At 39.8% G+C, this 72089-nt stretch overlaps 1 protein-coding gene across 2 annotated transcripts; it reads right to left on the bottom strand.

Moving 5' to 3' along the window:
• Nucleotides 1-57032: 57032 nt before the first annotated feature.
• On the bottom strand, nt 57033-61608 carry LOC148020153 (putative pectinesterase 53). 2 transcript variants are annotated; one of them, XM_087700442.1, is made up of 6 exons: nt 60797-61601; nt 60318-60489; nt 59731-59937; nt 58888-58996; nt 58559-58685; nt 57033-57430 (listed from the first exon to the last, which is right to left on the bottom strand). In XM_087700442.1, exons 1-6 carry the CDS (start codon nt 61153-61155, stop codon nt 57262-57264), a joined length of 1143 nt encoding a protein of 380 aa, XP_087556568.1. In that variant the 5' UTR covers nt 61156-61601; the 3' UTR covers nt 57033-57261. The 2 variants fall into 2 exon arrangements, with proteins under 2 accessions (XP_087556568.1, XP_087556569.1); XM_087700443.1 differs by lacking the exon at nt 59731-59937 and having other exon boundaries at nt 60797-61608.
• Nucleotides 61609-72089: the final 10481 nt, after the last annotated feature.

Below are 72089 nucleotides of genomic sequence, written 5' to 3'. Positions count from 1 at the left end.
GCGTAATGTTGACCTTGCATTTTCCACAGGTGGGTTAGCCCAAGCCTGTAAGGCTGCATGGTACACTGACTCTTGATCTTGTGTCTACGATCCCCTTTCGTGTTGTGTTCCCTAATGCTATGACAAGTAGGATTGCTTACATTTCTGTGCCTTCCCAAAAAGCATTCATGTGTAAGGACTTAGGCATTGAGTTTAGGGTCAAGCTAGGTATCTACATGGTTGCATTGTGGTCACGCAAGTCAATTGCTCCAAGCTCATTTGGTCTTTCCACCCACTGCTTCAGCACTTGCCATAAGGTTGGATTCTGCCTAAGCAGTTCTCCCAAAGGAAAAGTCACAGGGGCAGATATCAATGTCATGGGCTTTCCGCTCTATTGCCACTGGCTAGTCTACCTACCTGTGGCATCTAGACTTTGTCTATGTGGTGCTATGTGGGGTGTAGATGCATCTCTTGTTTTGAACCAAGTAGGCGAGACTGGTGTGCTCACATTAGAGAGCTCAATGAGCTTGTCTTTGATAATGGGTTCTACATCCTTTAGGTGCACTTGGGCTACTCATACCCACTCCTTGACCTTATCAACCACTTCTAATTGGTGCCTTGGATTGTGATATTCTTCAATCTTGGCACTTTTCTTTTCTATTGTCTTAGGAGTAGACATCTCTACTTTTATGTCTATGACTTGCTTTTCCTTTCGTAACATGGTAGCACTATTCATCTTAAGTGTGATCTTCATCTCAGCCCTCTTTTTACTTCTTCTACGACTTTTCTTCTCTTTTGAAGCTACGTCAAGGTTGTTAAGTCATGGCAATGAAATACCAGCATGCTTTGCCTATGCTTGGGTCATGACATTCAGCACGATCAACGTGGCTTTTCCATCAAGTGTTTCAATCCCAAACAATAGTCCCAATGGTACAAATGGCATGATAGCTGAACTAGTGGAAGTTTTCACCTAGGGTACTCAGTGTACAAGTGTATGATCCCACACTCATGGCATCTCAGGTCGGCCTTGTCTTGATTAGCTTGCTCCCTTTTAGGGCATCGAGATGAGATGTGTCTTGGGGGTGACCACAAGTCCACAGCATATGCGATGGATTCTTGGTTCTATTCTCTTAGAGCTCTACCTCTTCCCCTGCCCAATGCCATCATCGATATTGGTCTAAAATCCATTAAGAAAGGATTAACCTCTTCATTGTATGAGATGTAAGGGTTTATGTAGTCCACGTTTAGCTCCTCTATGTAATGTATTGGAGCATCGCTCGATGGATGGCTCATGATGGGTCCAAGTGGTCTAGGTATCCCTATGGGGTTGATGTCCATCCTAGGGAGAGCTGGCTTTGAATCATTGGATGCTGGGAGAGCTAGTGGAGCTCCCCTTCCAAAATATGGCTATCTACTCTCTAGGTAGTAAGGATGATTGTATGTTTGTGAGTATGGAAATTGCCTCGATAATCAACAATGCATTGTATCATGGCCAAACCTACCACAATTGGCACAGAGTTTGGATCTAGGATCCATGCACTCAGTTCTAGTAGATGGTTTCCTCCACAATGCACACATTGTATATGAGGTCATGCGGGCCTCTCACAATCTCTTGAAGCCTAGCCAACTCTAGCTTCATGTCCGCCAATTCCTAGCTCTATTCGACACTATTTCCCTTGTCTTAAGTGCTTTGGCTAGATCTTTCACTAGCGATCATAGCTCTCTTTGAGGTTCTAGAGGTAGTGTTGTCTTGGTTTACGGGACGAGCTCCTCTCCTTGAGCAGGTCATCCACTCAAATGGCTTCTTCAAAGACCCTAGCTAGTGGTCCAATTTTGAAGGGATATGCCCAAGTATGAAGAGTCACAAGACCAAGATGGCAAAATACATGATTAAAAATTATGCTAAGGGAGAGAGGATGAAAAAAACATGGGCAAGATGAGGGCACCAACATGTTAATCTTACCTTCTTCATCTTTTGTAAAATCTTCACCATTTGTAATAAATAATCATTGGAATGAAGCCTTCTCATCATTCTCTATACATCTATACTATGCTTGTGTGTTGAAATAAAAGAATAAGAAATTTGTAAATCATGTGTTTCTCTCTCCTATCATGTAGTATTTCTCCTCCATAGCCATTAAAATTGATTCTCACATGATGGGAGAGGGGGTATGATGCTAGGAGGCATATTCCATGGTGGATTCTGTGAGGTTTTGCGGTGGATTCTATAAAACTAGAGGCATATTCTACGGTGGATTCCATCAGGTTTTACGGTGGATTCCGTAAAACTATATGTATTTGCCGAGGCTCGTACACAAGGTGGATTCCTTGTGTGAGAAGTTGATGGGGACGCTTGTCCTTTTCGGGTGTCCAATTAATTTAATATGCACATGGGTGATTCCACAACAGGTGATTTCATAAAATATATATTAAATTAATGGACGTTTATGAGTTTTAGAGTACACTTGTATTAAATTAAGGTTAGGATGATAGAGTTCCAACCTATTTATTTATTTTATAGATGAAGACTGCTAGGTATTTACTTTTGTGGGTTTTATATTATTATTTTCTAACAATTGTGAATGCTTCAGTTGATGTGTAGAGCAGGTAGCGGTGGCATTGGGAAGCACCGGGCGATGGCGTGTATTCAAATTATCTAGAATAATTATTATTTTTGATGGGTGCTCGTCTTATCACTAAAGATGTGGCATCAATATTCATTTAGACGTGCTTATTTATTAAAGCACTTGACAAACATTTATTATTTTGTATGCGCATAGATGCTTGGTTTCAATATTTCATTATTGAACATTGTATTTGGGCACAGCCTGACTTTTTGGATGCCGAAACGCTTTATTCTTTATTTGGACAAAAGCAAACACAAAAGACAAAGCATGCTAATTGTAAATTGGGCTATTTTTGAGCTTGGAGATTAATAAATTTATAAATACATGCCTTGTGAAGTGCTTACACAAGGCATGGGGGGAGATTGTATCCAATTTGTCTTTTTTGTCTCTTGGGGACCTTCCAGAGCTCACCACGCGCTCATACAACATCCGATTTGTACACCAATGGTATCAAAGCAAAGCTGAGATCAAGGGCTTCCAATCGCTTACCATCTCGCGGGAAGGCGAAGCTCCTGGAATGAACAGGATCTAGAGGCTATTTCATGATGGAACCGTCAATATTAGCATGTTTCTGGTGATGAAGAATCCCCTGTTGTGCTGTAAGATCGCAAAGGACCTCACTCAAGAAGCAAAGGACCACCTCTGAAGATCCTTTGTAAGTAGTCTTTGTTACGGAGAATGAGAGAAGAAGATTATTGACTTTGGAGTTTATAAGCTTTTAAAAAAAAACTTAAGAGAGACTTAATTTTTCACAATTTAACGATCGGTGGCGGGAGGACGTACTAATCGCCATTGTCGCCGTCAAAAAGCTAACGTCATCTTGTCACTGATGAAACGATTAGTTAAGCTTTTTTTATAAAGCTTAAAGGTCTTAAGCCTTACTAAGGCTTAAAAAAAAAGCTGTCGTCATCTTGTCCACTGATGAAACGATTAGTTAAGCTTTTTTTATAAAGCTTAAAGGTCTTAAGCCTTACTAAGGCTTTAAAAAAAAAACTCAATCTTCAATCTCTTCCATAGTGAGAGTTCGCACCGAATCAATCTTGAACCCGTTTCGAAACTCCAATAAGCCTCTGTTTACACCTACAATTTGGCAGAGTTAATTTTCAGCACACAGTTTATACGGAAGAATTTCTCACTTGGAAGAAGACCGTCATCAATTGCCTTACCTCGAAAGAAGCAAGATCATAAAAGCCATAAAAAAAAAACAAGCCTTGTAAACCCAAATTTGAGCTACGCTCATCCTTCTAACGAGATTTCAAGTGTGTGAGCTTGTTTGAGATTTTTGCAAGATGTCTGATGAAAATATGGAAGATTTTATGGCCGAAGGTGATTTGCCAGAACCAGCTATGGAGCAAAAATTGGACCTAATCATGATGCAACTTCAAGAAGAGCAAAGAGCACGCCAAAATTTGCGAGCACAACTGGCTACACTTCAACAATCTAGTGTCGATCAAGACGAAGTGCAACCAAAAGATGTTATTCAACATACAATTAATACGACACTCGATGCACAATTTCTTAGGAAAGAAGCCAATATGAGTAAAATAAATTCCAAATTTCGTACTTTTAATGGGCAACGTGATGAAAAATTGTTCTCACTTTCATTAATCAGTTTGATGATTATTTCCATGAAGAGCAATATGCAAAAAAAGATAAATTTAAATGCGTCACTAACCATCTAGTATACAGAGTATCGTTATGGTGGACTATTGTCCGCAAGAGTGTTGATTGTCCCTCTACTTGGGAGGCCTTTCAAAAGAATTTTTTGTAGAATTTTCTTCCATCTCAATTCCATGAAAAAGCAATCAAACAATGGGATCTTCTGCAACAAAGGGATTGTGAATCCATTGTGCAATACACTGAGTGTTTCTGGAGTGCCTTACTAAAACTTGGAATACTTGAAGATGTTCTTGAGGTGATCCACAAGCGCAAGTATATGTCCGGTTTGCTTGGTCACTTCTATGCAAAAGTGAATATGTTCAATCCAAAGACTTTGATGTGATTTCTTTAGCGCATGATGTTGAAGACAAAATTTTTGGACGAGAAAAGTGACTACAACAATTTCCAACTAATGGTAACTTTGGTACAAAGCAATTTAAATCTAACTTTCAAAGATTCAATCAAAATCGCTTTGTTTCGTCTTCTTTCCGTAAATCTTGACTCGACCCCCTGCTTTACCACCATCAAACATGAATTCAAACCCTAAGCCTTCTCTCCAACCAAATCCCAACATACCCAAATTTCTAGCCATTACCAATAATGTTTCCAAAGTAAAGTCTATAGTTTATTACAAGTGTCAACAACCTGGACACTTAGTAGTGAACTGTCAACCCAAGAAGCAAGTTGTTCAAATCAATTACTTTGAAAGGATTGAAGACGAAGACCATGAAGATATGTCAGACTTCACTGAAGATGATGATGATATCAATGATGCTTCAGATACTTTACTAGGTATGCCAAATCCTCATTCGTTATTAACGATGAAATGTTTTGTGCATGGTCAAGAAAAGATTGTTTTGCATGATAATGGAAGCACGCATGACTTTATTTTTGCAAAGTTAGTAAAAGAATTGAATTTACCTATTGTTCCAACTCATTACCACATAAAGGCTGCATTCTTAGGCACTAGATACTATGGTACACAAGAAGTTCATGATTTAGAAATTAAAATTGGTGATTATGTTGAGCGCATAAATTTCTTGGTTGTGCCTTTGCAAGCTAGTGACATTATTTTAGGAATGCCTTGGCGTCACAAATATAATCCCGACATAGATTATTCCACACATTGCATGAAAATTCATCTTAATGGAAAACAAATCACATTAGATGGAACACACACCTTTGATAATTTTCCCCTGCTTTGTCACACACATGCTAAACTGCATTGAGAAAAGGTAATCATACTTAGTATGGATGAATGAAATTGAAGCTAAGAAAAACCAGATGCATCCTAGGCATGCACAATTTAAAGATTATTTAGCTGCTGATTTACCACTTGGTTTACTACCTACACGTCCTGAAGATCATAAAATAGATTTAATCCTAGGTTCTCAACCACCATATAAAGCACCTTATTGACACAATCAGATTGAACAGAAAGAAATCCAAGCACAAGTTGAAGAACGGTTAAATCGAGAACTCATTAGGACCAATAGTTCTCCTTTTGGTGCACCTGTCCTATTAGTTAAGAAGAAAAATAATACCTATAGAATGTGCATTGACTATCGTGCCCTAAACAAAATCATTGTTAAGAATAGATATCTGATCCCTAGGGTAGACGACCTCATGGATAGACTACAAGGAGCCACTATTTTAAGCAAGATAGATCTCTAATCTGGATATCATCAAGTATGATTGGATACACCTGAAATTTTCAAGACTACATTTAGAACACAATTTGGTCATTTTGAATTTCTTATTATGCCTTTTGTTTAACCAATGCACCAGCTACATTTAGTCGTATGATGAATCATATATTTCTAAAGTATCAAAATTATGTAATTGTTTTATTTGATGACATATTGGTTTCAGTAAGAATGAGAATGAGCATTGTGAACATCTATCTTTGGTTTTCAAATTGTTGAAAGAGAATCAATTGTATGCTAACCCTGACAAGAGTGAAATTTTCCAAACCCAAATTGAATACTTATGTCACATTGTTTCTTCTGATGGTATTCGTGTTGATCCTAAAAAGATAGACGCAATTTTAAATTGGCCAATCCCTAAAAATGTGCATGAGTTACGTTCTTTCTTAGGTATTGCTAGCTTTTATAGAAAAATTGTAAGAAATTTTTCATTGCTTCCATTGCCTTTAACAAAATTGTTAAAGAAAGGTGTTGTATATCATTGGTTTGACAACCAACAAAAGTATTTTGATTTACTGAAATATACTTTAACACATGCACTTGTTTTGCAATTACCTGATTTTAATCGATCATTCTTTCTAGTAGTCACTGATGTTAGCGGATTAGGAATAGGAGCTTTCCTTATGCAAGATTCACACCCCATAGCGTATTCTAGTTGCAAACTTAAACCCTTTGAACTGAAGTATTCCACCTATGATAAATAATTGTTAGCTATAGTTTAAGCCTTATGTAAGTGGAAACACTATCTAATGGGATCCGAATTTATGATCAAAATTGACCAACAAAGTATCAAACATATCTTTAGTCAGCCACAAATTTTTGACTGTTATATTAAATGGATTGCTTTCATTCAAAGTTTCCATCCACTTATCCAATATCAACCCGGTAGAGAGAATGTTGTTGCCGATGCATTTAGTAAAAGACCAAGTATCCATAATATTTCCGTTCTATCTTTTGATTCCCTTATTCCTATGAAGGATACCTATGACCATGACCCTAGTTTTCAAGCTGATTGGAACAAATTGGTTGCTAATAACTAGATTCCAATTCATTCTTTGTCTTATTCTGATGGATTAATGTTTTATGAGAAAAGATTACGTGTCACTATTCAATTTAGATAATTTGTATTGCACGAAATTCATTGTCCTCCATATCAAGGCCATAGAGGTATTATTTCCACTTTAAGAACATCAATTGGAGATTTTTACTGGCCACAAATAGAATTTGGTGTTTCTAACTTTGTTTCTAAGTGTTTAATTTGTCAAATAGTGAAGTGACACCATAGTAAGCAATATGGTTTGTTAATGCCTTTACCAATTCCAGAACGACCATAGAAATATATTTCAATGGATTTTATAATTGTTTTGCCTAACACACAAGCTAATCATATGATTTGGACTATAGTAGATCGATTTGGCAAACAAGCATATTTCCTACCATGCAAGAAAACATTAACTGCATCTCAAGCTGCAGAATTTTTTTTGAAGACTGTTTTTACTAACCATGGTTTGCCAAAAGTTATTATTTCTGATTGTGATTCTAGATTTTGCAATAATTTTTGGACTACTTTGTTTGCTAATTTGGGTACTAAGATTGATTTCTCATTTTCTTTTCATCCTGAAACCAATGGGCAAACAGAAGCTATTAACAGTATAATTCTAGATCTTTTGCGTGCATGCACAATTTTAAAATCACAAACATAGGATACACACTTGCATCTACTTCAATTTGCATACAATAATATACCACACACAACTACACACAATGCACCTTTTGAAATCATTTATGGACATAGATTGCCTACACCTGTTACATCATTGTCGAACAAATTTAAAGCTGGTGTTGATATTGCCAATACGCATGCTATTATATTTGCTGAAGTTAAAGACATGATTGCGAAAGCCCAGCAATCATATACTAAACAAGCTAATAAGAAAAGAAAAGTCACGAGTTCCAATGTTGATGATTATGTTTGGCTACGCATTGAAAAGAGAAGATTGCAAAGTGTTGAGAAACACCCTGTTGTTAAGTTAGCACCTAGATTTTATGGACCTTTCAAAACAATTCACAACATCAATGACAATGCATTCAAATTAGAACAACCCCAACATTGGAAAATCCATAATACTTTTCATATTAGTTTACTATGACCTTTTAGAAGCCAATTACTTGTCCACCCTGTCTATGAAAACCCTCCTTTGTTAGAAGAAAAATTGAAATCCTTGAACATGAAACTATTCTAGACACTGACTTTATGACCACTAGAATTGGTCGTAGATATTCTAGACGTACTTTTTTTTCTTGACTTGCCAACCGCTAACATGCAAAGTTGTGTTTACGCGAGCTTCGACAAAGATGAACAGCTTCACGATCTTTAAATCCTCCATCCACTTGATTCTCTTCAAGTTGGTCTGAAGGTACGCGAGTCGATGGGCTGCTATATAGTATATTCCTGAGTCTCCCGTCCATCTCCACTCCTCATACAGGGGCGAAGGATTATAGATGCGGTCCAGAATATTTATCATGCCAAGCCTTTGACGATAATTCGAAGCATGCATTGCAGTCATGAACATGACCTGGAACACCAAGAACTTGCTCCATGCTTCGTGATTCTGCAACCCAACTTCCATAAGTGAGTAAAGAAATGTTTTCAATAGAAAACACTGCTCTATTCTATTTTTTCCCCCTTGTTTATCCCCTTATTCCCTTTATTTTCCTCCATTAAGTTTCCTTATAATCTTTAGATCTCGTTGGTTTGCTCTGATACCAACTGTAATGTGCCCGCTTTTCCAGTTGTGGGACACGTCTTAGCAGCCCATCGAGAAGAGAGTCTAGAAAGTGCCACCTAGCACTTGCAAGGAATGTCACAGGGTTTGCGATCTAGGTCTTCTCGAGTCTGCCCCAAAGCGGAAGTATCCGGCCGTTCCCACTTAGGACCGGCCTAAAGTCAGGGTTTTTTTTTTCTATCAGCCAAGTCTCTAAGAAGCAGCTAGCGTCGAGCTCCAGATGAACCAATTTGCGTAGGAACAACAGGGTCGAAGCGGATTTATGCTGCACTTGGTTAATGGAGAATGGGAAATGAGAGGGATGCGAAGCTCAACCTTTCTGCCCATAAGGCGTGGTCCCATTCCGCTCCCCTAAAACAACATAAATCTGTTGGGATGACAAGCTCAACACATGCGGACATTAATGATGGACCGCCTGTTAGATGGGTTCCACACATCTACACTTACCACGTCAGTGGTCATTATGACTCTCACATGGCCACTGACTCATTACTTATTATATTCAGGTTGTTACACCTATTTACAGCTGGCATAGTTATAGCGCCAGTCGACTAATGTAGTCGGTTATGCATTGTTTGACTTAGTAGGCCACTTGTCTTTATGTTGTATCTTATCTATACTTTGTGTACATTGTAAAGTGTGTGGAAGAAGAAGAAGAAACCAGCAAGAAAATGTTTTGGCCTCCATCTCTCTTCTTGTCTCTTGAGTGAGCTTCTCCTTGTGCATTCTATGTGTGTTCGGTGCAGCATCTTGAGCAAGTCCCCCCACCACGTGATTCGTGACATGGTATCAGAGCTGCACCACTGATTGAGGCTGGTTTTAAAGGCTAAAGTGAAGGAGAGGAGCCAAGGATTCGAGTAAGCAAGCAACGGGTAAGAAGCTCTTCCATTCTCTACTTCTTCTCTTGAACAGTGCCTGTGGAGGCACCGGAAGTAGGACAGAGCAAAAAACTCAGATTGCAGTGAGATCTGGTGTGCTATTTTGGCCATCCAAGGTCATTTCAGGCCCTATTTTAGACTCGCAAGGTTACGGACATCAGTTCGAGATATCCTGCAATTTCAGCTGTGTTTGTCGTATACAGGTGCATAGGTTACAGATTTCAGATCTGTAAGCTCAAAGGTGTTTATGTTTACTAGCGAATAAACACAAGGTTTATTTGCAAACTGGTTACAGATTGCATGTATTGTTGAGCAGACAGTGAAAAAGGCTGTCTGGTGTATTGCCATGCACTACAGGTCGACGGTTGCAGAAGATTTCTTGCTGTTTGGTATTAGTTTTGTGATAATGGTAGAGAATAGTGGAAACTCCATCATTGAGAAGCTTGACAAGAACAACTACCCTTCATGGAAGTTTCGTGTTACGAACTTCCTTATTGAAAGTTTCAGGTGAAGAAAAGGAGCCGAAGGTGAGTGATCCTCCAACTGCAGAAGAGACAAAGGCATGGAAGGAATGTAAGCAAAAGACAAAAAGGTCATGTATTGGCTGTATGCAGTAATTGACAATAATATGCTGGGACATATTAGAAATGCAGAGAATTCATATGCAGCTTGGACCATACTTGAAAGTATGTTTTTCGTAAATACAAAGGCACGAAAGATTCAACTCAAGCAAGAGTTGAATACATTGAAGAAAGGGAAGATGCCTATCAATGAGTAAGCACTGAAGGTAAGGAGCATTGCAGATGCCTTGGTAGCGATTGATGCAATGCCCGATGATGATGATTTGGTGTCGTCTACCTTGGGTGGACTTAACAATGAAAAGGCTTGGAAGTCTTTTGCAACTTCCGTATATGTCAGAAAGCCATTTCCAGATTTCGATGAGTTGATCTCCCTTATGAGGGATGGCAGAACAAAGGTTCTAACAACTCTGGTATTGTGTGTCACTACTGTGGCAAAACAGGTCATATTGCAGCCCGATGTTATGCTAAGAAAGATGATATTCGCAGTGGTAAGTTGCAGCAAGGAAACTATGCATCGTCTTCATGACAGAATGAAGACAAAAATGAACGTCTATTTGTTATGCAGTATATGCTGAATGCTATTACAGGAAAGGGAACACATGATGATGTTTGGTATGTTGATTCAGGTGCATCCAATCATATGACCAGCCATGCAGAATGGTTTGGAGAGATGCAGTATTTGCAAAATACAGGTTATGTGCAGATGGGTGATGATTCATGCCACCCAATTTTACACATTGGAAAAGTTTCCTTGTCCTTGCATGATGGTAAGACAAAGAGTCTTTCAGATGTATTACATGTGCCATCTATTACAAAGAACTTGGTGTCAGTCGGTCAGATGGTAGAGCAAAGGCTACAAGTCAAATTGAATGCAAAGGGCTATTTTGTAGAAGACTTCAATGACAAGTGCAAGTTGGTTGCAAAGGGAAGTAGAGTTGGATGTATGTTTACTTTGGATGCTAGAATTCCTACTATGAATGCTGCTATGTATGCTAAAGGAAAAGGTATTGTTGCAGATATTGAAATTTGGCACAAACGCATTGGACATGCAAATGTACAAAGGCTGAAATTAATGTAGTCCAAAGGGTTGGTTATAGGTTTGCCTACATTTAGAATTGTAGAATTTCATAAGGTATGCGAAGCATGTCAGTTTGGTAAGCAGGCAAGACAACCCTTTTCACATGACAGAGATGTAAGCATAAATATCCTTGATGTTGTGCATACAAATATTTGGGGGTCTACACAAAATGTATCTCTTGGAGGCAGTTCATACTTTGTCACATTCATTGATGATTGTTCTAGAAAGTTGTGGGTATATTTTATGAAGGAAAAGAGTGAAGTGTTTGAGCACTTTAGAACTTTCAAGGCTACAGTTGAAAGAGAAACATGCTTGAAAGTAAAGTGCTTGAGGTCAGATGGAGGGGGAGAGTACCTCTCGAATGAGTTCAGTGATTTTCTAAGGTCTCATGGGATAAAGAGACAGTTCACATGCAGGTATACCCCACAACAAAATGGGGTTGCAAAAAGGAAAAACATGCATATTGCAAAAATTGCACGTGCCTTGATGGCTGAAAAGAATATGCCTAAGCATTTTTGGCCTGAGACTGTTCATACTATTGTTTATATTATGAACAGAACTCCCACAGCTGCAGTTCATGGTATGACCCCCGAAGAATGTTTTACAGGTAAGAAGCCTGATGTCTCACACTTGAAAGTGTTTGGCTGTATTGTATATGTTCATGTGCCAGATGAGTTGTGGAAGAAACAGGGTCCAAAGGCTGAAAAGTGTGTCTTTGTTGGATACTCTTTAGAGCAAAAAGGGTATCGTTGTTATAACCCTGTCACATGTAAGTTTAGAGTGAGCAGGGATGTCATCTTTGATGAAATGAGCAGTTGGTATGCATCTAGTGGTGATGCATTGGATGATGATGATGATCATGCCACTCATGTGCAGGCTGAAAAGCAAGAATCACGGACTCTTAGTGGACCAGAGACATCATTTGGTAGTCCTTGGCTTGGAAGACTAAGGAGTAGCTCTACATCTTCAGGTGCATCTAGTAGCACTATAGGTAAAGACAAAGGAAAGAATAAAGTGTCAGATGGCATTGATGCAGTTCTTGATGGAGACTCCAATGGCTCAAAGAGCTTGGATGATGAGCTTGGCATTCCTTCAGTGAGGACTCCAGGTGTGCAGAGAGCATGCGTCAATGCAAAGACTCCATTGAGTGATCCAATGGTATGCAGGTCTAGCAGGGTGAGAGACCCTGTTAACAGATTTGGTTTTAAAGGTTATGCAACTCACCATTATGCTTATATGGTGAAAGTGATTGAGGATGTTGAGCCCACATGTTTTGAGGAGGATGTTGGTCATGTTCATTGGGATGCAGCAATGGATGAGGAGATGGCTGCATTAGAGGGCAATAAGACTTGGAATCTAGTATCATTGCCGAAGGGCAAGAAAGCTATTGGATGTAAGTGGGTTTATAAGATTAAGCACAATGCAGATGGTTCTATTAATAGGTACAAAGCTAGGCTGGTTGCAAAAGGCTATGCCCAAACATATGGCATAGAATATGAAGAAACCTTCAGTCTAGTTGCTAGGATGGCAATTGTCAGATGTGTGATTGCTTTGGCAGCAGCCAAAAGTTGGAGGTTGCAGCAAATGGATGTAAAGAATGCCTTCTTGCATGGTGATTTGCAGGAAGAAGTGTATATGGATCAGCCAGCAGGTTATGAAGATTTAGAGCATCCCACGTATGTGTGCAGGTTGAAGAAGGCGCTCTATGGGCTCAAGCAAGCACCTAGAGCATGGTTTGATAAGATCAGAGAGTATGTTGTCAATATTGGCTTTTATGTTTCTGATGCTGATCACTCACTTTATGTGAGAAAGGGAGATGAAGGTTTGGTCATCATAGTCATCTATGTGGATGACTTGATTATTACAGGTGATAGTGATAGTGGGATTGTTGAAGTTAAGGACTTTTGGAAGAAGAAGTTTGAGATGAAGGATTTAGGTGAGTTAAGGTACTTCCTTGGTATTGAGGTGATCAGATGTGATGATGGTATATGGCTATCCCAAAGACAGTATGGCTTGGATATGTTGTCCAAGTATGTTATGACAGCATGTAAACCACTTTCACTCCCGTTGGAGTAGAATGTAAAGTTGAGTGTGCTGATGTTGGGGATGAGATAGAAGACCCTACTATGTTCAGGAGGATAGTGGGGAGTTTGATCTACATGACCATTACAAGGCCAGACTTGAGCTACGCTGTTGGTCTTGTGAGTCAGTTTATGCAAGTACCTAGAAAGCCACATTTGGATGCAGTCAGGCGCATATTGAGATATGTGAAGTCCACATTACATTATGGACTTTTCTATGAGGCAGATACAGATGTACAGGTGTTTGGAGACACAGATGTAGATTGGGCTAGTAGTATGTCTGATAGAAGATCTACCAGCGGATACATGTTCTCTCTTGGTAGTGCAGCAGTTACTTGGAGCAACAAAAAGCAATCTATAGTTGCTTTGTCGAGTACAAAGGCTGAGTATAGAGGTGTTGTTGTTCCAGCATGTGAGGTAGTATGGCTGCAAAAGTTATTGACTGATTTAGATATGTAGATGGAAGGTCCAATTGTCATTTATTATGACAACATGAGCAGTATATAGTTGGCTAGGAACCTTGTGTTCCATGCCAAGACAAAACATATTGAGGTACACTACCACTTTCTGAGAGAGAAGGTACTAGCAGGTGAGATTGACTTGGTGTATATCAGCACACAGGATCAGATAGGTGACATCTTCATGAAGGCATTGGGTACAGAGAAGCTTCAAAAGTTTTGAAGCTTACTTGGAGTTGCAGAGATGCAGTTGAGCTTGAGGGGGAGTGTTGAGATGACAAGCTCAACACATGTAGACATTAATGATGGACCGCCTAGTTAGATGGGTCCACGTGTCTATATTTAGCACATCAGTGGTCATTATGACTCTCACATGGCCACTGACTCATTACTTATTATATTCAGGTTATTACCTCTATTTACAGCTGGCATAGTTATAGTGCAAGTCGACTAGTGTAGTTGGTTATGCATTGTTTAACTTAGTAGGCCAGTTTTCTTTATGTTGTATCTTATCTATACTTTGTGTACATTGTAAAGTGTGTGGCAAAAGAAGAAGAAACCAACAAGAAAACGTTTTTCTCTCCATCTCTCTTCTTGTCTCTTGAGTGAGCTTCTCCTTGTGCATTCTATGTGTGTTCAGCGGAGCATCTTGAGTGTCCCCCTACCATGCGATTCGTGACAAAATCGGGATTCTAACTCTACCGACTCTAGGTTTTCACTGTTTCATTATCACGTATTTTGAGAAAAGTTCCCAGCTAACCGAGACCACCCTTCCATAGGATGGACCCAAGTCACGTCCACCACACTTTCCTCAGGTTGCTTAGTTATCTAATTACCTACCACATTATGTTTGACATGCAAGAGCAGCTTCCTTAATTAACCAATTTAAACACAGGTTCCTTCACGTAACTTAGACACTGACAAAAAAACAATGTCAAGAAAGTTCCTTTTTCAAATATTTGATCTTTATTTATCATAGTCTTGGAATACATCAACTATCTTGCCCCAAGGCTATCCCAACAATCATCAAGATTGTTGCTCCAAGTTTCGCCCGTAGACTAGTACACGGGCCTCGAGATCCCATCTTGAGTCACGTTGGCCTCTTGTGCGGGATCCGGAGGCAAGGAATTTACAGCTAGAGCCTCCCCTAGCACCCAAGCGTCCTCCCGCTCTAAGCAGCACCCACGGAGAGACCTCTTGCGGCGGGTTCGGTCCATGTACCTGGTACGGCTAACAACCCCCTTGGATAGGGCTAGGCTGGCAGTCGGAGGTAACTAAACCTGCCTCTCCCTCCAGGCTATTAACCTGAAGCATTAAGTGTTTTTCCTTGAATTAGTTTCTTGAGCAAAGAAGTTCAAACAATGTACATAAGTGTACAATCACGAGCATTTCAGTGGTCGTTCGTACGACCAACTGCTAAGGTGTGATTCCTTCTCGCCGAATACTCCCAACATTTGATCTTGGATTGTTCGTGATTTGGCGAGATTCCAAGGGCTTGGCAAGCTAGGTTGCTTTTTTACCCTTTTTCCTTGGGTTAGAGTTTATACCCTACCGACCCCAATTATCATTACCTTAGGTCCCCTTGTACTATAGTCAAATAGATCTTGGACAACCCCCTCGTCCTTGGTTAGTCAATTTGCTTCTTGGCAATTCACAATTTTCCTAAGTTTGACAAATCAGTCCCCAAGAGAGAGAGTTGTAGTAGGGCGACTACTCGACTCTTAACAAATCTAACTTGTAATTACATCTCGCCAATTCACAATTTCCCTAAGTTTGACAAATCAATCCCCAAGAGAGAGAGTTTGTCAAATCAGTCCCCAAGAGAGAGAGTTGTAGTAGGGCGACTACTCGACTCTTAACGAATCTAACTTGTAATTAGATCTCGCCTTCCTTGGCCTAAGATGTAGTAGTAGCATCTTATGATTTAGTTGCAATAGCATATGACCTTGCAGATTTGTTGCACAAGATAAGTAGTAGTACCTATCTTGAGGAATTACATCTCCTGTCATATGGCATTCTTTGATTAAGAATACCTTTACTCAAGGTATAGGATTTGGGAGTTCCATGGACCCCAATCCAAAACCCTAGTCCCGCTAGGCTGAAGATTGATTTGGCTCTAGGATTTCTTGTGAGATCTTAACGTTTGGTTCTTCGATCTTTAAGATGAGAACCCTAAGATTACGTCCTTTTCCCTTATGGACCACTTGTCCCTAGTAAGGTTGTCTAATCAAACAATCCGATGATTGTTTGGAATTATCCTCTCCAAATGTCCAAGGCGTAGGCCTTGATTGATAATCCAATCTAGAGTTTAACCTATATGCGAGATGCAACTAGAACATTATTGCATAAGTGCATCTTTTAACACATGAACCATATATTCAAAAGTGCAACAACCTTCCATCATGATGGTGCGAGAAATATAAGTACCTTGACATGCAATTTAAAACTTTTTCGAACATTCCTATGATCTTTTTAAAACAAAGTGCTCTAATATAGTAAATTTCCAATGCAATTAAGTTTTCCCTATGCGAATTTATACTTAATGCACCCATATCATGTGGAAATGAAAAAGGTGAATTTGATGGAACCTAAACATCTGTAGGAGGGGTATTATCGATTCTTGCGCTTCGGGTGGGGACTCCTACACGTGCTCCTCTTACTCTTGTGTGTGCTCCTCTTGTGTGGCGCTTTGGGGCCATCGCAATTGGGATTTGGAAATAAGTCGGGCAGGTGGAGGGCGTGCTGAAATTTTCTGTAAGTTGGCAGTCCTTCCTTCCCACAAGAGAATTTCCTTCACAAAAAATTGTGTCCTTCACACGATCTACAGGTGAAGCACCCTTAAGAAGCTTTTAGTGGAAGCATCTTGGAAGCTTCTTTAGTTTCTTGCTTTCTGTCAGTCGAGCTTGACAGCCTCTCCTCCTCCTCAATCGTGCTGAGAATGATGAAGAAGATGAAAATGTTGATGACGAAGGTATGGGGGCAGCAGTCCAGTAGCCTGGCGGCGTGTTAGGCGGAGCAGGGGTGGCGTTGAAGACCACGATCGTCAGAGGGGGAGGGGGGCTCCCCATATATAGTGGGGAGGGGGTGGTTCATGGGGGGGAGACGGCCATTTGACGGCGGGCCGCCACCCCCACAACTGGGGGGTGCATGCCCCCTCTTCCACTCTTACTCCCCCCTCTCTCTCTCTCTCCCCGACATGCTGTTGGCAAGGGGAGAGAGAGAGGTAAAAAAAATTGAACTTATCTTAATTAATTAAAAAAGGTAGCTTTTCCGCGACACGTTGTCAGCAGGGGGAGAGAGAGAGGTAAAAAAATTTGAACTTATCTTAATTAATTAAAAAAGGTAGCTTTTAAAATTTTGAAAAGGGGGGGGGGGGTTTCTTATGGGAGAGGCACAGGAAATGTTACATCCTCTCCTCCTTAGAGGAATCGAGATGTCCTCATCTCGAGAAGATCTGGGGGTATTGTTGGTTGAGAGTATTTTCATCCATCCAGGTGGCATCCTCTTCAGGATAATCTTTCCACTGGATGAGGTATTCTCTCAAGGTCCTTGATCTCAAATGCCTCTCCCTAACATCTAGGATTCCATCAGGCCGTAGCTCAAGGACTCCTTGGCTAGGCATTATAATTTGTTGATCATCAAGTACATGATTCAGATTAGGTAGATACTTTTTGAATAGGCTAACATGGAATACATTATGAATCTTTAGAATTGCGGGCAGTTATAGTCTGTAAGCATTAGGCCCTAGGCACTTGATGATCTTATAAGGTCCACAATACCTCGGACTTAGCTTCTTGTACTCTCCGAAGGACAGTGAACTCTTTTTAGGGCTTACACGGATGAAGACCATATCACCTTTGACGAAGGATCTGTCTCGCTGTTTCAGGTCAGCGTAGGCCTTCTGTCTATCCTTGGCAGCTTGAATGTCTTGTCTTATTGATTTGATTTGATCATCCATGTCTTCCAACATCTGTCTTGAAGCTTCTACCCTCAAAGTTGGATTCGAGAAGTTCAAAGGGGTATGACAATCATGCCCATACAATGCTTGGAAATGGGTCATCTGAATACTCTGTTGGTAAGAAGCATTGTAAGCAAACTCAACCAATGGTAAGTATTGAATCCACTTTTTGGGTTCACGACAAGAGTATGCCCTAAGCATATCTTCAATGACTTGATTGACTCGTTCTGTTTGACCATCAGTTTGGGGATGGTAAGCTGTGCTGAAAGAGAGTTGTGTTTCAATAGCCTCAAAGAAAGCCCTCCAGAAGTGTGATGTGAAAAGAGAGTCACGATCACTAATGATTCTTTTGGGTAACCCATGAAGTTTGAATATTTTCGACAAATCAATCCCCAAGAGAGAGAGTTGTAGTAGGGCGACTACTCGGGTGACTACTCGACTCTTAACGAATCTAACTTGTAATTAGATCTCGCCTTCCTTGGCCTAAGATGTAGTAGTAGCATCTTATGATTTAGTTGCAATAGCATATGAGCTTGCAGATTTGTTGCAGGAGATAAGTAGCAGTACCTATCTTGAGGAATTACATCTCCTATCATATGGCATTCTTTGATTAAGAATATCTTTAATCAAGGTATCGGATTTGGGAGTTCCATGGACCCCAATCCAAAACCCTAGTCCCTCTAGGTTGAAGATTGATTTGGCTCTAGGATTTCTTGTGAGATCTTAACGTTTGGTTCTTCGATCTTTAAGATGAGAGCCCTAAGATCACGTCCTTTTCCCTTATGGGCCACTTGTCCCTAGTAAGGTTGTCTAATCAAACAATCCAATGATTGTTTGGAATTATCCTCTCCAAATGTCCAAGGCGTAGGCCTTGATCGATAATCCAACCTAGAGTTTAACCTATATGCGAGATGCGACTAGAACATTATTGCATAAGTGCATCTTTTAACACATGAACCATATATTCAAAAGTGCAACAACCTTTCATCATGATGGTGCGAGAAATATAAGTACCTTGACATGCAATTTAAAACTTTTTCGAACATTTCTATGATCTTTTTAAAACAAAGCACTCTAATATAGTAAATTTCCAATGCAATTAAGTTTTCCCTATGCGAATTTATACTTAATGCACCCATATCATGCGGAAATGAAAAAGGTGAATTTGATGGAACGTGAACATCCGCAGGAGGGGTATTATCGATTCTTGCACTTCGGAATGGGGACTCCTACACGTGCTCCTCTTACTCTTGTGCGTGCTCCTCTTGTGTGGCGCTTTGGGGCCATCGCAATTGGGATATGGGAATGAGGTAGGTGGAGGGTGTGCTGAAATTTTCTGCAAGTTGGCAGTCCTTCCTTCCCGCAAGAGAATTCCCTTCACAACAAATTGTGTCCTTCACGCGATCTACGGGTGAAGCACCCTTAAGAAGCTTTTAGTGGAAGCTTCTAGGAAGCTTCTTAGTTTCTTGCTTTCTGTCAGTCGGGCCTGACAACGTCTCCTCCTCCTCCTCAATTGTGCTAAGAATAATGAAGAAGACGAAAACATTGATGACGAAGGTATGGGGGCAGCAGTTCGGTAGCCTGGCGACGTGTTAGGTGGAGCAAGGGTGTCATTGAAGACCATGATCATCAGAGGGGGAGGGGGGCTCCCATTATATAGTGGGGAGGGGGTGGTTCATGGAGGGGAGACGGCCATTTGGGGTTGCCACCCCCACACCTGGGGGGTGCATGCCCCCTCTTCCACTCTTACTCCCTCCCTCTCTCTCTCTCTCTCTCTCTCTCTCTCTCTCTCTCTCTCCTCGACATGCTGTCGGCAGGGGGAGAGAGAGAGAGGTAAAACAATTTGAGCTTATCTTAATTAATTTAAAAAGGTAGCTTTTAAATTTTTGAAAGGGCGGGGTTCTTATGGGAGACGCATGGGAAATGTTACAAGGGATTAAAATTCACGAAATTGTGAGTGCTTCTTGTATCAACGAGGGTATGAGTAACTCTCCCATTGATAAACCCCTTGATTTGAAGAGTATTGTCTCCCTTAGAACCAATCCATGTATCATGAGAGATGGAACACAAACTTGGAGAAGAATGATCAGTCCAAATATCATTTACGTAGTAACCATTAGGGTCAAAAGGGAAATCCATCTATAGGATCATAATACTCATCATGGCTATCCTCCTCATTCTCATCCACTACTTTGCAGTTTCTCACATCCCGATTTTGCATAATAATAGCATATGGCTCATCTTCTAAATCATCCTCAATGATCATATTGAATCTTGCATTATTTGCCTTATATTTGCATTTATAATTAGTTGTCCACTTTTCTCTAAATTTAAAACACAATTCTCTAGCAAACATATCCTTCAACTTGTCATTGGTAACATATTTCCCCTTGGGCATTGTTGGTTGAAGCTTTAGCATTGAAATCAATCATCTTTTGATCAACTTTCCCATCAGAAAATAGGTTTGGAATTTCAGATCTATTTGGATGTGTATGCTATAGGGACAATGGGAATTCTTATATATGTAGTTAATGGATTTTTGTCATTTCTAATTCCATCTCTTGGTTCTCCATATGATTGTACATCTCTTGTAGGTTGATTAGACCAGCTTATATCCTTGAAAATTCTATATTTTAGGTTGCATATTTTTGCCAATTGAATGAATTCATGTACGGAAGTAGGCTTCATAGCTTCAACTTTAGAAGATAGGGTTAGATTAAGACCAATGATGTATTTATTCAGCTTTGCACCATGTAAAATTCCATCTACATGCATTCACAAATTGAGGAAGTGGTTGGAATACTCTCTAACAAATTGCCCCCTTTGTTGTAGATAATACCAATGCCTTTCTAACTTTTTCTTTTCCAATGATGAGATGAAAACTTCTATCATAGCTCTTTTCAATGCATCCCAAGTCAAAAGTACTTGCCCTATTTTTTTCATATACTAGCACCACATATGAGCATACCCTTCAAGCTCCGTAAGTGATGGACTATCTCATTTTGAAGTTGGTAATATTAATTCTCTATGTATATTCCTTATCATAATAGTGGGGTTGCCCATGTATGGCACTTGGTGCATTGTTATACATCCATGTATGATGTGGCCTATTCATATTATTTCTCCATGATCCTTGATGAGCATGAGGTGGTTGTCTTGATGATTGATTAACTTCAACATAGGCTTGTTACTATCCAAAATGAGTGTGTGGCATAGGTGGTTGTCTAAAATGATTAAAAGTATTACATTGAATATGTGGTGGACCATATGGATGTACATTAGCATAGGGTAGCTGTTGTCCATAAAAGTTATGTACTCCATTTCCATGATCACTAATGAGAGGGTGTTGTTGTCCAATCAAGCGTTTCTTCCTATAAGAGTGTTGATATCCATTATTGGAGCATCCATGAGATAACCTTATTTCTTCATGTCTTTTCTCATGTGGACTGATTATTAGAATTAACTCTTCTAGGGATATATGACTGCTAACCGCCTTGTTCATAAAAAGACTTGTAAAACCCATGAAAGTTTTCATCTTACCTTTGTCTTCCATGAATTCCTTCAAACTGATCATTGGATCTTGAATTAATAGGACCCTTTTGCTTATACTTTGATTGATATGGCTAGCTGAAATCCTTGACTTTGGAGGGCTCCCCAACCTCTAAATTAACTCCCATTTCCTAAGAATTACTCCTTGAATATAGAATTTCTTGAATAGGAGAAACTTGCATATTGGGGTTTGCTATAGGGACCAACCTTTCATTCAACAAGGTCATCACCTTACCAAACTTGGAATTAAGTCCCATGCCGAAATTTCAAGATATCTGTCTAACTTGGAATCAAGTTCCATGGTGAGATAAATAATGATATCCTTAAGACCCTTGATACTAGTAGATATTTGTTGATAACTATTCGAGTTGAATGAGGCATGATTAACATTTGTCCCATTAGCATGGTTCACCTCTTGTGCCATTTGAACATCAACCTCATGTAATAATTGACCATTTGTAGCACTCAACTCACCTTCTTCAAGATCTTCATTGAGTGCCTCATGCATAGGGTTTCGATCTTTATTATAATTCCTCATCTCTTCTTGGATTGCCTCCAAAATAGGATCTTTCTTCTTATTTTAAGCCATGGTACCTATGATATTTTAGTGACCAACAAATACTAAATATATAACATATTTTGCTTGCAAGGTCCAAACAGAGTGATTTTTGTCTTGAATCCTTGATAATAAAGTCCCCTATCCACTTATGGACACAATTTTTCATTAGAATGCATTTTTACTTATCCTGGAACCAAATTTAGTTATCTATCTAAAACAATTTAGACACTTGTATTTACTGTGTTTGCACTTGTAAGTACACACATAAGTGGTCTTTATGGTGCCAAACTCTGTATAACATTGAAGTGTACCTTTAGGGTACTTGTATGACCTATAATACCACTCCAAGAGTGAAAGAACACTTGCAAATACCTATACAAGTCTGAAATTCTTGCCTAAAATTTCTTGTTTAGTTGGAAACCATGTGTAAAGGGCAAATAGTGGCCACCTCCAAGTGCCTAGACCAATCTGTCATACCCCTGTAAACAACATTAAATGCCTTGTTTTGACCTTGTTAAGCTAAGAATACCTTGTAAAACTTGCAATGGTATTTAGATAAAGTAAGATTATTATAGGGATACAAAATTATAATCCAAATCCACAGCCACTATATCATCCTCAATCCTCCATAACACTATACATGTGTGAGGGATAAAATGGCAAGATGGGCACCTACATGGGCTCCAAGACTTGAGGGGTGTGCAAATTTCCTCCCCAAGTCAAGTTGTGCACCCCTTTGAGATATTCGATGTGAGAGAGGGTCACCTCTATTAGAGTGATGGGATGTACTCATATGAACATGTAATTACAAAATATTACAACTTCAATCTCAATATCATATCTTGGTCCTTATTTTCCACTCTCCCTATGTACTCAATATCCTCATCTTCTTATGGTCACACACACACACCACTTCAATTGTGTGCCACAATCTCTTGACCAATTTCAAACACACACACTCTTAGCTTCACTCTTTACTTCTTCCTACACATTCAGCATTCTCACAATATTTCCAAGTTCACATCAAAATCCTATCTCTTTGAGTTTCTTCTTATCACATTATTGTTTCTTAGCTTCACTCTTTACTTCTTCCTACACATTCAGCATTCTCACAATATTTCCAAGTTCACATCAAAATCCTATCTCTTTGAGTTTCTTCTTATCACATTATTGTTTCTCAATGTGCAATCCTAAATCCCTACACACGATCTTATCCTACCATCACATTCCATCCACATTATGTTTGTTTATCTCCCATCAATCCCAATCTATCAAGTCATCATTTTATATCCTACCCTATCCAACCATCCACACAATTACCTTCTTTCTACAATCATCTAGCTCTAATTTTTTGCCCAAATCTCAATCATTATTCTACCTTAGATGGCAACAACCTCATGAACAATCACAAGTATTCTCTCTTTCAAAATTTTCTCAGTCTCATTATAAAATAGTCTACCACTAACCTTACTGAAATCATCATCTACAAATTGTATCTGTATCAAATCAGCCAACTATCTTGGTATTCCAAAGGCGGGGAGAAAATGAATTAACAAAGTACAAAGAAACTTGTGCACATTTGCACAAACTACTTTGTATGGATAGCAAAGCACACTAACACTAAGTGCGATCACTAAATATGTTATGCCCAACTCTTGGAGTCCTCTCAAAGATAGCATGCTTGAAATTCCTTATCAATCACTTGCTACTTTACACTTCTGTATTCTTCAGCAACCTTCTGAAACATCATGTCACAAGCACCTTATCAATCTCTCTCTTACTATGATATCTAGTCACATTGGGATCATCTCTCCATTGACAAACACCATTGTTTTACTCCACCACTATCAAGTTCCAATCATAATACATAATCTATCTACATGATGAGCATATCTCTTGTCAAGTATATCATGAAGCAAACTATGGTGATCAACTCTTCATCAAGGTATCCATCAACCAAAGTCAAAAGATCTTCATCACCAATATACATCCCTTGAGTCATTGAAAGCAAAGATTGATGTATATCTTTTGCAACAACAAGGACAAGGTCTCATGCTGTAATTATCATTATAATCTTACTTCTCTTGTAGCCGAAATGATTGGTAAAAGTCCTTTTATTGCAAAAGAAAATCCCATTTTCTTTTGAAAAGGGAGGAATAATGTTAGAAGATATTGTTAACCTTTTCTAGAGAGGGAAAATGTTAGAATGATGGGATGTACTCATATGAACATGTAATTAGAGAATATCCAGGAAGACAATATCTAGATATTTAGGAGAACTAGATAAGATAGATTTAGAACATGTGGAGGATACTTAAGTAAGAGAACCTACCTTATCTGTAACTTTCTTGTATATATATGCGTACTCTTAACTATTGCAATAGAAGTGAGCAATATAAGTATGTGATTCATTCTTCATCTCATTGTCTCTCTCTCCCTCTTTCTCTCACAATCACTTTGAGTGCCATCTCTCTTTTAGCTCACATCTGACCCAGACATCCAATTTTCCTCACGGGCATTTTGACATGGAAATGGAATGGTATACTAATCAAATAGTTGTGAAATGCAAGGGTAGAAATAAAACCTTTGTTCCTTTGAATGAGATGCAAGTGGGAATAGGAAATGGACTAAAATAGAATGAAAGGGATATGTATTTTACCCTTTTGTAGTGCCTCACTATATTACAAGTATATTTCCACTTACCAACCATATGATTTTCTTATTTTATACAACAAATCAGCCAATCAAGAAAATTTAGCTTAGAGCATAAAATGATAGCATTCCATCAGTGTATTACATCAAATGGATTAAAACATTCCATGGCCATGATAATGGAAGTTAAAGCATTACTTCAAACAACCCTAGGTAAGTTCTATATGCTACGCAATCATGAAAATTTATCAAGGATTACTCTTAATCACTCTTTCAGCAATTAGAGAGGCCAAGGAAGAGGATTGAAGAGAGATTAGAGGCTGTAGGACTTAGTGGCACCTATATATATATATATATATATATATATATATATATATATATATATATATATATATATATATATAGCTAATGAAGATAGTTTTTAAAGCAAAATGATCAATCACTAATCCATATATCCCCTTTGTTGTCAATGGTCAAGGTTGATCCGATTCACTGATAAAGAGTGGTATCCCTCATTAAAGCTTTCAATGATTATTGATGTAATATCCAATCCTTGATATAAGCTTTATTGATGAAGAAGTATCATAAATTTGAAGTAGTTCAAGAGAGTGAAATGCCCAAAGATCCTCTCATGGATCAACAATGCTAATGAAGATGGAGTTGAATAAGCTTTCTCTTACATTCTTGGAGTGGAATAGTACAAATTTCCCATTAATAGGAGCATAATGGGCCAAGATTTCATATGCATTTCATGATAATCTGCTATAATGGAGGTGACATCTAATCCAATTGATGGGACCTAAAATGGTCTGGCACTGGCTATAGCACTAGTCAAACCTCTAACATGCACAAGACAACTCCACAGCCTTGCAGTCAGGAGCATCTACAGGACACATTGCCCTACCATCGTGTCAAGATTGTGGGAGAGAATGAAGGAGTCTCACTTGTAGCTTTCTCGCTTGCACAATGGGGGAATACACACAAAGGTGGAGGCTGAAAACAGTTTTCCTCTTCTTAGTTGTGTAAGCCAAAAAGAACTCTAGTACAAAGAAATAGAAGAACCCTATATATGGGTGTCAAACCAAACTCAACTAACTAAGGTGGCATACTAACCGAGCCACTAACTAGAGTAGATAAGGATAGCTGTCATCTAGCTATTATTCATGTGCGGTGTACCAACCGCATCTGCAGCTAACAAGTCGGTGACATAAATGCACAACGGTTACCCTGGCATATCACGAGTGGAGCTTGATATCTCAACACTCCCCCTCAAGCTCAATCCCAATTCCTGCACACCAAGCAGGTCTCTGAACTTGTGCAGCTTCTTTGCACCCAATGCCTTCGTAAATATGTCAGCTACCTGATCCTCTGTGCTGACATAAACTAGATCAATAAGACCTAGTAAAACCCTCTCCCGCACATAGTGATAATGCACCTCAATGTGCTTTGTTCTAGCATGATAGATTGGGTTATTTTCCAAGTGTATACTACTCATGTTGTCACAATAAATGACAACTAGCCCATCTGTAGGCTGATGCATATCATAAAGTAGCTTATGCAACCAAGCTACCTCACATGCAGCCATTGCTGCACCCCTGTACTCAGCCTCTGTGCTCGACAAGGCAACTGTAGGTTGTTTCTTGCTGCTCCAAGTGACTGCAGCACTCCCAAAAGAGAACACATATCCACTGGTAGATCGTCTATCAGAAATACTACCAACCCAATCAGCATCAGTGTATCCATACAATTGTATCTGAACCCCACTCTCATAAAGTAGTCCATACTGCAATGTGGACTTCACATACCTGAGTATGCGTCTAGCCACATCCGAATGCGGTTTCCTTGGATCCTGCATAAACTGACTTACCAATCCAACAGCATAGCTCAAATCTGGCCTGGTAATAGTCATATAAATCAAACTTCCTACTATGCGTCTATACATAGTAGGGTCTTTCAGAAGCTCACCTGCATCTGCGCTCAGCTTCACATTCTGCTCCAAAGGAACTGAAATAGGCTTACAGCCTGTCATCCCATATTTGGACAGCATGTCCAATCCATACTGTCTCTGCAAGAGCCGTATCCCACTTGGTGATCTAATCACCTCAATGCCCAAGAAATAACGCAACTCTCCCAAATCCTTCATCTCAAACTTCTGCTTCAATAGCATTTTCACATGAAGGATATCTTCATCACTGTCACCTGTCATAATCAAATCATCAACATAAATGACAAGTAGCATAATATCTTTCTTTGTTTTTCTCACATAAAGTGAGAAATCTGCCTTGGAAATCTGAAAGCGAATAGTGACAAGATACTGTCCTATCTTGTCAGACCATGCTCTAGGTGCTTGCTTCAAGCCATACAAGGCTTTCTTCAACCTACAAACAAACTCAGGATGAACAGCATGCACATAACCTGGTGGCTGCTCCATATAGACCTCTTCTTGCAAATCACCATGCAAGAAGGCATTCTTTACATCCATCTGATGTAAAGACCATCCCTTTGATGCAGCCATAGCAACGACTGCTCTTATGGTTGCCATCCTTGCAACCGGACTGAATGTTTCTTCATAATCAATGCCATATGTTTGTGCATACCCCTTGACTACTAATCTTGCCTTGCATCTATTCACAGAACCATCTACATTGTGTTTCACCTTATAAACCCACTTACAACCAATTGCATTCTTATCTTTAGGCAAAGGTACCAATTCCCATGTAGCATTTTCTTCCAAGGCATCCATTTCTTCATCCATGGCTTTCTCCCATTTTTCTTTTCCCATGGCTTGCTCAAAAGAAGTGGGTTCTGGTTCCTGTATCACTTTGACCATATAGGCATAGTGAATGGCTGTAAATCCATCATATTTCAGTCTATCCACAGGATACCTGGCTCTGGTAGACCTGCGCAAAGTAGGTTCACTCCCAGGTGCTCTCAAAACATCCCTGGTCTTCCTTACTCCAGGTGTAACAATAGAAGGAATACCCAACTCATCATCAATGCTCTGTTCTGAGCCACTGGATTCACCATCCACATAAGAGTGACCTGCATTCACATCAACCATGGGCTGATCTACCTTCTCTTTTCCTTTTCGTGAAACCTGCATACCACTATCTGCATTGTTTTGAGGAGATTCTCCTGATCTCAATCTGCCTGTCCATGGCGAAGAATGTGAACCACTGCTAGAGGATGCTCCAAGTCCACTAATATCTTGTGACTGCTGCTGTGAATTCTGTGCAGCATTACCATTTTGTACATCTACATTATCAATCACACTTACTAGTTTATACCAGCTACTCATCTCATCAAAAACAACATCTCTGCTCACTGTAAACTTACGAGTAAAAGGTTTATAGCATCTATACCTTTTTTGCTGCAGAGAGTAACCAATAAAGATGCACTTCTCAGCTTTTGGATCCAACTTGGATCTCAACTCATCTGGCACATGAACATAGGCAATGCAACAAAAAATTTTCAAATGAGAAATATCTGGTTTCCTACTAGTATACCTCTCCTCTGGAGTCATGCCATGTATTGTTGCAGTGGGAGTCCTGTTCATTATGTAGACTGCTGTAGCAACTGCCTCAGCCCAGTAAAAATCTGGTAGGTCTTTTTCATTGAGCATGGCACGAGATACCTCTCCAATATGCCTGTTTTTTCTTTTTGCAATTCCATTTTGCTGTGGGGTATGACTACATGAATATTGCTGCTTTATGCCATGCTCCTGCAAGAACCTTGCAAACTCATTTGAGAGGTACTCTCCCCCTCCATTTGACCTTAGGCATTTTATTTGCAGGCATGTTTCTTTTTCAACCATAGCTTTAAGAGTTTTGAAATGCCCAAAAACTTCACTTTTCTTTTTCATAAAATACACCCAAACTTTTCTGCTATAGTCATCAATAAAAGTGACAAAATAATGACAGCCTCCAATAGATGCAGCTTTAGTAGTTCACACATCAGAGTGGATTAATTCCAATGGCTTCATACTCTCTTGAACATGTCTAGAAAATGGTTTCCTTGCCTGTTTTCCAAATTGACAGACTTCACATACCTTATGCATTTCTGCAACCCTAAATTTAGGCAATCCTGCAACAATATTTTGGGCTTGCATTGATTTAAGTCGCTGTACATTAACATGACCAATGCGTTTATGCCAGATATCAATATCTGCAACTACACCGGTCTCATGTGCAAACATTGCTGCACTCAATTCAGGCATGTCTGCATCCAATGTAAACATTCTGCCCTTCTTCTTTCCTTTTGCTATCAAGCGACCTTTATTTTTCATATCCTCAACAAAGCATCCATGAGAATTAAATCTGACATGCAAGCCCTGCTCAACCATTTGACCAACAGAAACTAGGTTCTTGGTGATATTCAGGACATAAAATACATCCATCAGGTATTTCTTTTTCCCATCCTGCATAGACAAAGGAATTTTTCCAATCTGCACAATAGGATGTGCAGTATCATTACCAGTCTCCACAAATCCTGGTTTTTCCATTTTCCTTGCATCCTGCATCCATTCTGCATGACCTGTCATGTGGTTTGATGTACCTGAGTCAACATACCATACATCGTTGCTTTCTTCTACACTTGTCACAAAATTGATCATGTGCTGCACCATAAACAAATACTCATTTCTGTCATCACCTTGTCTACTAGAAGATGCATAATTCCCTTGTTGCAATTTTCCATTCATGATATCATTCTGCTTTTTATAGCAGTCTTTAGCCATATGACCCATTTTACCACAGTAGTAGCATTCAACATTGCTGTTTGCATTTTGGCCTCTTTGCCATCCACCACGACCTCTTTGGCTCCCCCTGCCTCTAGAGTTACCACATCCTCCTCCATAGGACTGGTTTTCTTGAGTTTGCTGCATATTCTGATTTCTACCACGGCCTCCAAATCGGCCTCCTCTACCTCTGCCTCTACCTCTTCCAGCATTTGAGTAGAAGACAACTTCTTTTGAAGTTCCTCCTGAAGAAGATACACCACCATTTCTCTGCTCCTTAGAAATTAGAAGAGCAACCAACTCCTCAAAATCAGGAAATCTTTCACGGACGGAAATCGATGTTCGGAACTATGCATAATCCTTTCCTAGACCATTCAAGGTCACAGAAACTAAATCATCATCTTCCACTGGTGACCCAATGGAAGCAAGTGCATCTGCAATCTTCTTCACCTTCATGTGGTAGTCATTGATGCTCATACTTTCTCTTTGCACATTGTGCAACTCTTGCTTGAGCTGCATTTTCCTGGCTTGCATATTTGTGCTATACATTTTTGACAAAGTATCCCATGCCTCCTTTGGCATACTTGCATCCTGAATATGCATAATCATAGAGTCTGAAATGCTGATAGACAGCCAGTACATAACTTTCCTGGCTCTCTCATGCCATCCTTTAAATGCCTGCATTTGCTATTGATTGGGAACATCAGGAAGAATTGGTTCTTCTTCATTTCCTGCAACGAATTCCCAATATCCTTTTCCCATAAGGAAATTCGTCATTCTAAACTTCCATACTTGGAAGTTATTCTTGTCAAGCTTTTCAGTGACAATCTGTGAAAGAGAATCAGACGCCATTACAGAACACTGCAAAAAATTCTGTCACTGCAAAAAAACACAGCTTCAGCCTCACAAGGGCAAATCTGCAAAACTGACGAAAGTGGTATTTGACCACACAGTCACTTCCTAGTGACGATTTTGCATCAGCAGGCAACAAGGATGATTCTGTAACTCCCAACGTCTCTGCACACAGGCATACGATGCAATTTCTACAGTAACTTTTCACCGACCTGTAGAACAGTGGTTGCACAGCAAAAACAGGGCCTTTTCCTGAGTGCGTGCGAAAAACTTCCGTCTCCAAAACAGGCACCAAAATGGCCTCAAATAAAAAAAACAGGGCAACCAAGGGCTAAAGGCCTTCCCCGCAGCATATACTGCCCTCTTGCTACACCGCGAAGGGTCTGTGAATCTGAGACAATGCACTCTTGCACTTTCCGGCTATGCTACCTACAAAGACTTGCTCCCAAAACAGAAAAATGAAAGCAACACTGGTCCTCTTACCAGAACACCGCGAACTTGGTTAGCTTTCTTGAGCTCCTTACCACGAACAAGGCTCTGATACCATGTCAAGATTGTGGGAGAGAAGGAAGGAGTCTCACTTGTAGCTTTCTCGCTTGCACAATGGGGGAATACACACAAAGGTGGAGGCTGAAAACAGTTTTCCTCTTCTTAGTTGTGTAAGCCAAAAAGAACTCTAGTACAAAGAAATAGAAGAACCCTATATATGGGTCTCAAACCAAACTCAACTAACTAAGGTGGCATACTAACTGAGCCACGAACTAGAGTAGATAAGGATAGCTATCATCTAGCTATTATTCATGGGCAGTGTACCAAACGCATCTGCAGCTAACAAGTCGGTGACATAAATGCACAATGGTCACCCTGGCATATCACGAGTGGAGCTCGATATCTCAACACATCGTACGTACATTTTGCGTTTGTATCGTGTTTTGTAGTCCAACCCTTAATCTTCTCAGACTCCTCTGAGGGAGACCCTACACATTTGGTGTAATTCACTACGTAGAACAACATAAGGGACACCCCTCGACTGATTGCCGAGGCCCCACTGCGACCCTCCTACACCACCCTTCTACACCTTGGGGATTGGCCCCTTGATGCGTCACTAACACATCTAACACATACGAAACAGACTCCACTCTTAGTACCAATATTATATCGGTCTAGGAATGTACCAATCCTCACTTACTTGTCCCCTTTGAACCCTACGTCCAGACCTACAGCTTGGGTACCTTACTCTCTCCAACGTGGGTCATTTATACTTCAGCCAAGTGCTATGCATGCCAGGAATAGATACCAAGTGTATGATTTATGCAATGATGGATAATTCTGCACAAACAATTATGGTTTAAAATCAGCCTATGCGTCGTGCAAAAACAGCCCTTTTAATGAATTTTCGCTAATACGCAATGCTGTGTTGTAGGAACCTAGCACCAAGGCTAACCCTCATGCTGCTAGATCCATTATTTTTAAATAAACCGCATCCTAAATATTATGCATAAATAGAACAATCAAACTTTTTATCATTTTAGCATTTAAACTATTGTATAACATCATCCTCCCCCCTCACCGTTTAAATTTTGCTACGGTGCATAGGTGTAGAGGGGTTTTTATGTCATTTTTTGTATATAAAAGCAATAAATACACACTTTAACATAAAGGAAAAGGGCCAAACTGAGGGTTAACCTCATGCTTCAGCCCGTCAGACAATCACATACATAGATCTTTTTTTTTCATTTTTTTCCAACGTAAGAAACCCTTTTTTTCTTATTTTTCTCATATTTTTTCTATTTATTTTTAATAAAAAATAGATATTTTTTGGTTTTTTTCTAATGATTGATCATTTGAACTAAAACCCAACATTTTTCCTCATTTTATCCCATGTCCACTCATTTTTCCCCACTCAAAATCAAAGAAACTATCAATTTCCATTAAAATTAGTGGTTTTTCGGGTTTTGAAAATTTATAATTGTTGTGAATCAATACGGGTTCTGCATAATAGTGATTGCAGCCCTCAAACATAATGCAAGGAACATTCAAATAAAATTGAAGCAAGGACAAGTACGCAATTGCATACTTTTTAGGTTATCTATAGTTAGAATCAATTGACAAAGAGTGAATAACAAAGTGATGGAGATTTTGAGTGAGCTTTTCCATATCACAGCTAGCTTCAAGGGCAAGAAAAATTAAGTCTTATTCAAGGGAATTTAATAATATTTTCCTTGACTTTTCCACCATACAATGCTTAATTATTGGATTCTATGACTTCTCACTAGAAGAGGCACAAGGAGTGGCTAGATTTATGGTTAAACGTGATGAAAGTGAGATTTTGAAATGCATAAAACTAGTGAGGGTCTCTATTACCTTGATGAAAAGAGCACTTTCATCAAATCATTACAATCATTCAATGTCATTTAGTATTCAATCAGAACACAACATCTCGGGGCTTGGAGCATTTGAAGTAGATATAGAGGATTTTGATATAGTGTATTTGGTTTTTCATTGAACACCAATACCTGATGTTATTAAGGGACAAAAAGCAAGAGAAGAGATATTTGTTGAAGGATTTGCGAACTAAAAGATTGTGGCACATAGCTAGTGACTTAAAGGCACTTAAATGTATATACAATGTATCAAATGGAGCCAACTCCAAATCTTCTTTCTTATATTGCATGTCCCCAGCCATAGAGTTAAACTCAAGCAATGGGAATATAGCTCTCTCTAGGCACAATAAGGATCCACAATTTAAGCTAGTCCTAGATATTCCTTTGGTGAATGCCCATATTTGTATACTTTATGCACTTTACATGATAATTAAAAATCTTGTTCATCTCTATATTTCAGCCCATGTGCACACCATTTAGACCATGAATGATAAAAAATAAGCAAAATTCTTTCATAAAATAGAGCATACCACCTTTTTGCGTGTTTCAGATTTTTTGAATATTTAGTTGGGACTGTGTATTGACCAACTAGCTATGGATTTCAGCATAGATCTTTAGCCTTCAGCCTCTTGGAATAATCCGGTGCCCCCCGGACAAGCATCCATCTCCCAATTCTCTTATTGATTCTTGCCACATGAAGTGCCTCTATGCAGGAGAGAGAGGGAGGAGAGAGAAAGACTAGAAATTAGAATTTCATTCCCTTCATCATATTGCACGTGGTTACCATCAAAATCTTGCCCTCTCTGCATAGATCATGGATCTCCCCTTCTCTCTCTACATGATTGAGCATCCAAGTGGCACATACATCCCCAAAAAATGGGGTGTCAATCAAAAAACGCCCCTCCTTGCATCACGACATGTTTTTGCATGTTTTCTTTATATAGAGTTTCATTTCATTTCATTTATAAAATGTCCACTTTTAAAAAAAACCACTTTCACACTACTATGGAAGGGTTTTCGGCCTGTTTGGGGGTGCAAACGGACTCCGATTCACGATTTGACTAGACGGCTGACTTCGTGATGTCGAAATCTATAAATTTGGGACCTGTTACACACTTTTTGGCTCTCGGATACAGTAGCTACTTTACAACATCGATCCTTGCGGGGATTAAATGGGGGGTCAAACGACCTCCGATCGACGAATTGAGACTTGCGTTGGATTCTTGATGTCGAAATGCATTTAGGAAAACTTTAGCTCGGCCATCTGCCACCGTTTGTTTTTCATGAAAATTGGCTCTTTACCGCCTCTTGGACACTTTCGGCTCCAAAAACGGGCTCCATCGCTTCAAGAACATGTCCAAATGGGGTCCTAAACCCAATTCTCACCAATTGTGATGCAATGCTAGAAACTTTACTAAACCTTGAATCCTAATGAAGAAGAGAATCCCTCGAGTGATGAGAGACCAAAAGCCCCTTTAAAGACTATGATTAAGCCAAAATTTTGATCAATACTCATGTTGCCCTATTAATTGCAACCATGGGAGAAGAGGGATCAAGCTTTAATGGTGAAGAAATAGAGTAAGGATTTGATGAAGGCTCAAAGATGCCAAATGCTTCAAAAATGAAGTATTTAGTTTCTATTCTGAATCTCAAATAAGGGAGTGATCTTCATTACTAACCTATTAGTGCATGAAAGGAGGCTTCAATCTTGTCGATTCTTCACCCTAGATTGTAGAAGTAGCCACTTGAAGAATTATTGTGAAGCATAGCATGAAGAATAACTAGCTGAAGACCTTCATCTTAGGCCAAAAAAATGTCACAATCTACACTAAAGCTATTGCACTCCAAGTGCCACATAAGACATGAAGTATGGTGCTTATCCTATTGCAAATGACCTCAAGAATCAAGTTCTATAGGTCTTCTCATCATCATCAAGAGGCATGGGAAGAAGATTGGAGTCAAAACCATCCATGGAGCTTGAAAGGAACTTGAAGAAGAAGAGGAAAGTAAGTGTTTTTCTGAATGAAAAAGTAACCAAGTTCTAACCTTCTCAAAACTCTATGAGTACCACTTTGGCTAGATTAATCCAAAATTGGTCTTGAAAGAGGTCACGACCTACTAAAATAGCAAAATGATGCCATTTCTTCAAGAATCTTGTTAGGACCACCAAGATGATCACAATTTACTATAGTAAACCCTATCTAATCATAGTCATAAGAATTAACTAGGCATGTGGCTAAAATCTGATTGTTATCCTATGTCCTAGTCTCTGTGACTAAATCCATGGTTGACAATGACCACATACATGATCTAACTTAATGGTCTGATACCAATGAAATGAAAGGCTACTCTAACTGAAATTAAACTAACAACTAGTGCTACAAACATGGCACAACTAAATAAAAAATTCTAAATATAGCCATACCATAGAGAGATTCTTCCATTAATCCATGACACAATGGAGCCATGTTTGTCACAGAAAATACAAGATGAGAACTAATGCTAAAACTAGACCTAAGCCAAAATTACTACATAAATTATCAAATGAGCCAAAAGTTTTTACAATGCTATAAAGGCTTCTTTATACTCCTCCAATAATGTTCTAAATCTCTCTCTCTCTCTCTAAGCATAATTGTCTTCTAATTAATAATGGTCCTCCAAATAATCATTGGCAAGAATTTTTCCTTCATTATAGGTTACTTGACTACAATCCATCCATGCATGCATTAAAGCATTATTCTTGCATATACGCAATTGTTTTCCTCTTGATTGAGTGTATTCAAGGAGATCCAAGTCATAGACCTGTTCACGGGTGTTAAGTAGGTCAAGTGAGAAAGACAAGAGTAAATGAACGCGTCGTGAATAAAATAATGGACATAGCATGAGAACCAACCTTAACGAGATAGGATGTGCAAAATAGAGGCCATAATATTCAATTGCAAGGAGTAGCCTATGTTTATGTAGTGTTTATACCCTTTATGAATGGGATACTCCTTGTTTGGAGTTCAAGATGAAGCCTTTACATACTAGAATACAAAGGCAACATTTTAGCATAGTGTTTATACCCTTTATGAATGGGATACTCCTTGTTTGGAGTTCAAGATGAAGCCTTTACATACTAGAATACAAAGGCAACATTTTAGCATAGTGTGAGATTCTCCAGTGAGCCTTCCAATTGCTTATGTCCACAAGATCACGAGGATTGGGTTGTGAGGTCTAAGAGTGAGCTTGCATGTGAGAAAGCTGATGTTAAGCCATTTTAGGTCCCAACAGGTGGTGCATTTGTTGCTAAGAGTCCTATAGGATTCCCAATGGGGCCTAAACTTGATTCTTGTGTATATGGCTCCTCACTCATAAGCGGGGGGAGAGAGTTACTTAGACAAAAGTGAGAGCAAAGACTAGAGATTCCTCATATTCAATGAAAGAAGTATGAAGAACGATTAAGAAAACAAGCTAAGATATTTCACAATACTCCCTTGATTTTATAGTTTTACTTAACTTAAAGTTGGGGGTCTCTCATCCCCTCATGTAAAGAAAAGTCCTAGTGCTCATAGGACTGGGAGTTTACCCCTCTTGCTAGTTGTTGAACATATCAAACCTCCTACACCTAATTGTAGTAAAATGGGACACCCATTAGCCTTTCAAGATCCATTCAATATAGTGCATTCATTTCCCAATATGGACATCACTCTACATTCTGTAGGGTATGCATTACCAATATTTAATGATGGACCAAATGAGGATGCTAAATTCCATATCAAGGATTTCCAAAAGTTGATGTTCATCAACTGTCAAATAAATGATGAAGCACATCAAATGATGTTTTAGTATGATACTTAAGGGGATCCAGCTCACTAGTATTATCACCTTTTTATTAATTTGATTACCATTATACAATGGTTTTATACCTCTTTTCATAAGGAATTCTCACCCAAAAAAGGTGGAAAATACTAGCTATGTGTACTTCATGAGACTTTCCAAGAGTTTAATGAAAGCATAAAGGTGTGTGCTCAAAAGCTTTGTGAGGTGTTTCATTGCTTAGATGCAACCATTTCATTAGCTCCTACTACCAAAGTGTAGTTTTCCTTAAGAGGGTTGGACTTTACAATTTAATTTAACTTGAGTAACACCATGTTTAATGATTTAGATGCAACTATAATTGCAATAGAGGGGGTAGAATCAAGGATCCAAGAAGCTTATGCAACAAAATGGAAAACTCTCTCTATTACTAGGGTAATGTTGAATGCTAACAGGTTATAACCCATTTCATGCATTACATGGTAGTGTTATGGGTCAGACTTGTGGACCCTTAAATCAAGGGTTTCTACAATTGCCTACCCCTAGGATGCTCAATAAAAAATCAATGCCTATGATATAGCCAACCCTCTATGAATAGTGAAACCTAATGTGGGGGTGACTGTTGAAGCTATTGGATATGAATCTTTTGCATCTAATATCATAGAAGAGGTGAAACACATAATGAAACACTACCATCAAGGAGCAATACTATTAGATCATAGTGGAGATGAACTTTCTTAAATGATAATTGAACTTGATGGGAATTGGGAAGCCTGATGAAGATGGCCCATCAAGTTTTAGTTGTATATGGTGTGGAGGCCAATATCTTCCTCATAATTGTCCACATGTAAATGTGACATATGTAGAAAGTCAAGTCATATGTCAATGAATACATCTCGGAGTCAAATAAGTTCGCTTCAATAAGTTAGTCAATAACCTGGCTAGTTAATCATCACACAAATGATCAAAACACTCAAGGGTATGACCCTAAGCAAATCTTGGTAGAGAACGACCAATAAGATATTTGTGACATTTCAAAAGAGGACCTTAAGATATTTATAGGTGACTAGGGAGCTACTACGGCTCAAGATTGACAACTCATTGTACTTCACAAATGTTTTGAGAGCTATTGAGAGTATTGTATTGCTCTTAATTCATGGAAAGGCATATTTGGTGTGCATCCCTATGGTTCATTGCTAGGATATGTTGTGAGTGTGGCTAGCATTGCTATTGATCCTGAAAAGGTAGCTATCATTGTGGTGATGAGCCCACCCACCACTAGCCCTCTAGAGGTTCACAACTTCATCTCATCTCAATGGGTTAGTATCAAAGATTTATTAATACCTTGGCTAAGCAGTCATTTCCTTTGACAAATCTTCTATCTCATAGCCATATTTTTGAGTGGAAGAAACCATATAGGGTGGTTTTTTGTTAAACCCAATGCAAACAAAGCAAAAAGAAAATTAAATTGATGCAAGGCAAACAAAAAAAGATGGCCTGATTGTAGAAATAGGAGAAAAAAAGACCAAAATCACAAGGACAACCTTAAAAGTTCAAGGCAAGTGCAAAAGAGAAAAGACACATTTTAAATGCAAAGGTGCACCCTGAATTTTTGTAAGAGAGCACCAGGCTCCCTCTTGCGAAATTTATAAATGTAGATGGGCATGGTTGAAGACACAATGTAAATAGGAAGGGAATAGAAAAATAGGACCTAGGCTAAAATGGTCGGTCATGTAAAAAAGAGACAGACACCCAAAGGGGATTAGGGCTTGTATAAAAGGCAAAAAGTGAATAAAAAAGCTCATTCTTATGTGTGGCCAAAACTAGCTCTTCTCTTTTTTTTCTTGCTCTTTCTTGCTTGAGCTTGTGCTTGAGAAAGGGAGGGTAAGGGAGTGAGGGAGTGAGTGTGTGAGGGTGAGGGACCATGGTGGAGAAGCTCTCCATCTTCTCCTCTCTTTCTCTTGCACATGGCAATGGAGCTTGGAGCTTAGAGTGAGGGAGTGAGTGTGTGAGGGTGAGGGACCATGGTGGAGAAGCTCTCCATCTTCTCCTCTCTTCCTCTTGCACACGGCAATGGATCTTGGAGCTTGGAGCTTGGAGCTTGGAGCTTGAGGATTGAGCTTGCTTGATCTTGCACCTTGGATCATGGAGCTACCAGAGTGCTTGAGGGAGGAGGCAACTTGATCGAGCATGGAGGTAAGCTAACTACACTCGTAGGTGTGGGAGAGTGCACAACTATGTGAGAGGTAGCCATTGCACTTGGCTTGAAATGCTTGAAGCAATAAGTGATTTGTGGGTCTTGGCAATTGAGCGAGAAGCTCCTACATTTTGGTTCCTTTGCTAGGACCAACGGATTCAATCTTTAATTGCTTGCATGCTACGAATCGAGCATCGAAGTAGGGTGTGCTTGAGATAGGTAGGAAGCAAGGAAGTTGAAGAGGTATTTGATCTCCTTTTTAAGTATTTTTTTTCTAGTTTTTTGGATTTAGGTAAGTAGGTTGGAGTAGTGTAAGTGGTTGCTTGTTATTTGGATGCATCTAGATAAGAAAAAAAACAAGGAAAACACAAAAACATATAGTAAGGTTTTTGCTGTAATAGCATGCCCAAAATACTAGGGAAAAAACAAGAAAAGAGAGCTTTAAGGCATTAAGACAGCAAAGAGAGAGAGGGGAGGTAAAAGGCTAAGAAAAGAGGAGTATAAGAAGCCAAGGGGGCAAAGAGAGCTCATTTGTATGTGCAGTTAGTTGAGAGAGAGAGCTACAAGACTGGAAACCTTCTCGTGCTTGGCGATCTTCACCATCGTACCTTCGAGCCCTACAAGTAAGCTCTGAGTATGCCCTCATGTTGGACGATTTCTTCGAGGATCACAGATGGAGAATTGATCAAGACATGTGTGAGATTTGACAAGATTTTTGTCATTCTAGAATGTGCGGCACTGTGCTCAAACGGATCCACAGTTGTTTGAGTCCTGAAATCATGGCTCGGACAGTCTGAGCCCCTAGTCCTCTCGAACAAACCATACTAGTCCGAGTCCTAGACTTGGATTTGAATGACATTATTCAGCCTCAGATAACTGATCTCGTCCCTTGGATGGCCAAATTCAGACACCCCAAAATAGTCCACTCATATGCTGGCATATTCGGCCTCGGCCTCGGATGGCCAAGTGCTCATTCATTCGAACTGCTCAAACTTGAATGGTTCAAGTTAGTCACTCAAACACTGTCACTCAGACAGACTGTATCCCTAATTCTAGAAAATTGGAAAGACCCTAGGGTAGGTAGAGGCTAGCCCAAGCTAGACGACACCCTCATAGGCCTCCAAGCACATGGAACGGCTCATAAGGCCACCAGACTCACGAATCGCGACCTAACGATCCAGGAATGACTGCAATCATCGACCATTAGTTGCTTATCATGATGGAGACCTGGACTAACAAATCGAACATGCTACCCCTCAAACCACATGTCTAGGACTCCATAGAGACTAGAATAAACTAGCTAGAGTGACTATCACCTACATGAAAGGATCAGGAAAGGTGTATGTTGCATTGTATTGTTTTCATTGGATTCAAACACTGCATCAATTAAACATTTAATATGCACCAGAAAAGTTGAAAGCCTAATTTTGCACAGTGCACTTTGAGGAGCACATTGCTAGCATGTGAGTACACATAACATTGAGGATTGTTTTAAATAACAAGGAATTCATGCAAGATAAGATAAGCTAAATGAACCCACTAGTAGGAGGAGAATGCAGACATCGAACAGTGTGCAAGGACCCCAATCACCGAGTATTGAAAGACTTCAATCGTCAAGCCACTTAGGGAGCAACAATGACATCCATGATTAGGGATGCAGTCCTACCCAACTTGATCAATTTGATTGATGCCCTAGTTGCTCAAGAAGTCAAAAATATGTCAAGAGCGAGCACCAATGTGGAAAATGACGAGCTTGACTTGGGATAATTCCCAAGCAAATGATAACACAATATGTCCTACAAACTAAAACGAAGCATCACGATAGACCAACTAAGGATATCATAGCTGATCTTGAGGAAGAGCTGAAGTTGGCAAGGAAAGCACTGTAGGGTATATTTGCCTACAACCAAGAGCAACGAGCTCAAAAGTTGAGGCAAGACATGGAAATGTGTGATTTCCAACACATCTTAGCACCCGCCAACTAAATTAGGATAGGACCAAATGCTGAGAGGGAGAGAGCACTAGAAGACGATCTTATGTTGAGCAAGCTTCTCACAAAGAAACTCTTAGACAATACGAATGCAGAGCAGATCAAGGAAACCTAGCAACTTCGCGGCCAACATGACTAGGAATCACACCAAATTCTAAGAGCAGATCAACATACATGTGGTTGCTAAGCAACTCGACAAGTATCAGCTCAATAATGACCCATATATCTTTGTGGAGCAGTTTTTGAGCAAGTATGCGAGGCTAATGGCCTCACAAATCTTTCTCAATGTGCACAATGTTGAGAAATGATAAATGATGTATGCTCTAGGAAGAGATGTCTTGAATCCCATATGCACGGTGAGGAGAGTGGAACAACCCAACTTCTATAAAGCATTGTACTTAACTATCACTTTCACAATGATGAATACAATATCATGATGCTTTCCTCTTTTGAGCAAATAGCTAAATTCAATGGTGAAGGCTTTCGTGCATGGAAGGAAAAGACCATGTACCACCTCATGAGGAAAGACCTCTAGGATCTCTTTGAAGATGATGAGGGTGATGCAGATGGCAGGAAAGAAGATTCAGAAAGTGGGATCCTTACAGTAGCTTCACCAAAAACCAAAGAATGGAAGAAGATGAATAACAAGACACTACACATCATTGCCTAAGGAGTAAGTGATGATGTGCTATGCCATATCTTTGGCATTAGAGATGCTAGAACTGCTTGGGAGGAACTTGACAAGATCTTTGGTACCCAAGCAAAGAATTCAAAGGTAAAATTACTTATGTAGTTTTATAAACTAGATATAAAAGATAGTGCCTCCCTGACCATACACATTAAGAAGTTCAAGAGTAAAAAATCCTAGCTTGTAACTCTTAAGAATAATATTGATGAAGATGAAGCAATAACCATATTGCTTGCAAGTGTAAATAAGGATCCATATGAGAATCTTGTGTCCACCCTATGTTCCAAGTCTCTCACTTAAAGATATTGAGCATTCACTTTGGAGAAAGAAAAATTAAAAGCAAGGATGCAAAGGAACACACCACCAACAATAGTCTCTTGTACACCAAGGGCACTTATGGAGCACGAGGTTGTGATCAAGGACTCAGCACCAACAACAAGAAGGATCAGATTATATGTCATTACTATGGCAAGAGTGGCCATATAGCCAGTGAATGTTTCCACAAGAAAGAGCACAACAGATCCAGAGTGATCACCACCAGAATCAATTCATGAATGAAGAAGAAGAAGAAGAAGAAGAAGAAGAAGAAGATGCTTCCGCTACCATCAACAACTGTGACATATTGTTCTAAAGAATTTTCATTGTATCTTTCATATGTTTTTCCCATAGTGGATCTCTTGACTATAAAGCATTGTACTTGACTATCACTTTCACAATGATGAATACAATATCATGATGCTTTCCTCTTTCAGTTAGTGTCATTGTCATTATTAGTCCAATATACAAGATTGTCTTTATGAGCCCAAGCTTCCATCTTGGAACCTAATTCACTTGTGTAATAGTGGTCTACATTGTCTATGTCAATATGAATTTAGTCTTCATCTTCCAACCTCCATAGCTCCTACCATGCTCTAGATCCAACATTCTTAACATAAGCTTTCAAACTTTGCCTAGGAAACAAAGGATGGACGTGGTACACTAGTATAGACAATGCCAAATGAAATAACTTCAATAACCTCAAGAGTCTCTTCATCAAGAGATTCTCTAAGGCAAGATACTCTGACAAACTCATTGCTAGATTGATGAATGTCAATCAAAAGGATAAGGAGGATATTTGAGACTACGCCACCCAAATGCAAAGTCTCTTTAATAAAATCCCAACTCTGCAAAGTGACCTAGCCAATGAGTGGTCTCCATCGTGTTCACAAATGGAATCCAAAGCAAAGAGCTTTACAAGGCTTGGGAAGAAACACAAACTAAGATATTTTGTGATGAATTTTTGCTCAAAGCACTTTATTTTAGTGTAGTACACAAGTTCGATCTCATTGATCCACTTCTTGCAACATTGACTTTGCACTCCTCTTGCTTTTTCCTTTAAAATGAACCATGGAATTATGCCTTGTACGCCTTGCAAAATGGGTCCACTTAAAGTCTCAAACCTTCATTTTTGGACTCCAAATCTTCAAAATATACCGTTGAATCCCACAAAAGAACTTGAACTTTGCTCTTTAAAAGCTCTTCTCATAGTACCAATACCCTTTTTATGTGACTCTTTAGTTTGTTTACCATAGATACAATGCTAGCATACTCCAATATTTAAAAAGTTGAAAGATGGAAGATATTGCAAACATGAAAGAACTTTCATTCTAGTGATAGACATATGGGATAAATGATGATGCCAAAATGATCACAATGGCAATAATATGATAGTTACAATGTGGTCCTTTACAATATATACACAAGGAATCCAAGGTGCCAAAATTTGGCCCTTTAGCAACTATAATGGATCCTTTGCATGTGTGCGAGCTCTCGCTCAACCGCCAAGACCCACGGACCGCTTATTGTTTCAAGTGTTCCAAGCCGAGCACTAATGGCTACCTCTCACATAGCCGACGCGCCACCCATATCTACGGGTGTAGTGAGCTTACCTCTATGCCGATCGAGTTACTTCCTCTCCCGCGCACTCCGGTAGCTCCACAATCCAAGTGCAAGCTTCAAGAAAGCTCCATCCTCAAGCTCCACACTCCAAGCTCCATTGCTGCGAGAAAGAGAAGAGAAGAGAAGAGGAAAAGATGGAGAGCTTCTCCTCCTCGATCCCTCACCCTCACACACTCACTCCCTCACACTCTCACACTCCCTCTCTCAAGCACAAGCTCAAGCAAGCAAGAAGAAGATGAGGAGAGCCACTTTTGGCCACACACAAGAATGAGCTTCTCATTCACTTTTCAACTTTATATATAAAACCCTAAATCCCTTTTAGGCAGTCATCTCCTTTTTTACATGGCCGGCTATGGCCTAGGCCCTTTTTCCCATTGTCCTCCTATCTTCCTAGCTTCCTTCCTACCACCCATCTACCTTTACAAATTGCACAGGTGAGAGCCCGCGTGCTCTTTAAATTAAATCATGATGCGCTTGCGCTCTTTTACAAAAGTATTGACTTGCGCTTTTTCTTGTGCGCCTTTTTCCTTTACTTAGGACTTTTTTGCACTTCTTGTGTTTCCATATTTTTCTTGACGCGCCTTCGTCTTCTGTTTCACTTTTGCCCTGGCCTTATCATTTGCTTTAGATTTTCTGGCTTTTCCACCTTGTTCGTTTGAGGGTTAACATTACCCCCTCCTAGATGAGTGCCAATCCCATGGCACTCACCATCGTAGGTAGCAGGCTTTAGCATGCACCGAAGACGTGGGTGGCAAGGATGTCTGTGGTTGCCTTGGAGGATTTCTGGTGGTGGGCAGATGAAGGTCATTGGGGCCCGATTGTTGGTGTGGGTTTCTGGTGGTAGGATGGTTGGAGTTGGGGGAAGGGCTGTTCGCTGTTGAAAATTGCGCTAGGGGCTGGTACAAATGGTGGTTTGTGGGGATTCTGCACAGGCCAATTGTTTGGTGGACTTGCATGATAGGAATGGTCAAGAGGTTAGAATTGAGTGATAATGAAGAGCTGACGATGCATTTGATGGAGTCTTCAGTACCTGCGATTGAAAGCCTCTCATATGTGGTCTCTCCCTGGGGGTAGTGCTACTCTTCTTATCGTACACAAGACGTAGTTTGATTAGTTTGGGAGATAGGCCGAAATCTAAGCAAGCTGAGAGTATTGTCCTGGACTTGAGGACCCAAATTATGTATATATTTTGGTGCAGATATGATGTGAGTGCTTGTGCATACTTAGATATTACGTAGTTAGAAGACCGTGGGTCTGGTTTCTCATAACAATGTGGGGATGAAGCAAAGTTGTCCATGTTGAGAAGTACACATGAAGGTGTATGAGACATCCTTTGCGTTGTGATAGCACGATGTAGCATAATTGAACACATCGACACCAAAATTTTGGTAGCTGGTAGCTACTGGGCTTGCTCGATGAGTATGGTGTATTTTTCATGGCCATTCGTGCGATGCTTACCATGATCAATTGCAATGGTATTAAGGTGGAGTGCAAAAAGGAATTGTGCAAATGGATCAGGGTGACAGTTCTAACCATAGGCAAGACAAGCACCCTAGGTATGTCATGCCCTTGATGTGCCCTAAACAATTGCGGGGGGTGTGTAGAGGGCTAGGGGACTAGGGATGGAACCAGCCAACCAAGGTCACTGGGCGTACCTAATTTGAGGACCCCTAGGTGTCGTGTTGTGATTGTGAGTGCTTTTTTCTTTTCTTTTCCTTTTTTTTCTTTTTCTTATTTCCTTTTCTTTTCCTTTTTTTTTTAATTTTTTAAAGAATAACATGAATACAACCATTGCAATATGTTGAGGCTATCAGCCTTTCAATTGGATTGAGAAATGTCGAGATTCAAAGGCTACAAAACTGGATAGTACAACGATGATTGTGTCCAAGCCTCATTGCTAGAGGAACAGTTGTTGAGATGGGGAGATCCATTGGAGATTTTACAAAACCTCTTTGTAACGTGCGATGTTGGTACAATTGAGGTAACAGTTGTCATGAGTGCCAGGTGTAGAGTTTGACCCAAAAAGAGAAAGTGGCCACCACTGATCATGCTTTGGGCCATGCGATGTGGGCAATCGGCAAGGGTGATTTTTCGCTTTCCGTGGTGTGACTTCGTCATGGCTCTTTGTGAGGTTGGTGGTCTTGCGATGACTTGGGCATTGAACACTTTCGTACAAAGACCTGTGTCGTCCTGCATCCACTTGACACTTTGTGAGCGTATATGCAAGTCACGTGCATCGATTATACTGAATAGATGCAACCCAAAAAGTCACTACTTTATCAAAATCTTATGTGCTAGCTGTGATGCATATCATTGGCGTTTGTTAAAGACATGCCATGGATTAGTAGTGAGGGAGGTTCATACAGTTGGGGAGCCTACCCCTTTAACCACTTAAGGACAAAAAGTCATGACAAAATGGCATTTGGCAAGAAGCTTATACACATAGGGCCTATTCTATTTGTATGAGGCGTGGTGAATTTGGGTGATCAGACGATTGGGGCTGTGTCGGTGGTGGGCTCCTATTAGGCTGGGCGGGGAAGATATCGGCTGGGACCCGAATGGTATAGTCCCTGGCTGCAGCTGTTTCAAGAATGCTTTTAAACAATTCATCAAATTTCCACTTGTCTCTAGTTGCCTTCTCCTGTTTCGAGCACCTGGTGCCCAAGCGTCTGGTGGGGGCATGCACGGCCGGTGTTGCCACACCCTGGGTGCTCCCTTGAGCCTTCGTCCTCTTGGCTTGGGGAGTTTTTGGCTTGCATCTAGGGTGGTGTTGCTTAGGGCCTCTTTTTGGTGTGTACCTCTTAAGGATAGACACATATTGCTCTGGTGGAGGCGCTTGTGCCTTATGCTCCCTTCTACGAGGGAGAGCTTCCTTGCATGCCAGCTGCATTGTGTGCTCCATGACGGTTATTGCGGGGAAATCTGCAAAATGTGAATCAAGGTTAGGCTTTGAGGCAAGATAGAATTATATGCATGGAAGGGATTAAATAGTGGATTATCAAGCGCATGTGAGGAGGAGGGGCAAGGTGAGGCATGCAGTGTTTGTTGTAGAGGGACGACCCCCGTGATGATGTTCGTCCTGCCTGGACTGGGGGGCGTATTCCAGCCATTAGCAGATCTTGGCTTATGCTAAGTTGCATGGATTGGTTGTCATGGAGTAAAGCAGGGCTCGTCCCAAAAGGATAGACCGAAAAGAGGAAAGGTGTATAGAAGGGGACGGTGCCCCATCTACACCATCAGAGATGTTGGTCAGGGCTTCCTATAGTAGTAATGAGGGTTGCATGCCCTCCACCTGGAGGCGGGAATGGTCACACGACTTCTAGATGTGTGGTGAGAGGAGGACCTGAGGAGGTCAGCCTATCAAACCCAACTCTTCTCCTTGCACTTGATTATCATTGCTTGTGTGTGTTGATATTATCCATATAGGGTCACAAAACTCATTGTTTATTTATGTACATATTTACGAATCCATGTCACTTCATGAGGATAAAAACCAATTGTAGAACTCAGGATTGTACTGGAATATGGCACACGCATCTAGTACTTGTGGCAGCTTACTCAATAACGATAGATATTTTGCAACATCGAGTAGCATGGTACCTTGTCCGAGTCTACTAGCAACATGTAACTCCTCCTCAGTGAGAACCTTATCAACCAGAGAGTTCTCTTGGCTAGTTCCAGCTAAGTCCGTACCCCGAATGGCAGTCAGCACTCGAAAGGAAGTTGGCGCCACATAGGTTGTATCTCTTTGAGACCGCCATTTGGCCAATCGCTCCTCCGAGGCTGTCATAATCTGGGCTCCTAGTTCGGCCATTGTAACACGGTTTTCAAACTAACATTTTTCAAATTGACTTTGATTCTCTGATTGTCACTTTAGTTGCTCTATCTCTAAGAGATTTGGTTGGCATAGCATATCATTGAATGTCACAGTTAAGCATAGTTCATCAGCTTCCTCGTCAGAGGAGTCATATGCGTTCACGCAAGAGCGTGTCATAGTGCTCATCAAGATGTTCTTGCTCTTCCTAGGATAGGGGAAATGGCAAGTATTCCCCAAGCTGCTTCTTGGGGAATGCATCCATGTCCACAAGGACGTAGACACGTGTGAATACTTTGAGTTTAGCATCCAACTCAATTAAGCATTCTGTGACACTTCTATGTTCAACGAGAGTTTGCTTGGTTGCTATCTCATGCAAGGTTCTAGGAGTTTCCCTACGCTTTAGCATAGCTGGGGGCTCAAGCCTAGATGAGCAAGATTGGTCAACGCTAGGATTTCTTATGCTCTCGGGGTTTCCATGTTTCTTCTGAGGCTTTGCTACTATTGTGTCATGGTTCTCCTTGGATGTGACCAGTATAGTCTTGTCACCCTATTGTGACAGTGTTGTATCCACTCTTGATTGGTCAATGTGAGTTTTGTTGTCGGTGGATTGAGCGTTGCAACAAGCAACCGTTGATGATAATGGTTGCTTTGATTTTTCAGAGCACATGGATGTGTCTGAGGTTTCACCGTTATTAGGAGAGATGGCAATGGGCTCATTGATAGATGGACTCGACACTTTATTCCTCAGCTCATCAGCACTCTTGGTCTCAATCTTCTTGGTGTCTACAACCACTAGCAACTGTCGTTGTTTTCTCCTCTTTTTCTTGGGCAATTGTGGTGCATCCTTTAAGGACTCAGGACCCTGAACCAAGTCAATCGTTGATGTGTTTGGTTGGGCCTCATCATTCTCCAGTGTGTCCTTATGGGACATGATTGCGGCCTGCTAAATAGCCTTACTAGGTTATGAGGGTACAATTGCCTCTCTTTTTGGAGAGTCTAGCTCTTCAGCTAATTCCCCTCTATTTAGCCCCTCAAGCCTAGGTTTTAGGTGCTTTGGAAGTGCTGGAGTTGTCAAGGATGTTGGTTGTGACATCTCCTGCACATGTGAACTACTAAGGACACATTCTACAAGGGGCATTGTCATGGCCAAGGGCTGTGACTGCTGTGATCCATGATTGGAAGTAGTAGCAGCTAGTTTAGTGGACTGGCTACTATTGGTGGATTGCAACGTCAAGTCCTTAGGCCGATCGGAAGTGGTCGTGTCTTTTGTTGCCCTTTGAGCATTCACTTGTGTAGATCGCTCATCAGTTGATCTAGTCACATTAGGTTGCACAAGCATATCCTTGGGCCGAGAGCTACGGGTGGTGTCATGTCCCACCTCTTGGACATCTGGAAGCTTAGATGGAGATAGAGATTGGGATTGAGCAGCTGCACTTGACGACTGTTGTTGTGCTTCATGTGTCCGTTTAGGGAAAGAGGGTGTAGGAGACTTGGAACTCCTAAGTGGCTCTGACATGGGCTGAAAGATTTGCTCATGACTGTTAGATGATTCTACCATTTGCTTTGTTGAGCATTCAGCCTTGCCATGAGCAATGTTGTACATATGATGCTTGTTATCCACTTGGGGAACCAAAGGCTCCTTGGGCGCTGGTGGCTTTTGCGTACCCTCAACAATTAGATCTGATATCTGCTTGTCAAGCACACTAGGCTAAGGATCTACCCTTCGATTATTCCCGTTTGGTTTCTTGATTTCAATCGTGAGGGGCTTAGTCACTCCAATGTTTTTGACTCGAGACTTGATTTTTCGTTTAGATTTCCTCATGCGCTTCTTTGCTCTTGATACGGTCTGGCCTTCAGCTGATAGACGAGGTTTAGCAAGGGGTTTTGGTATCCAAATCCATTGGCTACCTGCGTAATACCCTTGAGCACGTAGCAACGCTTTGGATATCCATCTCGGCATTGTGCTAGCTCTCCATCGGTGCCTTCGTCTATAAGGCTTGGGCTTCTTTCGTGGTCCTCTACGATGTTTGTAAGTGCAAAGCCTACCCTTGGCATTGTCTCCTGACCTTCTTGTTTCAAGCCTAGCCTCACTCACTGGTTCTCTCTGCTCAACATGCGCTTGTAGCAACTCTTTCAACAAGTCCTTGCTCTCATCACTAGGCTTGCTTGGCATGTCAGAATGTTCCTTATCTTTCCCTCGAGGTTTGATGAGGTCACCCTTACTAAAGGTTGTGATTATCCTCACACCCGGTAGCGTCAAGTGTATCCTTTGTGCGACGTAGTCGGCCTCACACTTGGCTACCCTTTTGAAGGGTCGTCCAAGGAGGGTTTCCTTTCCACAACTAGCACTATTTGGAGGAACATGGAATAGGATAGGCAAGCTTTCCATTTCAACGGTTACAAGGATTTTTCACTTCCCCAGAAGTGCTTGGGAGTGTCCCTCGTAAGGACTAAGAGTTGCATTAGTCAGTGTGAGCTCTGGTTGGCCTAGTAGAGTCCATGCTTCATAGGTCAAGATATTAAAATCAGCTCCTTCATCGATGAGAGCGTCGACACAGTGCTCCCTTTTTGTGGTGAGTTTGACCCTAAGATAAGCAGGTGGTACTATGTCTTCGTCTTTCAGGTCTTGGCTTGTAAATTCAAGCCTTCTAATACATGCCCGTGAGTCCCCAATTACACGACTAGATGTGGATTATCCACTGATTTCTTGGGTCGTCTATGCAGTGTCATTCAAGGTGCATCTATCTTCATGGCTGTCATGTCTAGTCATCCTCGCAGTTGTAGCTTGAGGTTGTTGCATTCCGCTTTGACTAGATGCAGTCTGGGGATGCAATCTAGACATGTTTTTGTGGTATGGCCTTTTTGCCCTTATAGGCTAGATTGGCCCATTGAGGTTCTAGGGTTTCTGTTTGACTTTGTTCGGGTATGGCTTTTGGGTTCTCTTTTGCAAGTGAGAATCCATGCTTGTGTAGAGCCATTACTACAATAGGATCTAATTTGGAGGACCTGTCACGACGAGCATTTTCTCTCCAACCTACTTGGGGGAGGTGCGAAGGGGGGGGGGGGCAATCCCCCCTGGATCACAGGGCTGTTACGATAAATGGCATGTGTAATTTGAAGGACCGTTTATAGCCAAGTTTTGAACTACTTGCTCTAGATTTTAGCTTGATGATAGACCTATGATGTGGTTTCGGCTCTATATGGTCTCTTGGTCAGTTTCAGGATCTACAAGTTAAAATTTGAAAAAATCCAAATTCGTCCCAATAGGTCCAAATTGCAGGGTCCGAATTGTAGGGGCCGAATGCTTAATTCGGCCCGTCCGAGGGCCGAGGGCCGAATGAGAAAGGGTCGAATGTAACCGGTTCAAATGTCAAATTTGGCCAATCTGAATGTGGTTGTCTGAGGGCCGAGTGGGTCGAGTGGGCCGAGTGGGTTGAAGGCCAAGGGCCGAGTGCCAAGTTGGTCTGAATAATCGATTTGGATGGGCTGAGCTGTGGATGTCTGAGTAAGATGTGCCGAATGGTTGATTCAAATGGGGCTGAGGGTCGATTCTAGGACTTGGCCCAGAATCATGTCACTCGGATGGGCCGAATGTGGCGCGATTTTGGCTGACGCAGCAATAAATTGCTTGAATCACACGATTTAGGTCACGGCCTATCGCACACACCTCCAGATCAAAGCTATGGGTGGAGGGGAAGAGTTGTATATACCTGGAATGCCAATAAACTCCAAAATGTAAATCGCCAAACGAATCAAACCCTCATGCCCTATTATGACAGCTGAAACCCTAGTGCTTCTTTTTCTTCTTTTTCTTTGTTTTTTCCTACCCTAATGCATCCGAATCACAAAGCAAATACCTACACTAGTCCAACATGCTTTTCCAAGTCCAAAAACCAAAAACCTACTTGCTAACGAGATTGAATACCTCTTCAAACTCCCTCGCTTCCTACCTATCTACCTCAAGCACCGATTCGGGAAAACCCTACTTCAATGCTCGATTTGAAGCGTGCAAGCGCTCAAGGCTTGAATCTGTTGGTCCCAGCAACGGAACCAAAATGTGGGAGCTCTCGCTCAACCACCAAGACCCACGGACTGCTTATTGTTTCAAGGGTTCCAAGGTGAGCACTAATGGCTACCTCTCACATAGCCGACATGCCATCCATATCTACGGGTATAGTGAGCTTACCTCCATGCCGATCGAGTTACCTCCTCTCCCGTGCACTCTTGTAGCTCCATGATCCAAGTGCAAGCTTCAAGCAAGCTCCATCCTTAAGCTCCACACTGCAAGCTCCATTGCCACGAGCAAGACAAGACAAGAGAAGAGAAGAGAAGAAGAGAGGAGAAGATGGAGAGCTTCTCCTCCTCGGTCCCTCACCCTCACACACTCACTCCCTCACACTCTCACACTCCCTCTCTCAAGCACAAGCTCAAGCAAGCAAGAAGAAGAAGAAGAGGCGAGCCACTTTTGGCCACACATAAGAATGAGCTTCTCATTCACTTTTCAACTTTATATACAAAACCCTAAATCCCTTTTGGGCGATCATCCCCTTATCCCCTTTTTTACATGGCCTAGGCCCCTTTTCCCATTGCCCTCCTATCTTCCTACCTTCCTTCCTACTGCCCATCTACCTTTACAAATTGCACGGGTGAGAGCCTGGCGCTCTTTAAATTAAATCATGATGCACTTGCGCTCTTTTACAAAAGTATTGACTTGTGCTTTTTCTTATGCGCCTTTTTCCTTTATTTAGGACTTTTTTACACTTCTTGTGTTTCCATATTTTTCTTGGTGCGCCTTCTTCTTCTGTTTCACTTTTGCCTTGGCCTTGTCTTATGCTTTGGATTTTCTGGCTTTTCCACCTTGTTTGTTTGAGGGTTAACAGCATATCTTACACACATAATAACTATAATCATGTAGCCATCTAGTACATATCAAATTTTTCTTCAAGTTTAGTACATGATGTACATGTACATCATTAAGTACAAAAGAGAAACCATTAGTTAGTGACAAGTGCACATATGCCACTCCAAGAATGCCTACAAGCAAAGTAATTGACCAATCTAATGCACATCTTTCTTCTAGCATCATATGTAGCAAGCCACTCCCTATGGGTAACTTGAAATGATGCCCCTAAATCAATAATCCAATCTTGACACATGCCATCATTACTAGCAACCAAGAATGCACCCTCAAATGTAGAGATGTAAAGCACATCACCGTCATCACTGCTTATGATGTTGACCTCTTCAAGGCTTTGCTTTCTATTTCTCTTTCTTCTTGCCATCGTCACATCACTCTATTTTTTTCTTTGTTTTTTCTTTACCACTTGAAATAATCCTTTTATATATGACATTTTTGTTGTAGTAATAGTATTCCATGTCTTTTCTCATGTGAGACATACTCCTTGAGTGTCCCCTATCATAGGATTTCCCCTTGCATTGGATCTTAATTCAATTGTAATTGCACTAAAATATTTGGGACCTCCATTATTTTCCTATTCACCTCTTCTGTAAGAAAGTTGCTTTCTACATTAGCAGCAGTCAACCCACTAGTAGGTGCGGAGTTACTGAGATTACAATTCTAAAATTATCCTAGCTTTTAGGCAAGGTGAGAAGCCAAAACATAGCCTTCACTAAGTCATGGAATGCAATCTTGTATGACAATAGCTAATCAAAGATTATATTAAGCACATTTAAATGATTGGATTTACAAGACTCCTCCTCCATGTCAATATCAATGAGTTTCTTTAACCAATACACCTATGATGTGGCACTTTCCTTCTTGTACAGGCTACATAGCTTCTACCAAAATCCATGTGCACACCATCCATATCCTTTAATTTGAAATACACTAAGTTAGAGAGAGTAAGCATAATGGTAGAGCATCTAAGCTCATCCATCTCATCCCATACATTTGTATCCATGTTCTCAGGCTTTACACTAGGCCAATTTAATTGGCTTAATCTATCTCTTTTATACCAATTAATTTAATTGTAAAACTGCTATTTTCAATACAAGAAGTTTGTGCTATCTAATTTCTCAATATTAAACATTGCATTCCAAAGCAGAAGAAGAGGACATATTCACTACAATGTGTCTTGAGAACCAAGCAATAAAGATGCTATCAATTGCAAGCCCAAGAAAACAAATATAACTATAAGCTAAGTGTAGCATTGCAATAGCCAAACAAGAATTCTTGAGCTACTTTTTATGTGTAAAATATCCTCCCAAAAAATTTCCATACAAATAGCCCTTTATCTCTTCAATATAACTAATTTAAAATGTATACTATGAATACAATATGGTTAAATGAGTTCTACATAGCTTGGTTCTTCAAATAGTATGAAAATAGTTTTAGCAACTAGCTCATATAGTAACCATTTCTAGCCTTTTGGAGTATGAATACAATCTCTTGCAAATTGAATATGATCTCTTATAAAGTGGTTCAAATTGAACCATTGTGAAAATGGCATTTAAAAACATCCAACTCACAAGTTTAAAGCGTGAACACAATTCTTGCCAAGCTAGTTAAGCAAAAACCAATTCATGAGGCTTCAATGTGAAAGGGGTTCATTAGTCAAAGGTTTAAGCCTTTGAGAAGGCTGAATGAATAAGGGTATTGCTTAAGCAACCAAGAGGTGCAAATGTTCAAATTTTGCCCCATGGCATGTTCTTGATAGTTTCAAATCAAATGACAACATCTTCTTGCATTACTCAATTGAATTTAGAGCTCAAAACCCTTAAACATAAGCCTTGTCAATCTACTTTTCACACTTTTTCTTTCTATATCTTTACTCACAAACCCCATACTTCCAACAAGAAAACCTCGAGCTTAAGTAGGCCCCTTGCTAAATCCAAATAGTAGACCCCTACTTATGAGAACAAGTTGACTCCGTACTTCCACAAGTGTAAGTTGTCGCTAAGCTTAAGTACCCCTAGTGCTTGCATACATTGAATACATATACATGAATCTTTTCTTAAGCAATCCAAAACCAAACCCCCAAAGTGAGCCTCAATGGCTCTCTTAATTAGAACACCTATTCGACTTAAATGGAAAGCTCAATAGTGGACTCGAACCTCTTTCCAATCCAAAAAATAAGCATGGATATTGCAAGGAAGCACAAATCCTCAACCTCACAATCAAGCTTGATTCCTTGCACTCATCACTCCAACCATGCGCTCCCATGGATGTTGCTGTGATACCAATTGAGAGGAAGCAATGGCGGGATGTAGAGTCAATGTAATGAGGGTACAAGAGGGTGAGAGAGAGAGGAAGCACGCATAAAGTTTTTCGTGGATATACTTAGTTACCCTTATTTTTTGTTATCATCACTCATATATGATTATAAAACGTCTACTAGTACAAGGGGTGCCTACTTGCCTTTGGGCATTGGTTTTTACCCCAACACAAACTTAGTGACAAAATTGTGAATTTTGCATGATCACATAATTTTGGGGGCTAAAAAGTGACCCTATTTTTGCTTAATTTATCCATGGACCCATATTTTTAGCTTAAAGAAAAAGTTTTCTAAAAGAAAAATATTCATCCTAGCCCTATGATATACTAAAGAAGAAATCATAGATTCATATGTTGGAGTTGGGACAGTCAATAGTCTAGTACTAGAAGCATGGATTAGCCCATTGATTGAGAGATGTAAACTTCAACTTTATTATGGCATAGAAACTTGCAAAATGTATCTTGTAGATCTAGATGGTATATTGCAAATGATATTGGGACATTAAGGCCAAGAACCCAAAGTGAGCTATGTAAAGAAATATGTTTCCTTTCCAAAGGAAAAATGAGATTGGATGCATATACTAGTCACCTTGGACCTACCATTCATGGATGAATATAAGCCCCAAATATGCTCAATTTTTATCACTAAAAATAACCATTTGAAGATACATTGCTTCAAACATCCTTCCACTGCTATTATGGGGCTAACTTTGCTTTCACTTATCATGTGGCACTATTTGTGTGTGTGTGTGTGTGTGTTTTTTTTTTTTGGGGGGGGGGGGGGGGGGGAGGGGAGGGGGGATGTAAGAGTCATGATCTTGAAATTAAAATCCTTTACTTCAAGTAAACTCCTCACCAAAGGAAAACACTTGGGTTTGGGATTTCACTTCCCCTTAGTCTTTTCTTGCTTTGTACTTTCCATTCCACTAACTTTATGGACATTCATTGGTTATGATTTCTAAGGTTTAGTACCCATCAACAAATTTGCAATCACATTATGATGAATCATGTGCATAGAATAGTATGTTTAGAGTGCATTCACGATAGTTGTTGAATATACAAATAAATGTGTAAATAAAATCCATACTTCACTACATGAATAGATATACAAATTAATATATGTGTGCATAAAGTACATACTTCACTACGTGAATAGCTATACAAATGAATATATGTGTGCATACAAATTTGTACTTTACTATATGAATAGAAGTGCTTCTGCATAAATCTATGTGGTTGATGTGAAATTGAAACTATATATATGGCTTAAATGTTGAAAAAATGTAAGCTACCTACAAGGGCCACTATCCATAAAAGTATTTTTACAAATGTCATTCCACATAAACCTATGTCTTTATGCAAAATTGAAGTAGCCACACTATAGCAGACCATACACATAGAATAACATGTGTTGGCAATCACATTGTCATTTTGGAACGTATGAGAAATGCAAGAATGGACATACAATGTAATGTGCATTGCATGCATACACATGCTTCCACATAGATCTATGGGGTTGTGCACAATTAGTTATATGTAGCCCAATTTTAAACTATATGCAATGCTCCACTACTCAAAAGGAGCGAAAGTGCAATATGCTTAGAAAATACATCAGGGAATAATTCCATGCAAAAACCTATGGGTTTGTGAAAAGTTTAATATTTGGTGGTGTAAAGTCTATACAAGAATCAATTGGTGCTATGAAAAGTTATAAATCCACATGACTGCTTAATTGCTACATAAATTTCCACTACCTCGAGGATTAGAATGCAACATGCAAAGAATTGTCTTGGGTTTCATACTTCCATCATTAAATGCACATGGAATAAAAACATGGTTTTTAGTGTATCTTAACCTTGATAGTTTGGAAGGATTCTTCTCAAGGCCCATCTTGCTTGAACCTGAAAGGAATTCAAATTCCTTAAGTAACTTTATGAATTATGCGACAAACCCTAGTTCAAATGAATATGTAGGGTTTCGTTGTAGGGAAGCCAATGTCCCAAATTGCAATCAACATTGCAAGGATACTTCTTCATTCAAAGGAATGAGGAAATTAAATTAGGTTATCTCTAGAAATCTTAAACGATAGCAGGGATAAAGCCAAGACTAGATGCTACTATATCAAATTGAAATTTCCTTTACATGTAGAGAGTTTTTTGAGTTTATATTTTGGGGTGTGTAGTTGCTTTGATTTGACATTTGAGGATGGAGATATGTAGGCATCAATATGTGTACTCAACAACATATAACACACACGCGCGCGCACCCCTTTTGAGGCCAAAATCGGCCTATGAGACAACCATGTACAATGTTGATCATCACTAGATATCAAAGTGTGAAATGCTAAAAGATGGTTTAACTTAGTGATATATTGTAAAAGAAGCTAAGGTGGTATACAAGACAAAATAATGCTCACATAGGGATACAATGTGAGGATGAGGTAGTACATGTTTGGCTATGTGACTGAGTGATACTTATATATCTAGTTCCAATCGTGCAACCATCTTGATATCTTCACTTTCATGATTTGTTGTATAGAAGAGCAAGATCTATATGTTACAACTACCGGAGAAGATTTTCATAGACTCATATTGACTAATGCTTTACATGAGGAAGGCTTTCATAGACTCATGCCACAACCAAGGGCTTGACCTATTGTTGACAGCTTACAACTATTAACAACGGGCCAAGGTAGTAGATTTTGTTGTGCTCCAATATGAATAATTTTATGCATTAGATAAGAAAGCTTATTCTCACAATAGGGGGCACTTCTTAGTTCTCATCTCTCTTAAATGTTTTGTAAGAAATATTTATGTTGCTTCATAAGATTTGTACGACAGTCTTGTAATAAAGGAAACTTTAGACATGAATATTAAGAAAATAAGTATTGGTTGTACACTCTCCTTTATCTCTATAAATGCAAGCTTTGCATTACATGGGAAATTATGGTTGAAAGGGATACACGTGCAAAAGAATAGTGGAAATTTTAGATTACGAAAGCAAGCTACATACTTAAAACTTACATTCTAATAAAGGGATACCGGAAGAGGATAGTGGCATGAAAAGTTTGACAAAGTTCAAATTGTAAGTGTAGGCATGACAAGTGGAACCCATAAGTTTCCTTCAATAAAATCCAAGGTAAGAAAAGGTTTAGCCTCTTCATCAGTAAGCTCATGTGCCCATGGCTCTCTTCCATTAGGGCCGGCACCTAACCCGCTACACTTGTATTGGCCATAGTAGACCGTCCTACAAAGAACACATAAGACCATCTTTGCTTGCTATCCAAAATTGGTTAAACAATTTTCAATAATGAAACTCATGGCCAAGAATTGGAGACTTTTTTTCTATGCCATAGGGTCATAATTTATTTTTGCTTTAAGAAAACCCTATTTTTAATTATGTTTATACTATTAAGGTCACTTACATGGTGATATTGCATGAGAATCTACCATTGAGATTGATTAATTGACATAGTATGATAACTCTCACATGTAGTCATATGTAGTTGATAGTTAAACCTTTGACCTAAGGACATAAACATATTAATTATTGTGTGTGTGAAAATGGTCCATCCTTTGGGCACGATGATCCTAGTCTTATAAATAGTATTGCATATAATGATAAATATAGATGATTGCATTCAAATCAAAATTTGAGATGATAATATAATAGTAAGATTAAAAGTCATTTAGTCTTTGAGGTAATGGTGGTTATTGCTATATGAACAATCGTTAGTAATGCTAAGCCTTACATAAGGAGGAATAGTGGGCAATTATGATTGTGCCCTTGAGATAATAGCAATTATTGACAATGGTTGATGAGGCTAAGCTTTTGAGATAATGAGGGAAGATACCCATTGCTTATTGCATCACTCAAGTTGCTCCATGCTCAAGGCATGAAAGGTTAGATTTAAAACATGTTACAAATGATTGTTGGAAAGTTTTTGAAATAAGGATACCTATTTTGTATAGATTGGTTAATTCAAACTTTGAGATATCAATATCATTGTAAGAATAATGAGATTTAAGCCTTTTGAGGTAATAGTGGTTGTTATTGCATGGATAATAGTTGATAAGGAAAAGCCTTACATAAGGATAGTATGTACTAGGCACTAAGGCATCAATAGTGGTTATTGATAATTGTTGATGAGGCTAAGCTTTTGAGTTCAAGAACTTAAGATACCCGTTCCTTCTTGCATATCCACAAATATTGATTATTTGGGCATGATATTGTCAGCTTTAAGGACTATTGGTTAGAGATTATGTTGATGAAGATATTGAGATGATAGTGGTTAGAAATATCGATGAGTACACCCTTGACATAATAGTGGTTGATATGCAGTATGTTAAGGCATTGAGATAAGAAAGGATGTACCCATTTCTTCTTGCATCACCCCAGTTGTTCCATCCTTGGGGGATGATGAGGTTGTCCATGTGGGTGTAAAGGAATACGACACGAGAGTAGCGACCCCATGCACGACCCAAGTACACAGGCCCAGAGCCTGTAAATCATCAATGCTCATTAAAAACATATATGGCAGTAGATACAAAAGCCTTGAATGTAAGAAATTTAATGGCTTTTCCATTGAATTACATGTATTTACCATTTGTATGGCTTGTAAATGCTAAGGTGCTAAACATTGTGCTTCTAAGTTTGAAGGTTTTTCCTTATTAGATTAAACTTGGGTTATGAGAGAACATTGCCTGTGATGGTGCAGTTGACAAAGGCAAAGCCCGAGCTGGAGTCATTCTTGGCTCTCTTTTGAGCTGTCAAGGAGCCTGGTGTTATGGGAACCACATGAAGCTCGCACCCCTGCTTTCATCATTGCATCATCAGAGCCATGTTTCATTAGTCCTTGGGCTCTACTTCTAATTAATTGCTTCAATAACACAAATTCCTAACCCCCTTTCTTCATTAATCATTTCAAATCCCCTTTCTAAATGATTGATCCAACAACACACATTCAATCCCTCAGCATCCATCCTCAATAATGAATCATTGATCCCCTTTCTAATTAGTTGCTTCAACAACACAAATACAATCCAGCAGCATCCATTATTAATCCCCTTCTTTACATGCTTGGTTTCATCAGCATCCATTCACTAATGCCTTTAAAGTGATTGCTACAACCACCAATTCTTCATCATTACTTCCCTTAACAAACCAAATTTCCATCCAGGCTCTCCATCTCCCATCGTTATTAATGCTTCAATGCTCAGTACAAACTTAGAGACAGTGAAAGAACTAACTTAGTTCATAATGTCCTGTCAGAAACGGTGAAAAACCAAATCTAGTGTATACTGTACAATCATACACAGTCAAAAACAAATCTAAGATATGTTTAGTTGCTGGGGCTTCATCAGCTTCAGGTCCATGCTATTCAGAATCATACTTGTCAATGCACTGAGTCGAAAAGCATCTTTCTCACTGTCCAAATCCCAGTTTACTCCAGAAAGCCTCAAGAATTGCACAATGCTATCTGTCATTCATTAGGATACTACTGCAGCTTTGATGGGAAAATTAAGGATTGATGCTGATTACATCACCTGGTACAAGGATCGACCGTTCCCGAAGACAAAGTCAATGGAGCCTTCTATGTAGCAATCCCTGAAGTAATGCTCCCCCTTCTGATCATAAAGAGTGTCTTGGTGCCCCAAGAAGCCACAGCCATAGAACACTGCATTGTCCCCTGATACCCTCAAGGCAACAGCTTGTTGCCTCTCAGCCCCTGGTTGTTGTGCAGGTGCTGAGTTCTGTTTCAATGCAGCTGATGATCAATCTCTCTCTCTCTCTCTCTCTCTCTCTCTCTCTCTCTCTCTCTCTCTCTCTCTCTCTCTCTCTCTCTCTCTCCACACGGTGTGTGAAATTGCCCATGCTATAGAGATACATGTCATGGCCAGTCTCAGCTTTAATCTACTTTGTCATGATTCATGAACCTGTGGCACCTTACAACAATGCCTTCTCAAAACATATCTGCCAGTAATGCACTTCAAACTTGCAACAAACCAATCAAGTTCCTCGCCACCCTTTCTCCCAAAAGTAAAAAGTGCAAGAGCAATACTTTGGTGCACTCTCATCAATCATGTTCACAATGCCCTTTTTTCCACTACAGAGAAATGAACAAGAGGTATACCTGAAATGTGATGTTCATGGCCGCAAAGTACTGGCCATCAACTGAAAGGGAGGCACTACGGTACGTGGAATTGGCCACAGTGGCAGTATCATTCCACACCACCACGGTTGTATTCCGGTTTGAACCTTGCAATGTGATGAAGTCCTTGGTTGCAGGTATTTGCACCTTCTCCCTGCCATACATACACCTCCCTTCATCGTCATCTTTACTGGCACTTAACTAATGACCTAATGCTGACCTTTTTGAGACAGACAATCCCATCTGCTACTATGCCATATAGCATGCTTTTGTCATAGGATATCTTAGTAGCCCATAACGTGATTATTCAGTTTCATCTCAAACATTATTTAAAACAGGATACTTCACTACCTATAATTATGCCATAGCATGCCTTTGCCGTGTGATAGCATAAGGCTATTAAGCATGGCACATGATGTGATTATTCAGTTGCATCTCAAGAATAGAGAATAATGTATCACCTATAGATGCCAGGCTTGACTACGATATACACTGGGTTTTTGCTGTAGAAAGGGATGGAGTCAACTGCTTTCTGGATAGAGGTGAAGTTTCCCTTGCCATTGATGTCCACTATCAAAGTGGAGATGTTTTTGCTTCGATGAAAGAACTGTCTGAAATGGGGCTGATGCTCCTCGCTCCACCTGATGTAATCAAGCCAAGCCTTGAACTGCTCCTCTTGGTTCACACCATCGTCATCATCATCATAATCATCATCTTCGACAGTGGTGCTACCTTCTACTGCGACTACATTGTGCAGCAAAAATGGAAGCAACAGCAAGGAAGCCAGAAGAAGAGCAAGAGACAGCAAGTGGCTCTCCATTAGGGTCTCGTATGTGGAGCTCTCCAACCGCGAGTGGTGAGCAAGGTGGGGGTTAATAGCAGGGATAGGATGCTCAGAATTGAGCTCAGGAATGCAAACTGATTTACAATTGAGCTGCTATGAGCTTTTGCTTGAGCTGATGCAAGCTAAACTTGAGCTGATTCAAACTGAGAAGCTAAAACTGAGCTGATACAAGCTCTCCCATATCTTCTTCTTCTTGTGTAGTGCTTCCTGTGTCTGATTTATATGTACACTTGGCTGCCCCCCAGGTACATTAGACGTGACCTACATCATCTACCTTCATCCTGCTTTTGACTTGAGGGGAGTCCTCTTTCGCAGAGACACAGGAAAGCCTGACTGAAAGAAGGTGGGCATGGGCGTTCACGAGTAGGTTTGTCTGTTCCTCGTGCGTCTACGTCTCTCTCTCTCTCTCTCTCTCTCTCTCCCGAAGAGAAACCATCCAAACGCACCTGTCATCTTTATATGCAAGTGTCTATAGAGTGCTCTGTGCGTATATTGTTGTGTGCACAACAGAAGACAAAAAGCATGGCTGTATGTATGTATTAATTCTCACAAATATCTGTGTGGCGTGCCCATGCATGTAGATATGTATGTGTCTATGGGCTCATGCATCACACCTATGTGTATAGAGCAATAATTTTAGACACAGAGAGAGAGAGAGAGAGAGAGAGAGAGAGAGAGAGAGAGAGAGAGGCTAAGGCACTTCCAATTGCATTGGGTTGGATCCCTCTCGTGATAAGACTCCTTCTCTGGCACCTCCAATGAAGTCATTGTCTCTCTGGTGGTCATCTATGGAGTACATGTTAAAGAGTAGCACCATAGGTATAAAGAATATGATCTAGAACAAATGGTTCTTATATGACAAGTTTCCAAGGCATATGGAAAAGCCAAGTCGGCTTTAGGATTAGGGTTCCTCATTTTGTCAAAAGTGCAAATCCTACTATTAAGCTTAGGGTTCTCACTTTCTCGAAGTCCCTAAAGCGACTTTGAGGCATGAAAGTAATTAACATTTCGTTGAAGGTAGTTGAATAAGAAGTTCTAATCATTGCCCAATCTTACTAAATCTCACATAGCATTCACTTTTGTATGACAATGCTTTCTTTAGTTATACATCTCCATCACTTCCTTTTGTGGAACTTGTTTCATTAGCACATAAAGCATTCTTCATGTTGTGCTCCTAGTTTGGAGAAGGAAAGATGTAAGTGCACTCACCTTCCAAAGGAGGGGGAAATTAGAGAGAGAGAGAGAGTTAAGTGTCCTCTACAATATTCATGGGATTGAAATTACATTAAGCTCAAATGTTAAGATTAAAAAACCTTTTCTCTAAACATTTTGAGCTTTTTGCTTTAATTAAGCAATTTTCTTAATAGTAACCTAGTTTTCCTTAAGAACATTGGTTCTCTATGTATAGGTAGGTCTATGGGTTTAAAAAATGATCAACATGTTCATGCATGCCATGTATCTCTTATTAGCTAACTTCACATATGATTAGACCAACCATTCGATCATGGAGCTTCTATTGCAAACACCCCCCTCCCAAAAAAAAAAGAAGTAAAACTTTATCTTGTGAAGTGTGATTTGCTCTAGGGATTGAAGGGCATAATATGAGCTTTTAAACACCTATCTACTTTTGAGAAGCCATTTTACAACGGAGAGATATGACATGCCGGATAGAGTTATGATAATAAAGATCACATCAACATGTCATTTTCCCTACACAACCCCCACAAAATATTTTTTACAATGGATGTGACATCCCTTGCATGCCAAGTTAGCAAGTAGGCATGTCCACTGGTATGATTTGCTTGGTTGGTTTATGCCTAGTTCTGATGAGCATAGGAGCTAGGATTGTGAGCATGGAGCATGGGGCAATAGATGGGCAATTAGTGAGGAAGGATGTAACATTAGCTATGGGTGCTAAAGTGGTGGAAGGCGACATTGAAAAGAGAGTAAAAAGGTGGTATGTAAGGGATTTGGAGTGGAAAGTGCGATCCAGCATCACGGGGGCTGGTAAGATGGATGGATGGCATGTGCGATATCGACGGAGCACATCCTTGTCTATCACCTCCTAACGGCCAATGATACTTACTACCCCCCATCGATACGACAAACACTCGAGAGAGAGAGAGAGAGAGAGAGAGAGAGAGAGAGAGAGAATCGCCCACACACACACCACCAGATCACGAAAGGAAAGCACTTCTTACTTCTTACCCCCCTCTCACATCCATTCACTCTTTTCTCTTTTAGAGTCCTATACATAGCACACGTGACCCCTTCTACACTTTCTCTCTCTCTCGCTCTCTCACTCACTTAGCTTCTCTAGCACATCATGTCATTGCTAGTCAAGGCCACATACCTCAAGTGTACTCAACAATGCATGCAAGTGCAATGCCTCGTGGATAGTATCCACAAGTTGTCCCCACAATAGGGATGTCCTTCGCGTGCACCCCAACTCGTCCTTCTTAAAGGACTGGCCTTTACATGCAATTCAACTCGCCATTGGCCAAATACTACTTCTGCATTGAACTGTTCATCTCATATGCTATCTAGCTTCCTAAAAAAGTCCTAGTCTTTTAAAGTGAACACCTGCAACACCCAACACCTCGAAAGTGCTACTTGTTTGAATGTGGAATGCCTTAATATACCCATTTTTCTTCATGAGATTCACCAAAGATTCAATTGCCTTCACTTAAAATTTTAATGCCTCGTTCAAAATGTGCTTGTGATATATCAAAAGTACCTAAATTAATCATGGATGGCCAAAATGGTCACAATTTTAGTTACGTAATTTGTATTGTCTGACAAAGGGAAGCTAATTATGTGCACTACAATCTACCCACCAATTTACAATGTAATTGCAATGTTATAGAAGGTTTTCGATGCTAAAACTTTTCTCTACATTGCTTGTGCATAAATGACTTTATAAACAATCTTCTCATGATTAAATAAGAGATATACAACACTTTCAAAAACTAGAACATATAAATATCCTACAGTGGTACAAGACTAACATGTATGGATTAGGATTTGTAAATCTTATGGTCACACCAATAGCACCCACATCCACTCAAGATCCACTCACATCAAAAACTCTAAGCTTACATGTCCTTGTTCATGTTCATGGTCTTTCAAGGGATAGGTAAATATAAACAAAGTGTTAATCAAAGTCACACATGTACTTGGTAGGTGTTTAATGTTTCAGTAGGATAATGACACTATTATTCCTCTAAAATAAATGGCAACATCTGTAAGCAAACAATTTGATTCCAACAATTGTGAAAAGGAACAATAGGAGAGACCAGCATTTGCAGAGCACCTTAATCTTATTAGGTAAATGTAACAACTTGGATCTAATAAAACCTCCACAAAGCTCTATATCTAGCAAAGACATAGCCTATCACATGTAGAATAACTATACTCTATGTGCCAAAGTTGGAAGAGTCTGTAGGAGGGATTGGATCTAACAAATTGCCAAATTGAACTTAGAGAACGTTGTTATGCATAAGTAGCTCAAAATCTTCATAGTTATTTGCTTACTAAGTCGGTATGCATAGTTCATTATAGATTTGTTGATTTTCCAAAATCATTGGCATAGCTATAGTAATGTCCTATGTTTTGCATTTTGCATCAAATATTCTTACTAACGTCTTGATTGAATTTATTTTGCAAGCTACTTAACTGTTGAGACAAAATGTGTGATAGTTACAAAATAGATTTATAGCACAATGATGCATTAGTACGACATGAAAACTACAATAAACATGTTAATACCACTATTTGTGAAATACATTTTATCAAGAATAAGTCCATGTACTAGAAATTATTACCAAATCCTTTGATATTATATATCACATATTATTTGGCACATTTACTTGGCCCACTGGATGAACATTTTTCTTAGTCAATCTTCATCTATTATAGGTAATTCATCTACTAGTTCCACTCTGGTGTCAAAGTAGGGTTTCAACTAACCCACGTCAAAGATATTGTAAGTCATCATAGTAAAATGTGCCTCTGGACCCTTTTAAGAATTGTATAGAACCCATATAGCCTATGTGCAAGCTTATTTGAAGACTCGTTTATCAAGAGAAATGCACTTACACTTAAAAGAAGAGGCACGCCCTCTTGAAATTCTATACGTCTATTCTGTCATCCAAATAGAGCCTTCATTGGCCTTGCTTTGTGATGGTTTTATATCATTGTAGTAAAACTTGCATCTTCAACACTTTTTCTTTGGCATGTGGGTTAAGATCCTCATGGAATCGTGTATCCTTAAGTATCCTCAAAAGAGGGCATCCCATTTCTAACATGAGGCAGACTGTTATATGCAAATTTTGTTAAATTCAACTAATGTTCCAAAGAAGCCTGAGCATATTAGCAAAACTATCTAATGTGTCAAGAATCAGGTGGTGGGGGGACTTGCTTGAGATGTTGCGCCAAACAAACGCTATACACACAAGAGGACGCTCACTCAAGAATACAATAAGAGAGATTGAAGCAAATACATTTGGATGCTACCAAAGCAATTACGCATCTAACAGTTGCCATCCCAGTAACTGGACTAAATGTCTCTTCATAATCTATGCCATATGTTTGAGTATAGCCTTTTGTAACTAGCCTAGCCTTATACGTGCTAACAGAATCATCTACGTTATACTTAATTTTGTAAACCCACTTACAGGCAATAGCTTTCTTGCTCTTAGGAAATGGTATTAGATCCCAAGTCTTATTGGCTTCCAATGCAACCATCTTCTCATCCATTGTTGTATCTCAATGAGCATGACCAACTATATCCTCAAAATAAGTGGGCTCAACATCCTTAACCACCTTTACCATATAAGCATAATGGTGAGTTGCATAACCTTCAAAACCAAATGTTTTAATAGGATATATGACCATGCTAGACCTGTGTACCATTGAATTAGTTAGTGGAGCCTTTACATTACCATGTGCTCTCTGTACACCTGGTGTCTTAATTGAAGGAATACCAAGCTTATCATCCAAACTCTCTGAGCCATGGGAATTTCCGTCAAATCCCAAATGACTAATAGATTTATCATTACCATCTGACACCTTCTTCTTCCCTTTGTCTTTACTTATAACACTAATAGATGCATCTAAAGATGTGGGGCTACTCCTTAGTATCCCTTACCAAGGGTTGATTGTATATGTAGTACCAGATGATGTTTCTGATCCACTAAGGCTCTGTGGTGCTTGCTTTTCTTTCTACACCTACTATCATGATGATGATCATCACCCAATGCATCACCACTAGATGCATAGCAACTACTCATCTCGAAAAAAATAACATCCCTGCTCACTCTGAACTCACATATGGCAGGGTTATAACAAAAAATATTCTTTTTTCTCTAAAGAGTATCCAATAAAGATACATTTTTCAACCTTTGGGTCAAGCTTCTTTTACAACTCATCTAGCATATGAACATATGCAATATAGAGAAACACATTCAAGTGTGACACCGGGTTTCTTGCTTGTAAACATTCTTCAGGGGTCATCCCATGAACTACAGTTGTGGGAGTTTTGTTCATAATATAGACGGTAGTATGAACAGCTTTAGACAAAAAATATTTTGGCATGTTCTTTTCAGTCATTAATGCATGTGCAACTTCTGCAATATGCCTACTTTTTCTTTCTGCAATCCCATTTTGCTGTGGAGTATACCTACAAGTAAGATGCCTCTTTATTCCGTGAGACCCCAAGAAGTCACTAAACTCATTAGAGAGGTACTCTCGCCCTCCATTTGATCTCAAGCACTTAACATTCAAGCCTAATTTTGTTTCAATAGTAGCCTTGAAGGTTTTGAAGTGCTCAAATACATCACTCTTTTTCTTCATGAAATATACCCGTAGATTTCTTGAACTCTGTGTAGGCTCCCAAACATCTATATGTACAACATCAAGTATGTTTCTACTTACATTTCTATCATGTGAAAAAGGTTGTCTTGCATGCTTACCAAACTGATATGCTTCATACACTTTATGAAATTTTGCAACTCTAAAAGCAAGCAACCTTGTAACCAATCCTTTGGACTGCATTAACTTTAGCATTTGCACATTTGCATATCCAATACATTTATACCATATTTCAATATCTACAAAAACTCATTTTTCTTTAGCATACATAGTAAGAATTCCAGCATCTAAAGTGAACATGCGGCCAACTCTATTTCCTTTTGCAACCAACATGTACTTATCATTAAAGTCTTCCACAAAAAAACCTCTTGCATTAACTCAAACTTGCAACTCTTTCTCTACCATTTGGCCAACAAACACTAAATTCTTTGTGATTGATGGCACATGCAATACATGAGACAGACTCTTTGTCTAGCCATCATGCAAGGATAAGGGAACCTTTCCAATGTATGAATTTGTGTGGCATGAATCATTACCCATTTATAAATAACCTTGATTTTGTAAATCTACATCTCTTCAAAACATTTAGCATGATTGATCATATGATTAGATGCACTTGAATCAACATACCATACATCATCATGTGTCCCCTTTCAAGTAACAGCATTCATCATATCCTATATAACAAACAGATGCTCATTTTTGTCTTCATTCTGTCATGATGAAGATGATGCATAGTTTCCTTGTTGTAATTTACCATTGTAGATATCATCCTTCTTACTATAGCAATGGGCTACAATATGGCTTGTTTTGCCATAATAATGACAAATAATACCAGAATTACCAGAACCTTTGTTCTGCCATCCACCTCTTTCTTTAGAGCTCCCCTTGCCTCTAAAGTTTCCATAATCTCCTAAAACATGCATTTCGCCGAATTGTTGATTTAACTTGCTTTGTTGGTAATCACTAGCACATCCCATACAATAGCCTCTCAAAGAGAATTTTCCATGTCCCCTTCCTGAACTTGAGTAAAATGCTTGGACATATTCACTACTTCTTTCATATGATATTGATCTCTTTGGTCATCATAAGAGAGACCAACTCATCAAAATCTAAAAATGGCTTTCATACATATATAGAAGTGACAAATGATTTTCAGGTCTTCTCATTATTAAGGCCACCCAAAGTAGATGAAACCAAATCATCATCATCAAGCATTGCATTAATCACTCCCAAAGCATCTACAATGCTCATCACCTTCTAAACATACTCATTGACATGCATTTTCTCTTTCTTCAAGGTATTCAATTCTTACTTTAGTTGAATCTTTCATGCCTTTGTATTTACTGAAAACATGTTCTAAAAAATTATCCAAGCTATATGTGAAGTTTTTGCATTTCTAATATACCCCAGCATAGTATTATCAATGACTGTAGTAGAGAGCCAATATATCATTTTTTCCCCATTTCATTCCATTCTTTACATGCCTTTAATTCATGTACAGTTGTAAGGTTATCTCAACTCTGGCTCTTTTTTTAAAAAAACCTAAAATGAACTCGTAAAGGCTTTTCTAATAAGCGATTTCGTCACACGAAACTTCCATGATGGATAATTTTTCTTGTCCAACTTCTTGATGATGGGGTTTCCATTGTTCTCTGTCATTATCACAAAAATGATATAAGATAGTAAGCAAGTCTTCTACAATCTTTCACAACAAATGCACAACAATACACCAAGTAGCATTTTTCACTGAGATTGCTCAATAGTACATATAATTTGTAACCTATTTGTAGATAAAACTTATATTTTCATCTTGGCAAACACCTCAGAACTTACAGATTTAAAATTTGTAACATGTGCACCCATTTTTTTGGTCGACACATTCAAAATTGCAGTATGCCCAAGAACTATTTTCCGCAACCTTGTGTGTCTGAAATGAGGCTCAAAACAATTTCAAATGGCAAAAAAAGTAACTGAAAAGTCGTTAAGGATGATGTACAAAATATGTACTGCTCTACTCACGCATCAAATCTCACAACGATATGAGATTTTTACTTTGCCTTGCTTTCGGTGCCTCCATGGGTACTGTCTAAGAGAAAGAGTGGAAGAATGGGACAGCTTCTTACCCATTGCTTGGTTGCTCAAATCTTTGCTTCTCCTCCTTCACTTTGGCCTTCAAAACCAGTCTATCTCTCAATAGCATGTCAATAATTGTGTGGTGGAGGGTCTTGTGTGTTAACCGCGGTGCAAAGAAAGCATAAGAAAAGCAAAGAAAATTAAAAAGACACAGAGGAGAGAGCAAAAAAATGTGACCCAATAGAAAAAAAAAACGAAAAGAGCCAAAAGCTCAAGAAACAAAATCAAAAGTTCAAGGCAAGTGCAAAAGAGAAAAGACACATTTTAAATATAAAAGCACACTCTAAATCTTTGTAAAATAGCACCAAGATCCCTCCTATGCAATTTGTAAGTTTAGATGGGCAGGGATAAAGGAACCATGTAAATAAGAAGGAAATAGGGAAAGAGTACCTACGCTAAAATGGCGGTCATGTAAAAAAGGGATGGGCGCCCAAAGAGGAGTAGGGGATGCATAAAAAGGCAAAATGAAAAATCTCATTCCTGTGTGTAGCCAAAACTAGCTCTCCAGCTCTTCTTCTTCTTGCTCTTGTCTGTGCCTATGCTTGTGCTTGAGAGAGGAAGTGTGTGGGAGTGAGTGTGTGAGGGTGAGGGACCATGGTGGAGAAGTTCTCCATCTTCTCCTCTCTTCTTGTCTTCTTTTCTTTTCTCTTCTCTTGTCTTACGTGTGGCAATGGAGCTTGGGCTTGGAGCTTGAGGATTGAGCTTGCACCTTGGATTGTGGAGCTACCGGAGAGCTTGAGACAGGAGGCAATTTTATCGGGCATGAAGGTAAGCTCACTACACTTGTAAGTGTGAGAGCATATGCGGCTATGTGAGAGGTAGCCATTGCACTTGGCTTGAAACACTTGAAATGATAGGCAGTCCATGGATCTTAGTAGTCGAGTGAGAAGCTCCCACATTTTGGTTTCCATTGCCGAGACAAATGGATTTAAGCTTTGAGTGCTTGCATGCTCCGCATGAAGCATTGGGCTAGGGTTTGTCCCGAACCGGTGCTTGAGATAGGTGGGAAGTGTGTTGAAAGGCATTCGATCACTTTCACAAGTAAGTTTTTTTATTTTTAAGGCTTAGGTGATTAGGTTGGATTTGCTTAGGTGTTTGTTTCTGTTTCGGATGCATTTAGGTAAGGAAAAAATTAGAAAAAACAGAGAAACAAATAGTAGGGTTACTGCTGTAAACAGAAAAGAATAGGGAGAAAAAGAGGCATTAGAGCATTAAGAGAGGGGAGAGAGAGGAAGGGGAATGGAAGACTTTTAACAAGGGGTTTAAGGGGCAAAGAGAGGAAGGGGGAGCTCATTTTTGCATTCAGAGTTGAGAGAGAGAGTGAGATGGACAAGTTTGTTACAGGGCAGCAGTCAAGTGAGGAGAGATTCTATTCCTGCAATGTGACCAAATGCATTCGTGGGCTATCAGTGAGTTGGTTTGATTGCTAACTTCTTAGTCTTGGATCATGGAGCTTGCTAGAGGTTAGAAGGGAGCATAGCAAGTGTCATGTTGGATTTTTGTCAAGGTTGCACCTGTTTTCACCGCCACCGTTGTGTTTGGACTGTCCGATTGCCATCCGACTGCCCCAAAGTCATCTGATTTTGAAAATCTGACACAATCAGATTGTCCGATCGGACAAACCCTAACTAGTCAAGGATTAGACAACCCAAAAATTGGACAGCTTGACTATTTGATTTGGAAAAACCGGTCTCAAATAGTCCAGAATAATAAGATGATTTTGGAAATCAGACCAAAAATCTACAAAACGAACATAAAATTATGACAAAACTTTGACCTTCTTAGACCCTGTAGGGGAAGCCCTAACTGTAGGACATCCCAATAGATCCCCAGCTAGGTTAGTGAGTGAGGCAATAGAGCCAATTGACCCAAGAGTTGAGAGACCCAACAGTCCATGAGCGACTGAGGTCACTGGCCATACCCCAATAGAGGTCCAGAAGGACAACCTAAACCCACTACCCTTCAGACCATGCTTCAAATTAGGGACCTAGGGTGGACCATTGCAGGTGGCCACCATTTGCATGAAAGAGCTAGCACAACCGAAATTGATTAAAGGGAGTGTGATTTGCATTGATTATGATTGAGGTTATACACTTCGTCACATAAATACTTGAAGTGCATAGTGAAAGATAGAAAGCCTGATTAGGCACAAGTCCACTCCAACACTCATGTGTTCAGTTCATATAATGTTCCAAATCGATGTGTATAACAAGGAATACACTAATGGGGTCTAAGTAAGGAACAAACCCGCTAAAAGGAGCAAACCCTGAGAAGCCAGATACAACTTGAGAACCAGGACCTGAAGCAAGCAACTATGAATTGTTAAGTGATGGAGAAGGGAGAGAGAACCGACATAATTAGGGGTGCAACTCCACCCGATCTAATCAATCTAATCGACACACTAGTTGCTCAGGAAACCTCTGACATGTCAGGAACCAGTACCATCCCTATAGAGATAAGCTTGACTTAGAAGAATTCCCAGTCGACATTCAACAAATGGTAAATCGATACAACTTGTAGACCAAAATGGTGCATCATGGTAGACTAGCTGATGATATCATAGCCGATCTCAAGGAAGAGAGAAGGTTGATGATGAAAGAGCTCCAAAGCATAGCAGCCTACAACCAAGGTGAGCGATCCCAAAAACTAAGACAAGACATAGAAATGTGTGAGGTCCAGCTCATCCTAGCTCTTGCCAACTAGACCAAGACCAAATGCTGAGAGGGAGAGAGCATTAGAGGCTGATCTTACACTAGGTGGGCTCCTCATGAAGCAACTCTTATACGATACACTTGCAGAGTAGAGTGGAGTAGCCCTAGTGACTATGTTGCTAGTAGCAGGACTAGGAATCACGCCAAACTCTAAGAGCCAGACCAAAATACCTACGATCAAGAGATGCATTT

The sequence above is a fragment of the Lygodium microphyllum genome, chromosome 19, assembly GCF_053477565.2.
Source record: "Lygodium microphyllum isolate KBCC chromosome 19, Lygodium_microphyllum_v1.1.10, whole genome shotgun sequence".
Taxonomy (NCBI): domain Eukaryota; kingdom Viridiplantae; phylum Streptophyta; class Polypodiopsida; order Schizaeales; family Lygodiaceae; genus Lygodium; species Lygodium microphyllum.
Note: the sequence above shows the minus strand (reverse complement) of the source record. Positions and strands in the feature narration are given on the sequence as shown.

What these genes read in the sequence shown, in the direction of transcription:
- LOC148020153 (XM_087700442.1), bottom strand. Translation starts at nt 61,155, where the DNA reads ATGGAGAGCCACTTGCTGTCTCTTGCTCTTCTTCTGGCTTCCTTGCTG. An exon ending in GTCAAGCCTGGCATCTATAG is followed by an intron (nt 60,490 to 60,796) that starts GTGATACATTAT and finishes TATGTATGGCAG; the next exon opens with GGAGAAGGTGCAAATACCTG. An exon ending in CCATGAACATCACATTTCAG is followed by an intron (nt 59,938 to 60,317) that starts GTATACCTCTTG and finishes GCATTGAAACAG; the next exon opens with AACTCAGCACCTGCACAACA.